General features: G+C 38.6%; 4 protein-coding genes and 1 long non-coding RNA gene across 6 annotated transcripts; 3 read left to right on the plus strand and 2 right to left on the minus strand.

Moving 5' to 3' along the window:
- Positions 4,782 to 6,127, plus strand: LOC109949614. Its single transcript, XM_020565691.1, has 4 exons — positions 4,782 to 4,931; positions 5,075 to 5,224; positions 5,555 to 5,639; positions 5,721 to 6,127. The coding sequence occupies exons 1-4, from the start codon at positions 4,782 to 4,784 to the stop codon at positions 6,125 to 6,127; spliced, it is 792 nt and encodes a 263-aa protein (XP_020421280.1).
- On the plus strand, positions 8,910 to 13,191 carry LOC18773637 (BEL1-like homeodomain protein 1). 2 transcript variants are annotated; one of them, XM_007208104.2, is made up of 5 exons: positions 8,910 to 9,259; positions 9,644 to 10,576; positions 11,432 to 11,805; positions 11,942 to 12,002; positions 12,076 to 13,191. In XM_007208104.2, exons 2-5 carry the CDS (start codon positions 9,821 to 9,823, stop codon positions 12,850 to 12,852), a joined length of 1,968 nt encoding a protein of 655 aa, XP_007208166.1. In that variant the 5' UTR covers positions 8,910 to 9,259; positions 9,644 to 9,820; the 3' UTR covers positions 12,853 to 13,191. The 2 variants fall into 2 exon arrangements, with proteins under 2 accessions (XP_007208166.1, XP_020421595.1); XM_020566006.1 differs by having other exon boundaries at positions 8,962 to 9,259; positions 9,667 to 10,576.
- LOC18773605 (beta-glucosidase 12) lies at positions 21,839 to 26,348 on the minus strand. Its single transcript, XM_007208483.2, has 13 exons — positions 26,158 to 26,348; positions 25,942 to 26,011; positions 25,298 to 25,356; positions 25,047 to 25,122; positions 24,700 to 24,777; positions 24,519 to 24,606; positions 24,150 to 24,405; positions 23,919 to 24,034; positions 23,432 to 23,649; positions 23,314 to 23,345; positions 23,108 to 23,210; positions 22,799 to 22,907; positions 21,839 to 22,439 (listed from the first exon to the last, which is right to left on the minus strand). Exons 1-13 carry the CDS (start codon positions 26,335 to 26,337, stop codon positions 22,259 to 22,261), a joined length of 1,566 nt encoding a protein of 521 aa, XP_007208545.1. The 5' UTR covers positions 26,338 to 26,348; the 3' UTR covers positions 21,839 to 22,258.
- LOC109949559 lies at positions 56,210 to 56,755 on the minus strand. Its single transcript, XR_002272009.1, has 3 exons — positions 56,678 to 56,755; positions 56,475 to 56,570; positions 56,210 to 56,355 (listed from the first exon to the last, which is right to left on the minus strand). It is a non-coding gene; the product is annotated as an uncharacterized LOC109949559 (long non-coding RNA).
- On the plus strand, positions 63,756 to 65,056 carry LOC18775422 (E3 ubiquitin-protein ligase PUB24). The gene has a single exon (XM_007207414.2). The coding sequence runs from the start codon at positions 63,795 to 63,797 to the stop codon at positions 65,028 to 65,030; it is 1,236 nt and encodes a 411-aa protein (XP_007207476.1). The 5' UTR covers positions 63,756 to 63,794; the 3' UTR covers positions 65,031 to 65,056.

The raw sequence follows: 72,089 nt of genomic DNA on the forward strand, positions 1-72,089 counted from the left end.
GTTCTCCATTGAAAGAGGACAACAAACAAAAGGTTCTTTCATTTGATAAGGGAGGCTTAGTTTCACATACATATAGCAAAGAGAGAAGTAGACTTGCTTGTGTGAAGATGATAATAATTGATGAGCTTCCTTTTAGGCATATGGAAGGGATTGGGTTAACTTTTTTGTGAAAGAGCTACAACCTAGATTTGATCCACCTTCTCGTAGGACATTGCTAGAGATGTTTGGTTTCTCTTTCAAGAAGAAAAGACAAAACTCCAGAGTGTCATATCTCAAAATTAACAAAGAGTCTCTCTAACAACGGGCACTTGGACTTCACTACAAAATGTGAATTATATGGCTCTCACAACCTATTTTATTGATGATGGCTGGAATTTGCACAAAAGGATCCTAAACTTTTGTCAAATTACAAATCATAAAGGAGATGCCATTGGGAGACTTGTAAAAAAGTGTTTGAGTGATTGAGGCATAGAAAAAGTATTCACTATCACACTTGACAATACAACCGCTAATGATAGTGCTATTAGGCATATGAAGAGGCAATTGGGCCAATGGGGCACTCTTTTGTTGAATGGGGACTTTTTACATACGAGGTGTTGTGCTCACATCACTAATTTGATTGTGTTTGATGGGTTGTGTGAGTTGAATGATTCAATCAAGAGTATTCGGAAAGCTTGTATGTATACAAGATCCTCACCATCTCAATTGGACAAGTTTAGGCAATGTTTGATGTTGCAAAAGATTGATAACAAAGGTTTATTGCCCTTGGAGTGTAAAACAAGGTGGAATTCAACCTATGATATGCTAGAGGCAGCCTTAAAATTGCAAAAAGGTTTTGAGAGGTTGGAAGAGGAGGACTCAAACTTTGCATCTTACTTTGAGGAAATCCTTGGACACTGTGAGGATGAAAGGCTAAAATAAAATTTTTTTTTTTTAAAAAAAGGGAGGCTTGAAACGCAAGGGAGTTTAAGAAAAAAATTGAGTCCCCCAAGTGTAGTGGATTGGGAATATGCAAAGTTTTTGTGAAGTTCTTGAAAAGGTTTTATGAGGCTACCTTGAAGCTTAGTACTTATAAGACGGTAACTTCCCATGTAGCCTTCCATGAGATGTGCTCTATTGTTGATCTCTTGAAGAAAATGATGACAAGTGAGGATCCTTGTTTTACACTTCAATGAAATCCAAGTATGACAAGTGTTGGGGTAATATTGGGGATGTGAACCAACTTCTAATAGTGGCTATGGTTCTTGATCCCCGTTACAAAGTGGATTATGTCCACTTTAGCTTTGGTGATTTGGAAGAGGATGCTTCCAAAGTTAATGTGATGATAAGTGGGGTGAAGGATCTTATAATGAAGTTGTACAAGGTGTACAAGAAAGAAGATCTAGCTGCTGCCCAAGCTTATGTGGAGGCTAATTTCGAAGGTGCGGAGGAAACAAATATTGTTGACAGTGATGAAAGGCTTGAAAGATTTATGAGATCAAGAAAAGAGAAACATGTGGTTCAAATTGGGAATGAAGTTGATAAATATTTGTTGGAGCTTCCTGAGAATCCTATAAAATGTTGGGTTTAATTTGCTGGATTGGTGGAAAGAAAACCATCCAAGGTTTCCTGTACAATCTAAGATTGCAAAGGATATCTTTGCTGTCCCTGTGTGAAGTGTTTCATCAGAGGCTGCCTTTAGTGCTGGGAAAAGAGTTGTGGATCCTTTTCGGGCTTCTTTGACTCCAAAAATAGTGGAGACCCTTATTTGCTCCAATGATTGGCTAAGGGCTGCTAGCTTTAACTTTAACAAAGAACCGACTGAAGATGAATTGGAATTTTATATAACTTTGGAGAAAATGGAGAAAGGTAAGGGCTGCTTTCTTGCTTTGTATTATTATTTTTCCATGTATTTGGTTTTGTTTTAACTTCGTTTATATTAATTTATATTTTTCAATGTGGTAGAAATGGAAACATTAATTGCAAATGGTTGGAAAAGAAAACATATGTACTAATCATTATGTCTCTACCTTAAATTGAAGACTTTGAGTCCTATAACAGCAGCAACAACAGTCAAGATGAAGGACCATTAATATGTTCCATTACATTTTTTGGTGATATTTTGTTTTTATAATGTAATGGAACATATTAAATTACCCTTTATTTGGTTTGTAATTTAAATTGGGATTGACTTCTCATGTTCTTGCCTTTAATTTGTAATTGCCATAGTGGATGTAAAGTAGATGAATGGCCATATTATAATGACATGAATATTGCATGAAGAAATTGCTGCTTTGTAATGGGATTGAACCTTTGATTTGATGATGGATATTTAGGAGGATGAATGGATGCCCAGCTTTTTGCTATGTATGAGATAGATGGAATGTGCTTAAATATGATTTTTAGCTGCCGAGGTTTGAGTTGAATATCATGTTTTGTGCTAAAAGAAATGGGCATAATTTGAAGTCAACACTGCCCATTTACCCCAAACCAAACCCAACCGAACCATAAAGTCCGGTTACACGAAGTGATTGGTTTTTCACTTACGGGATTCGAGTTCAGGTTGGATAAAGAGCACACTGAAGGTTTCAGTTCGGTGTTCGGGTTGGGCCCAAAACTGAACCAACTCAACCCGAGCCTAGGTCTAGTGCCCACGAATTCTCTAGTGAATTAAAAAACCATCTAAACAGAAGTTTTGAAATAAATGTACCCATGTTAAATCGTCGAAGTTGAAATAGATATATTGATAACTGTAAAATCTCAAATAGGAAGTTTTTCAGTGTATATGGCACATCTCAAAAATCCTGACACGTACCTTGAGGATTTCGAAAATATAACACCTATGTCCCCAGTGTTATACTCCCAAAATATATTAAGCTCTTTTTATTTAGTTAAAACTGATTAGATTAGAATTTTCATGGCAGCAAAAAAATAAAAAAACTTTATACATAGTTTTTATTCGAAAGTAACAAGAGGTAATGGAATAGTACCAATAGCCTCAAACGTTATTTCACAAACTAGAAAGTAATGTTCACTCCCCGATATTCAAAAGGTTTTTATTTACATCAGATTCCGCACCAACCCGTAATATTTTGAGTTTGTCCTTGTGTTTGACATTTATGTTTTTTTTATTATTAATGTGTTTTATTCTTGTTTATATGTTTTTTGTTTTTGTTTTTGTGGTTGTCATTTATGTTACCTTAATACATTTAGCATTTTTTTTTTATGTGTACATTTTCCATGAAGGTTACTCAACATATTTATATATTTTATACCGATACAAGATTCATGACTGAAATAAATACATAGAATTTGGGTATAACTTTTTGTTTTTTATTGGATATAAGTGATATTAGAAGTGGGAGAATTTGAACACAAAACTTTGGATGCATAAGTTTATGGTATTTAACCACTTGAACTATGATCCGTTTGCAATTTGGATAGAACTTTATGTTGGTGAGATATCCTAGTCATATTAGGATATTTCTTTCTTATAGGATTTTATTTATTTCCTTTTTGTATAGATATTATGTAATTATGACTTTTCTTATTTCCTAGTATAACCCTACTAGGGTTTGTAACCTTGTATTATAAATACCTCCTATCGGAGAATGAAATATATTTGAAAATATTCTACCCATATTGTTTGACTTGGCATCAGAGATGACTTTCTGGTGACCTCTGTGTGTGTTGTGCCCACTCGTGTGCCCTAATTTCTTTTAGGGTTCTTCTGTCCATGCCTGTGCTGTGTTTGTCGTATCTACTTCGTGTTGTGCTTTTTCCGTTGCAATCATGGGTGATGATTCCAAAATCATGGTGAGTGCTAGTGCGTCTGCAACAAATGAGGAACGTCCCTCGCGTGATTACTCTACCCCGATTACTTCTGACAAATTGGATGGCTCCAATTATGCCTCTTGGTCTCGTGGTGTGCATATTACAATTACTAGTCGTCGTATGGCAAGTTGGATCAATGGGAAGAAGCGTGCTCCGTCTTCAAATTCTGCTGCCTATGCCGAATGGGAAGAAAATAATTGCCTGGTGTAGTCATGGCTTCTCAATTCCATGACTAAGCCAGTTCATGCCTTGTTTGAACATGGTGTTACTGCTTATGATATATGGGAGGCAGCCCTGAAGACCTATACTGTGACTCAGAATAGTTCTCGTCTGTTTCAACTCTGACGGCAGTCCATCCTTACGTGTCAGAATGGTGAATTTGTCAAAGTGTTCTATGAGAAACTTCATGCTGTATGGCAGGAGATTGATTGTCTGCATCCACATAAATATAGTTGTGCTGATGATGGGGCTCATCGTCTAAAAGAACTTGAAGCCGATCGAGTTTATGACTTTCTTGGAGGACTTGATCTACCACATAATGGTGCCTGTAGCCGTATCCTTGCTCTTAGTCTTGTCTCGGCCCCTCTTGAACCCTATGCCATGGTCATGGAGGAAGACACTCGTTAGTCCGCTATGCTTGAAAGAGGTTCAATGGCCCTCAAAGTCGACCCAGCACATCAACGACTGATCGCACAGCACGACGCGCCAGTCGCCCCTCATCTAGAAAATTTTCTCCATCTGCTGGGTCGCGTCCTGCTAGCTCTACCCATAGCTCTCTTGACGGTCCTCCTAAATGTCGTCATTGCAATGGGAATCACTACTCTGAGAAGTGTTTTAAGGAGCATGGTTATCCCGATTGGTTTGCTGACTACAAAGCTCGTATATACGGTCCCAAGGCCGCCTGCATTATGACTTAAGATGAGACCCGTCCTCCGGCCCCGTCTGCAAATCTATGTGCTTCCGATACCATGCCAGGTATAAGTTCTAATACTTGGATAATTGACACTGGAGCTTTTGATCATATGACTTATGATGATAATATGTTTGATTGTCTCGTAACCCTCGTGACCCCTATATTACTAGTGCTAATGGTTTACATTCCCCAGTTATCGGTGAAGGTGCCATCCACCTCACTCATTCTTTATCTCTGTCCTTTGCCCTTTTGGTTCCAAATATTTATTGCAATTTGTTGTCTGTTGGGCGTTTACTTGATACACTTAACGCTTCTGCTACTTTCTATTCTACCCATTATTTTTTTCAGGATCTCAAGACTCACGAGAAGATTGGGCATGGTAAACAGATAGGGGGTTGTATTACTTACAATTACCGACTGCAACAGTTCATAGGTGTGTCACTAATAAAGTCTAAGGTGGCAGTGTCAGAGACAAGCAATAACTTTGGCTGTGGCATTGTCGCTTAAGACATCCATCATTTGGTTATCTTAAGTATTTTTTTTCCTTCATTATTTAGTTCGTGTGATGAGTCTAGCTTCCAATGTGAGACTTGTGTAGTGGCCAAAAGCCACCGTACTATTTTTCCTTTGAGTAATAATAAAGCTGCATTGCCTTTTGAGTTAGTACATTCTGATGTATGGGGTCCTGCCCGTGTGACTTCTCATGGTTTTCGTTGGTATGTCACGTTCATTGATGACTGCACTCGCTTAACATGGATATATTTGATGAAGCATAAACATGATGTTGCCTCTATTCTTCCTGTTTTTTGTGCTATGGTGTATACTCAGTTTCATGCCAGTGTTAAAGTATTTCAAACTGATAATGAAGGTGAATATGTGAATCATACCTTGACCCAGTTCTTCCGTGATCAAGGTATCATTCATCAAACTACTACTTCATTCACTTCTCAACAGAATGATGTGTCTGAACATAAGAATTGTTAGTTACTTGAAGTTGCTCTCTCCCTTATGTTGGATATGTCTGTTCCCCACCATCTTTGGGGACATGGTGTTTTGGCCACTGCCTATCTGATTAATCATACTCCTAGTTGGGTTCAGGATTTCAAGACTCCGCTTGATGTATTATGTGCCCATAGTCCTCCAGTTTCGGTCTCTAAGCTACCTCCGAAGGTGTTTGGGTGTATTGCTTATGTTCATGTCTACTCCCATCAACAGAGTAAACTTGACCCATGTGCTCTCTGCAGCGTCTTCATTGGCTATTCTACCACTCAAAAGGGTTACAAGTGCTATGTCCCATCTTCACAGAAGGTACATGTTACTTTGGATGTCACCTTTCATGAAGAAGTACCGTATTATGTCTCTTCCTCATCTCCAATTCAGGAGACAGGGGGAGTGAATTGAAGAATTTCGGAATGGAAGATCTTGGATGAAAAAATGCATGTGAAAATCTTGGATATACAGGGCATATGAAGGAATCTCTGATCGAGTGCCAACGACCGGTCTCAAAATCAACTGGTCGCCCATATGGTAACAACCGGTAGCACAACACGATGCGTGATGACTGCATGGAAACGACCGGTCGCCCAGAGGATGAGACCGGTCGTCGAGCAATCTGTACAAAATTGACGGTCGCCCAGAAGGTGACGACCGATCGCGGTTGAATTCCTTGATGAGATTTGCCCTTCGCCAGAAGAATGTGACAGTGATATTGGTGACTCTTGTGAAGATGAGATCAATATAAGACCCCCCCTCTGCCCTACCATTGTCCCAATCAACTCGTGATGATAATAAAGTACTTTCTAATGATATGTCTACTTATCCATTACCCCCGCGCACTACTCATGGTAAACCTAAAGTGCAATATTCCCCTGATATACATGCCAAATCTAAATATCCCATTAACCATTATGTGTCAACTCATCGTCTGTTTAAGTTATATGCATTATATTTGTGTCAATTATCTAGTGTATGTGTGCCAACTAAGTTGCAGGATGCTGTATCAAATTCAAAATGGGTAGATGCAATGCATGTTGAGATGGAAACCTTAAACAAGAATGCCACTTGGGAGCTAGTTCCTTTACCAAAAAGAAAAAAGGCAGTTAGGTGCAGATGAGTGTTTACTTTGAAACACAAGGCTGATGGTTCCATTGACTGTTACAAGGCAAGATTAGTAGCAAAATGTTATACTCAGACCTATGGAGTGGATTACACGGAGACCTTTGCTCCAGTAGCAAAGCTCAATACTGTATGCGTACACTTGTCCTTGGTTGCTAATCATGATTGGCCTCTATTACAATTTCATGTTAAAAATGCATTCCTTCATGGTGACCTCAAGGAAGAAATATACATGGATCCTCCGCCGGGTATCCCTGTAACCTCTAAGGAGGGTATGGTGTGCAAACTATGGAAATCCTTATATGGATTAAAGCAGTCTCCAATAGCTTGGTTTGGGACGTTTGCTGCATCTATGAGGAAGTCTGGGTATGTACAAAGTAATTCGGATCATACTTTGTTTCTAAAGCATCACAAAGGTAAATTGACAGCTTTAATAATTTATGTTGATGATATGATTGTAATTGGAGATGATCAGGCACATATACAGAGTCTCCAAGAATATCTGGCATTCGAATTTAAGATGAAATCATTAGGTGACTTGAAGTACTTTCTTCGGATTGAAGTGGCCAGATCTAAGCATGGTATTTTCTTGTCTCAAAGGAAGTATGTTTTGGATTTACTTGTAGAAACTGGAATGTTGGATTGTAAACCAATTGATACTTCTAGTGAGTAGAATTACAAGTTGGGTTTATATCCTGATCAAGTTCCTACTGATAAGGAGCGCTATCAACGGCTTATGCTAATCTTGTTACTTGGAGAAGCAAGAAACAAAAGGTGGTGTCTCGATCTAGTGCTAAGGCCAAGTATCGTGGAATGGCCCATGGTGTATGTGAGTTACTGTGGTTGAGGTGATTATTGAGAGATCTTGGCTTTGGGCCTAAGAAACCAATGGATTTATATTGCGATAATAAGGCTGCGATTGCAATTGCTCATAACCCTGTACAACATAATCTTACAAAGCATGTGGATGTTGATCGAAATTTCATTAAAGAAAAGTTGGATGCGGAGATTGTTTTCTTCCCATTCATTAGTTCTGAGTATCAGTTAGCAGATGTCCTTACGAAGGCTGTTTCCACTAGTATCTTTCACAACTCGCTTGACAAGTTGGGCATGCGTGACGTTTTTGCTCCAACTTGAGGGGGAGTGTTGGCGAGATATCCTAGTCATATTAGGATATTTCTTTCTTATTCTATTAGGATTTTATTTATTTCCTTTTTGTATAGATATTATGTAATTATGATTTTTCTTATTTCCTAGTATAACCCTTCTAGGGTTTGTAACCTTGTATTATAAATACCTCCTTTCGAAGAATGAAATATATCTAAAAATATTATACCCATATTGTTTGACTCTTTAGAAATTATATGTTGAGAAAAACATAGAATTTTAATAAAACTTTAAATTTCATATGAAGTTTGAGCGAAAAATATACAACTATCTGCCTCACTATCACAACACTAACTAGACCATTAATTTGTAAATTAAGACCCCTTTTAACTGGCTATGCTCAATTTACAAGTTCCTTTCCTTTGTCCTTAAACCTATAGGTTAAAAGCATTTACATTGGTGTTCAAACTTTTCAGATGCATTATCTTCAAATCTCGCATCTCCAACCACAAAAATTACAAAAGGAAAATAATATGAAATTAAAAAGTAAGTGAGAGACAAAGAGATATTTTTAAAGTTGGCAAAAGCTAAGGGACTTCCCAACCCAAGCATGCACCTCACTCTTTCTATCGTACTCAATTATTTAGCCCTATGGGGTGGAAGCAGACGTTTCCTCGTCTTGCAGCTGTTTCCATCTCCTACCCCACTTTCCTTTCATTTTTTTAATTTCACATATCTCTATCTTTCACTATTTATTATCCATTTTTTTTAATTAAAAAATTTCCATAGTTTCACATCAAACGTGCCTGCATCAATGACTTGGTGCTGGAATTTTCTTGTTTTTATCCATGAAACAAAAGAACCTAACCAAATACACTGCATGAAAGATAAATACGAGAGTGCAATGAAATTTTTTCAACTTGTTTATTTTAATTCCATAAAAAGAATATGAACCAAAATATATAGTTGTATGCATTATTTCTACACTCTATTTGGGTGAGAATAATGATTAAATTATATAGAAAAAGGAAAAAGAAAATGAGGGGCATCTTATGTGGTGAAGCTTTATGAAAGCCCCATCTGTCTTTTATTTATTTATTATCATTTTCAGCAACAGAGAGAATTGCAGAAGATGGAGGTTTGAGTCTGACAAGAGCTAGCAACTCCAAACGAAAGCCTAAAGAGATTTTGTTATGTAAATAGCTCCGATGACGATAGTAGACTGTTAGATCCACTGACATGTACTGCTCAGATGAAAATCCATCAGTCCATCCACTCGTGTGTGTTTCAACTTTCAACCATAATTGGATGGTACAAAACTCAAACTCCCTGTTCTCTGCAAAAGGCCCTTGATGGGTTCCGTATATATAATTTTCTTTTTTTTCAATTTTTTTCAGTCTTTTTTATAATATTACTTTAAATTTGTTATGATCTTTGATGCGCTTTGTGTCACTAGCTACTACTTTCATCATCATCTAGCTATGCAGTCCTTGAAAGTCATCTCTCTCTCTCTCTCTCTCTCTCTCTCTCTCTCTCTCTCTCTCTCTCAATTTTACATATAGTTCGTGGTGAACTTCACCCCTCCTTTTCTTCAGAAGTTTTCTGGGTCTAAATAAAACGACTCTCACTATTTTAGGCAGATATAATTTGAGGTTTCTGATTCATGGGTTTTCTTGGCTTGTTTGAGATCTGCAGATTCTTGTTGCTTTTTTCTCCAGGATCTTGCTTGTTCAACAATTTGCAAAGGACCACTGATTAACCGATTAATATTGCTACCGGCTGGATCTTGCATATTAATTAGGTCTTCATGATCAAAATCAATTAGTAAGATTATATATGTCCGTACAAAGGAGAGCTTGAAGTACTTACTCCATGGCAACGTTCTTTCACCATGGAAGCTCTGAAATCCAAGCCCCAACTGATCATGCTCTCCAGACACTTTATCTAATGAACCCCAATTACGTGCCATCCTTCTCTGACAGTGCCCAGCAAAACCCTACACCTCCTAGCATGCTTCTTTTCAATCACACTCCGCCTCCAACAACCCACCACTTAGTCGGCATCCCGCTTCACTCTGCGGCCGTTGGATCAAACAATTCGGACGATCACAGCCCTCCATCCTTGCAGCACCAAACTGATCCATCTCGGCTTCACTACAACTTGTGGGGCCCATTGGGTGGCCAAACCCCCGTCGGCGCCTCCGCGGTGTCCCCCACAAGTGCAACTACTCAACAGGGTTTGTCTCTCAGCCTCTCAACTCATCAGCAGCCAGGTTATAATAGTAACTACAGGCCATCATCATTTCCTGCCGAGCGTGATGTCCCGGCCAAGGGGTCTTCTCTGTCGTCGGTGTCGGCTATGTCACATGGATTTTCAGGTGTGCTTTTGGGGTCCAAGTACTTAAAGGCTGCTCAAGAGCTTCTGGATGAGGTTGTTCATGTTGGAAAGGGAAGCAACGCCGATGAATTGGACGGTGGGATTAAAGATAAGATGAAAGTGAGTCGAGAAACAACGGCTGGGATTGGAGCTAGTTCGAGTGGTGGTGTTAAGCAAGGAGCTGAGCTTAACACAGCACAGAGGCAGGAGCTCCAGATGAAGAAAGCAAAACTTGTCAGCATGCTTGATGAGGTACTATTAAATTCTATGTTCATTCTTTTATTAAATTTTTTGCTATTTTTGTGTTTTCATTGGTCATATTGATTCTGTAAAGTTTCATTTGTTAAGCACGATTGTTTTTGATGTCTTGTGCAATTTATCCAAAGATGTAATTCAACCACACTTCTAGTGAATGATTGAATAAGAAAAAACACACCTGGCACTTGGACAAGAGTTGGGCAGAATTGCACTAGTCAGGCTTATAATTATTAGCTCTAGTCCCGCTGGTGGGTCCATTACGTAAATGTAACCACCTTTGTCAAGGGAATCTAATTTACTAATTTGTGTTTAGCTTATGATTATTACACGACGTTTAAGAAAAGAAAAGGCTTTAGATGTTAATTAAGTCGATTCAAGAAAGATGAAGAAATTATTGTGTGTGAGGATAACATGACGTGAGTCAGAATTGAAAAGTAGCCACTTAGTGGTGGACTATAATACTCTTTAAATTTGATAGGGGAGGAAAAAGAAAAAGAGAAAAGGAAAACGAAAGTTGGAGCTTAATTGCAGTGGGTGGGGATCTGGGACCATTGTGTCTGTTTCATGTAGTTACCAAACTTTCCTGCTGACCCCGTCATTAATTAATGTATACACATATAAAAAAAAAAATATATAATATATATATATATATACTATAAAACGGACATATGTAATAATAAAAAACTATACGACAGAAATGAACTAAAGTGGGTCATTTTCTTTGTCACCTTTTCGTACATTTGGTTTGTTTGCAGTGAGTTTTGGTCTCAAGAGGGTCCATTGGCCAAAACTGTCGTGCAGCTCTGTAAATATGCTAATTTATTTATTTATTTGTCTTTTGTTATGAAGGTGGAGCAAAGATACAGACAGTACCACCAACAAATGCAGTTTGTGATCACTTCATTCGAACAAGCCGCAGGTTTTGGTTCAGCAAAATCGTACACTCATCTTGCCCTGCAGACAATCTCCAAGCAATTCCGGTGCCTCAAAGACGCAATATCAACTCAAATCAAAGCCAGCAGCAAGAACTTGGGTGAGGAAGAATGCTTGGGTGCCAAGATTGAGGGTTCAAGGCTCAAGTACATAGACAATCATGTAAGGCAACAGCGGGCATTGCAACAGTTGGGAATGGTCCAGCATAATCCCTGGAGACCCCAGCGAGGATTGCCTGAACGAGCTGTTTCCGTTCTTCGAGCCTGGCTCTTCGAGCACTTCCTTCACCCGTAAGTACTTTTTCGAATTAATTCGACGCTTCGGTCGTGCTAAAAACCCTAAAAAATTTCCAGTTCGGTCTAGTATTAAATTCTAGTATAGTTTATAGGACGTATCAAACTAACAAATTTCTACTTGGGTTTGTAGCTATCCCAAGGACTCAGACAAAGTAATGCTGGCAAAACAGACCGGGCTTACTCGGAGTCAGGTAGGTATTTACTAGGTTGTCATTAAAGTTTTGCAACGTTAAAGGCCATAGACTGATTAAAGTTACAAAGCAGGTCTCTAACTGGTTCATTAATGCCCGAGTTCGCCTTTGGAAGCCAATGGTTGAAGAGATGTACGTGGAGGAGACAAAGGAACAAGAGAAAAATGGTTCCAGGAACACTGCAAATTACAAGGAGTCAGGTTCAACAACTCCAAGAGAGAGTGCTTCCACTAGAATTGATGATCAAATGTTCCGGTCGACGCATGAAAATTTTAGCAACCAGCATCCTTCTCCAAACGAGAAGTCGAATAATTCTTCATTGTCAGCGTCTCCCATGGCAGGGTCTCTTCAATCACAATCAGGATTTAACCTTGTGGGAATGTCCAACATGCAAGGAAGTCCCAAGAAACGAAAGAGTTCTGAAATAGAAAATTCTCCAAGTAGCATTCTTTCCATGGACACCGACATGAAAGCGAACGAAACAAATAGAGAAATCACTACAGATCATGCCAATGGTTTTGGCACATACCCCATTCCAGAGATAGAAAGGTTTGATATGAATCCGGAGCATTTGGCACAAAGATTTCATGGAAATGGTGTATCCCTCACTCTAGGCCTTCCTCACCGTGAAAACATCTCTCTCTCAGGAACACAACAAAGCTTTCTCTCCAACCATGGCCAAATTAATATTCATGATCAGCTGGGAAGGAGATTTAACACAGGAGGAGAAGCTGATTTTTGTGCAATCAACCATCCACAACCTTCACATTCCGGCATCGATTATGAGGACATGGACATGCGAAGCAGAAAAAGGTTCGCTGCTCAATTGTTGCCAGATTTTGTGGCCTGAGGGGAATATTGTGCACACATTTTGTTGCCAATGTTTCTCCAATATCCCATTGCCACTGTATAGAAGGAAGTTATAAGAAACTAGTATAGATTATAACTGATCGTGAAAAACGACCTAGCTAGATAGAAAGTTATTACTTTGCTTGGATATATTAAAATAGGTTTGGGGATTGTAAAAGTTGATACCGTTAGATTCTAGGCAAGCTGAGACTTAAAAGATTCCGTACATATGCAAATTTAAATTTTTGTTTGTGCATTAATTGTAAGTTTTCAATTACTGGAGAAGGTGGTATAATATATGAAGCAGTACAATAATATGCTCTCTCTAGCATTTTCAATTTCCTGTTCGTATAGTCTTATTTTTTATTTTATTTTTAATTTTGAGAATAAGCAATAATCTAAACTAAAGAGGGGGATTTTTCACACGCACACAATTAAGATGCCATTGAAGTTCGAACATAAAATATAAAAGTTAATCCGAAACCTAGTTGAGCAGACAAAAAGACCATTATGAAACAGAATATACAAACGCTTAGGCCAAAATGGGTTAGTAATATAATCCACACCTTTTAGGTCGCAATAAGTGGAACGCTTTGTTGTTGTTTTGTTATTTCTTGATCTTTTCAACTGGTGCAGGCCTCCATTTGTACGTAGTGTTTGCCTAATGATTTCTTCAAGTCATATAATACACTATTTTAATATAAAAAAACGTTATCACTTTGTATTATTTATTCAAGATGAAGACAAAAAAAATTAATCATACCTCGTTATCATCGAAGCCCTGATCGTCCACCATGTCTTGAAGGAATTGAGTTCTTCCTTTCCCTAATATGCTTTTGGCTTAAACAATCTGCACCCTTCATAAGTAGTGTGTCCTGTTTTCATTTCCTTTGAAGGCATAAACATGGAAAAGCTTCCCCTTGACGTTGCCCTCGACATATTTTCCAGGCTGCCAATCACTTCCCTAATGCAAATCAAGTGTGTGTGTCGATCTTGGCGTGCCAAAGGCAAAGACCCTCGGCTCCTTATAATGTACCAGGCCATAGCAAATAAGAGAAACCCATGTCTCATTCTTCACTGCGATTCTCCCATCCAGAACAATTTACATTTCGTTGAAAGCAGCCAAATTAGACATCATGAGCACTACACGAACAATGCGAGAAGGATCAATGCACAAATCCGATATGTTGCACCCGAGTTCCATGTTGTTGGTTCGTGTAACGGCCTTTTGTGATCTCCAACGCACTTTACTTCAACCCTCTTCTGGTTTTCAATCCTTTAACCACAAATTACATTCGGCTGCCAAACACAACCCAATACCCCAAACAACAAGAAGTAGCATTCGGATTTGGTTTCCACCCCACCACAATGGAGTACAAGATTGTTTGGATATCATACTTAAACAACAACTACCAAGGTCACCAGCTGCCTCTACAGTCCCGTGTCCAAGTTTTAACTCTTGGCTCGAACGCTTGGAGAATTTCGGTCTCTCCTCGTTGCAAGCTTGAGCAAGGATCATCCGAGGCATTAGTCAACGGTAATCTTCACTGGGTGACAACGCGCCACAAACATCGACCCGGTCCTTGTTTGCGTATTGTTTGTTTCGATTTACCTGAGGAAAAGTTTAGGGAGATTGAGTCCGGGATGTCGAAGTCCTAACATATGCAATTTTCATCTTGTGGTCTTAGGAGGGTGTCTCTCTGCTGTTGTTTGTCATGATGATGGAAAAATTGATATATGGATGATGAAAGAATATGGTTCAAAGGAGTCTTGGACCAAGGAATATGTAATTGGGGAGAGTTTGTTTAGAAGCTTAAGAGAAAGAAGAAATTCTCGTCCAAGCTCAAGAATATGGAAGAGGCCAACTCTAAGCAAAGGTAAAATACAGGTTTTATGCTCCCTGAGGAATGGAGAGATATTGCTAGAGTATGAGAATGGAGTCTTGGTTTCATATAACGCCGAAAGCGAGGAGTTTCAACAACTTATGATTCATGAACTTCCCAAGTGGTTTTGTACAATTGTTCATTTTGAAACCCTTTATCCCGCTGATGTTATTCTTCAAATGCAGCTATAGGAACCAGTATTAAGGTTACGGTTTTCTTATTCAGTGATCAGATTATATAGCACTCTCAGCTTTCAAATGATAGGCAGGTTTTTAATTTTTTTAAAATTTATTTTGGTAGTTCAAATGAATCAGTCATTTGATTTCTGTGATTTTCATGTTTCATTTACAATTATAGGGTTATTACCTTCGCAGATTACAATTCACTCCACCTACTTGCTTTCCCGTTTTGAGGGTTCATTATTTCAAGGTCCAAAACTGATATGATATACTTCAAAATAATAATAATAAGAATATGATATTCTACTTCTAAAATATAGGGTTCAGACATATTCTGCCGTTTTGCTAGATGAATAAAATGTGCTATTATTTTGAAAAATTCATGTAAGCCACAACCTAGATTACTTTAATTTATGCAACGGAAGCTATTTAAGAGATATTGAGCTTCTATTATATCTCCCAAACTCTAGCCGCTCTCTCCCTCTGTGAGTCCTAAAGGAAAATTCCATAGAGGGGGGAGGAGGAAGAAGCGTCATTGCCCCTCCTCCCCCTATTCTCTTATCATCTTTTCCTTTTAGGTTAGTGAATAAGTCCATTGGGGCGTTTTTAGTGACTATGTCCACTGGGGCATTTTGAGTGAAAAAGTCCACTGTGGCGTTTTGAATAAAAAGCCCTTTGGTTTCTTCTAAGCTATGGTTAGATTGAAGTTCCCCATCACCCCTTTTAGTCTAAGTTCTCAATCAAATCCTACTCCCAAAACCCGCTCCCTAATGCCACTCATGTTTTTTAAATTTGATTATACACCGTGTTTGACAGAGGTTGCTACAAATTACCCAATTGTTCTTTGGCAAAGTTGTTGTTTTCGTTTATTTGTTCCTTCTTACGTGCAGATAGATCGCCGGAAATCATATTTTCCCTATGTTACGGATGCGGTGGTGGTGATCACAAGCTAAGTAGAAATGTGAAGAATCTAGAAGTATGTCATGGCTACCCAAGCTAAGTAGAAATGTGAAGAATATATTCAAGTTGAATTGTCATGCAATTGAGTCTTTCTCTAGTACAGTACTCCTAATTCATATTATCAGGATATGGATACTTTTGTCAAAACCTTGATATGAATTTTTCACTTATATGATCACATCGGTTATGTCTATAAACTTCCTTTCTATATCCACTACTCTGCCAAGATTTCCTTAATCATATCTTTAGAGCATTCTCCTTCCTTACTAAGAGCAGAGATCTCTTGTTGCACATTCACTTGCCTCAGAGAGCTTATCAAGAATCTTGAAGACCACCTTTTGAATCATATTTGTCGACACGACCGTATAGTGATTTCAAAGGAAAACGACTCGCCCACAAGACAACTTTGATGTCTCAGGTCTGAGGACTAGTTTGCACTATTGCAACTTATGAGTTCTAGTTTGACATGTGAGTAAGGTCCTAATCCCAGAACTTGTGGTTTGATCGCATTCAGTGTACTTAAAACTAAGTGACCAGTAATGGGCTCAAAGTACTTAAGGATGAGGTCTGATCTAATCTACCTTCAGTAAGAACTTCCCTTTGGCATGCTGAGTGTTATCTACAAAGATAGAGAGGGAAGAGCAGTAGGTAAGACCTAAGGCATCGGTGTGGTCTCGGCTGAGGGCCCTCCGATGCTAAAGTTAACCGAAGGAAAATGAGTTAGTTATAACAAAACAAGGGCATAAGTGTCAAATGGCTATTACCTTGTACCCTAGGGGCCAGAGGCTCTATTTATAGAGGTTTTGGGGTGTCCTCTTGGTGTAAACTTTTGATGTGGGACTCATGGGGGCAGCCTGGGAGACTGTCATGTGTCCTAGCGAATATAACAGTAAGGGACCCTAGAGATTCCTACAAGATACCTTTTGGGAGGCCGAATCGGCAGGGTGCCGAGGGCACCTGCTGACCCTCAATTTTCAAGCATGTGAACTGGGCTGGGTAGTGCGCGTGGGCCTTGCCTGGTGTCAGGTCTTTTCCACGTGTCATGGCATGAGAGGCCAATCAGATATGGTACAAACATAGTGTGTACCAATCTTTGCAGATGATCAATGCCCAATTGATAATCTTATGGCCGGAATGTTTAGGAAATTATGTGGAAGTATGAGAGGTCTCCTTATATCTAACCTCATTTCATAGCTCTCATACTATTTCATATTCCAAGGACTATTGTTTTACTGTTAAGATTATATACTAAATATTATGGTTGAAAACAACAATTTTGCCCATAACTGATGGTGAAATATCTAGAAAGCAATATCACATATTTGGATTTAGGGAATATTTTCAACAGCTAGTGTCAATCCTTTCTAGGTGGCTGGCCAAGGCTAGAGGATGAGAGGGCTGAAAGAAGATGTTACATGACAGAACCTAAAAATTGAATCTTTGAGACCAAGTATCTTAAGGCTTGGTTTAGACTGTTCCATCCTAAACACTCTAGACTAAGAAAAGAAAAGAGTAGAGACTTTACCCTTGAAGCCCTACTTAAGATTGACATTCTTGAGTTGGTCATCTTGTAGGAAAAAAGGATTCTTTCGGGTTCACCAAAGAGAGGTGACTTGTAATTTCTCTACACTACGGAAATGAGGAAGATTTGATGCAACCTAGGAAGGAGAGGATGCTAGTGCTCACTCCCCAGGGTGGCCGATTTTCCTAGATGGGAAGAGCTTAATGATGTTCTCACTCCTTTCTTGAAACCACCTTAAGAGGAATAATTCATTTATATAGACACACAAGGAGGAGACCAAAGTATCCCCTTCATAAAACCAGCCATATAGGTTCATTGGGCCTCTTGGGCTTATGTAGTCGTCCTATTATGCCCAAATGCTTGACTAGCCCAATGGGCCATGAATCCGATTTTATAGTTTATGCCCAAACTACCCTACTCCCACATTTTCTTAATTAATTTAATCTCTATTAAATTAGTAAGGGCCAGTTTGGCATTGCTGTGAAAATAATCACTGTCAAATTTGCTGTGAGAGAAAGTAAGTCTATGCAAATCATATTTATTTCGTCTTATTCAACATTATCGATGTGCGATCCATTAGGTTATAATTGGCAAGGTAGTGCGCGATCCAAAACGTGAGGAATAGGTTATGGTGTGTCCTCAGGAATAGGTTATGGTGTCTCCACTCCATTTAATTATCCCTTTATTAGGAATGGGTTATGGTGTGTCTTCAAGGCTTCCACAAATCGTGAGTAATGTTTAGCAACATGTCAAGGTTTTCCAAGCCAATATAGAATGAGGTTGTGAACCTATTTAGTTGGAATTGTCGTGCGGTATGGTCCTTCTCCAATTCAATGCTCTCGATCATACTATTATGACACAAAATTCATGTCAAGACCTTAGTGTGATCTGTAGGCTCATTTAACTTATTTCAGCGTGATCAGGATCTACAATATCAATCTGACTCATTGCTTTGGCCAAAGATTTCCAAGTCATACCGTTGGAGCATTCTCCTTATGTACTGAAGGTAGAGATCCCTTATTATACTCTCACCTGTCTCCATGCATTGATCGTGAATCCTAACCATGGGGTTATGCCCAAAGGGAGCACAACACTTCAATGCTTCCATGAGACAACTTGTGGTGTCTCAGGTCATCAAGGACTAGTCTACACTCTTTCAACTCGAGAGTTCTTGATTGACATGTAAGTAAAACTTCCATTCAAGTTCTCTTCATTGATCATATTCATTGAATTCATTCTCGATTGAACACCCATAAACTTATCTTAGTGTCTACGTGGATGACTTAAGACCAATCATCCTCCTGATTTGGCAGATATAGTGCATGCTAGTATTTGTGGATTGTCAATTCCCAGTTGACTATTCTATGATTAGAACGATTTAGGATGTGAGCATAGTTGCAATTTCAATGTAATACGGTCCTTCTCTAATTTCAATTTAATACTATTTTATTAAATGTTATAGCCGCCCAACTATACTATTTAAATGTTATAGCCGCTTGGCTATACTATTTAATAATAAAAAATTATGAAAAAAAGGACCTTCCTAGTTGCATTACTTTATACTTTATAGATAGTAATTTGGTATAGTCACGCGGCTATACGAATAAAATACGTACATGTTTTATTTGAAATTTTTTTGACAAATTACAACTTAAAAGTTTGGCCACTATATAATATCCTAATATAATTGATTTAAACTTTTAATATATATTATTCGTATTCAATAATATGTGATAATTATGTTTATAATACATGAATTTTGTGTGCATTATTAAAAAATTTGTAAAAAAAATACGTGTATTAAACATGAAAAATATGTATGTACATGTTCAATACGAGTGTTGTACGTTTATTTTTTTAAAAACCTGAATTTTACCGAGTCTTGAATACGTGTAGGAAACACGGATGTATTATTGAAATATAGGTATGTACATGTATAATACAGTATTAAATGTGAAATTGCTAAATTATTTATAGGGGTAATAACTCTAAAAAAAGTAAAAAATCAAAAGGGGGCCAATAGAGACTCGGGTAATAGCCTAATAGTAATTGATAATCCAGGAAAAAATATAAAAGAAAAAGAGGATCCCATTATATATGTATATATAAAGCGTATAGCCGCTCGATATACTATTAATTTTTAAAAAAAGTATTTGTCTCAGGAATTTGAGATTGAGGATTTAGGTGCTCTAAAATACTTCCTCGGAATTGAAGAAGCAAGGTCAAAAACTGGTATATTTCTGTCTCAAAGGAAGTGTGTGATGGATCTACTCACTGAAACAGGAATGCTTGGATGTAAGCCTACTGACACACTCATTGAGATGAATCACAAGTTGTGTGAAGACACGGATTGGTTGCTCACCAATAAGGAACAATACTAGCGCCTTGTTGGAAAGTTGATATATTTGGCACGCACAAGACCAGATATTGCATATGTTGTGAGTGTGGTTAGTCAGTTTATGCATTCACCCAATGTTTCTCATAAGAATGCAGTTGATCGGATCTTAAAATACTTAAAGTCAGCCCATGGAAAGAGATTAATGTTCTTAAAGAATGGAAATCTTGAAGTTGTTGGATATACTAATGCTGATTGGGCTGGTTCCATTATAGATAGACGCTCTACATCGGGTTACTTTACATTCGTTGGAGGTAACCTAGTCACTTGACAAAGTAAAAAATAAAATGTGGTTACTCGATCTAGTGCAGAAGCAGAGTATCAGGGAATGGCTCAAGGAGTTTGTGAATTATTGTGGATCACAGAATTCTTAACAGAATTGAGTTTTAAACTAGAGAAACCAATAGAGTTACATTGTGATAATAAGTCAGCTATTGATATTGCTCATAATCAAGTTCAACATGATCGAACTAAACATGTTGAGGCGATCATGTTGAGGTGGATAGACATTTCATCAAAGAAAAAAATTGAGAACAAGATCATCTGTCAACCTTTTGTAAAATTAGAAGATCAAATAGTGGATGTCTTAATAAAAGCTGTCTGTGGATGAGTGTTTTATGACTCACTTACCAAGTTGGGCAGTGCTGCTGATGTGAGTTAACCTACTAAATCAAGAAGATTTATTTCCTAAGTTAATTAGGTAATTTACTTCATTGCTTTATATAGTTTACACATCCTTGTTTAATTAGGACACTGTATTAATTTCCTTGTAAAGCACCCTTGTAAACTCCCATATATCTACTTAAATTGATTAAGAAGAGGCCAATGTGGAATCTTTGTTTAAGTGGGTAAGATCACTTAAAGATTAAATAGCCAATTAAAGACCTATCTCCAATCTTTGTTCATTACCAAAAGGGATACATAAACAGCATAACACCAACCGAATTTATAAAAACAAAAAAAAAAGAAAAAAAAAAAAGCGTAACACTAACATGTCATGTCCGCCTGAAAGAAAAAAAAGACCAACTTAGTCTATGACAATATCAGTAGCCCTAATTCTGCAGCCACTGCAACACTATAGGGAGGAGGAGTCCACAACGGTTGTCGGATGGACATTGCCTCCACGCCCTAATTCTGCATAGGGTTCCTTGCCCTCTGTTTAGCTTGGTATGGAACTTGGTAGGGGTGGGTATGGTATGGTACAGTACGGTATTGAGCTTATACCGCTATTGATACCGGAAATTAAAACCGGTATGGTACGATATGGGATTATCGTTTGTCAAAGTTCGTACCGTACCATGCCAAATCGATATCGATACGGTATTGGTACCATTTCAGTACCAAAATGAACAACTGAAAAAATGCATGACGGAATGAATAAGACAATAAAAATAGATACTAAATTTCATAATTCATTCATATGATATGCCCTGAGAATCCAAAGCTTCATACTGAAGCTTGAAGACAAAACACAATTTTTTTCATCATAATGTTTGCTACCTAGATTAAATTACAACATTTTCTTATATGTGCAAGACATTAGTTATGGGAGAAAAAAAACCCAACTCAATTGCAGAAATGGGGAAAACAAAAATTGAGGAAATGAAATTTACATTAATTAAGCCATAAACATGAACTTAGAGATATGATTATCCGAGAAAATTTGACAGAAGATGCAAAAAGAAAATTACAATTCAAAGGCATTGATCAAAGAAAGTAAACAACAGCTACCCAAATGCCCAGCAGCCTCAAGAAATTCTTCTTTTTTATTTGTACAAATTTGCAAAACGGGACTTTGGAAAATCTCCTTCCTTCCTTCACAGTTCATCACAACAACTATATGTTACTATTTGAACATGTTTATATTTCGGTACAGTATGGTATTGACCGGTACCAAATACTTCATACCGCTACCATATCATACTCTAGTGGTACGGTACGGTACCGATTATCTCCCCATCTCAAATGAAACGGTATGAAATCGGTATTGTACAGTATGGTTAGTGTACAGTTTCGGTATTTCGGTTTTAGATGCCCACCCGTAGAACTTGGTGCATGATTTTGATTTTTCCATTGATTTATCCCTTTTGTTGTAGCTTGCTTGCCTTGCTGCTTGGTAGGGGCTTTCGGCTTTTTATCGCCTTGTATGTTCTTTTCTGCTGCTCTTCGTGTTTTAATGAAATTCCACTTCGACCAAAAAAAGAAGGCAATCCCCAATCTCTCAGGACACAATGGCTGATATGAGAAAGTCTGGGTTCATAAATTGGTAACCTAATCAAATCCGCATTAAACATAGATAATTAGAAATTAGAACAATCAAAATTTGAGATCAATATGAACCCATCGGAATTCAAAACGTCGAAAGGAATTTGGTCACCCAACATACTATTTATTCTTGCTCATACACAAACAACATTCACATTATACATTATTTATTTGGTCACAAACAAGTCTGCAATTCGATTTCCCTAGTACTTAGGAACTTTACTTAGGAACTTTTTGAACCAATGGGCTGAGAGTTTTGGGTGTCTTTTCAACCCATTTTTGTAATCCACGAAGTTCATACCAAATCGAACAGTGTAACCATTATTCCATTCAAAATTGTCTAACAGAGACCATGCAAAGTATCCCTTAACATGGACGCCGTGCCTGCACAAAAGGATGGAATTAACAAAACCTAAAAAGGTTAGGCATATATATGTATATGAATGTACATACTATATATATGTTTTTTTAGTACAAGCAATAGTCTAAGCTAGAGGGGAGGGGGTTTCTCACACACACACACATCTGATGCCATGGGGGTTCGAACCTAATAATTGAAACTCTGCAAGTTAATGCCCTTTTTCACTGGACTAGACCCCATTGGCCGTAGTATATGTATGTTACATTCATATATACGAACATACATCTATATGTCATATGTGTATTTATAAATATATATATATATATATATATATATATATATACAACACATGGTATATGTATAGGCTTTGTTGAGCACTTACTTGATGGCTCGTTGAACGTAACAGAGGTGGTGATAGTAGTAGTCAATTCTCTGGCTATCATTAAGGGCTTCCTCAAGTGACAATTTTGGATGGCTGAACTCATCAATCCCTACAACAAATATGTAACATGTTAGTCTTTTAGTTTTAAGCTTGTTCATTTTCCAAAAAGAGAAGGGCTAACTCCTTGAATTATTACAAAGTGAACAGAAATATCACTAGCTTAATAGTTAGTTGATTTTAAATGTATACTGAATAGCAATAATTACACTACATGTGAAAACTTGATGATGCAACTAACTAAATAATTACCATTCTCCGTAACGTAAATGAGTGGATCATTATACTTTCTCTTCGTGTAGAGTAAAAGATCTTCAATTCCTCTTGGATAAACATATAGCCAATCTGAAGCAGCCTGTAATACCATAGAAATTGAGAGATTTGTAGAGGTTACATTTGTCTGTGAAAAACAATTAATAATACCACTAACGCTAACAGCTAAGCAATTTGATGTGTACCTTTGGACCAATAGAGACCCCATTAAGCTCAACTGCCACAATATATATGGTCAAAATCTAATTGTTATGAGAAACTTAAAAATTGGTAATCAACAAGCTTTGAATTTGTACTACGTACATGAAAAATTAGCACGAGCATCTGTCAAGTAGCTTGCATTTACAGAAATATGTTGAGGTGCATAGGCTGCATAATAAGTAGTATAGTAATTTAATCCAAGAAAATCAAATGACCCATTTAGCAATTTAGATTCTGCTTTCGTGAAGTTTGGTAGACGATTTCCAACAAGAGACCGCATACTGTGCGGATAGTCACCACTTGTTATTGGCTCCGCAAACCTACAAAAATGTGGAAATTCGCATTACAAACTTAATGCTAAATAGGATATTTTCTTGTCTGAAAATTTGGCAAGTTATATTGCCGGAAATTTGGCTTATTATAAAGCCAAAACAAAAGTTGATTCCAAACTTAAACATTCATAAAGCATATTTTTATTTGTTCAATGTATTCAAATTAATATTCTATTAACATATATATTCGGGAAACAAATATTAGATTATGCTAGTAAGTACTGTAAGCGAGTTACAGATTTATATTGGGTACTGACCATCCAAACATAAAATCCAAGGCTCGTAATGCAGCATTTTTATGGTGCTTGGCTTCAGAAATAGGCACAAACCAATGTGACAATAGCGTTATCCCTATCAGACCCTTTTGAGATGCCTGCAGATTAATTTTGAACATAACAGGATTACTGAGTCATATAGAATTCTCCATTATTCACATATAGTTCTCAATTAGGACATAATATTCTAGCCCAGCGCGCTAAAAAAGAGACCTGATATTTCTTCTTGTACAATTTTACAGCAGTTGCATGTGCAAGGAGCTGGTTGTGTGCCACCATATATGGTTCTGTACTTGAATCCCCACCGATGCAATTTAGCTTCTGCCAATCAGAACATCGTCCGGGCGCGAAGTCCCCTTTTGCATAACCACCAACACTATAGCTCCATGGCTCATTGAATGTGATCCAGTATTTTACCCGATCACCAAATTCCTTGTAGCAAAGCTCTACATAGTCTCGAAAGTGATTTCTGTACACACACACACACATATATATAGAACGATGGTTGTAAAAATTAAAATCCAATGCCAAATATTGGTTTCGAACATATTTGAAATGGTATATCTTAATTTGTTCACGTACATAATATGAGGGCTTAAGAAACCACCATATTCGTCTTCTAAGGCTTGGGGAAAATCCCAGTGGAAGAGGGTTACAAATGGCTTTAGACCTGCATGAGTAATAGAAAAGAGTTGACTAAGTGATGTTTCAGGTGGGATTGATATTTGAGGTTTTATGTGATTAATATAGAAAGCTGCTTCACCATTGTGTAGGAGTTCGTTGATGAAACTGTTGTAGTATTTTATTCCTTCCTTGTTCACGCCTCCGCTTAGCTTTCCATCTAATAATTAAGAAAAATACAAGCAAAGACACAAATAACTCAATCAATAATATATAAGTGGTAAGGAAAGAAAGGGCCAATGATAAACTATTTCTTCTCTTGGTTCAATTTTTCCAGATAACGACTTTAACTGATAACACACCTAAGCTTGCAACACTTTCTTAGTTCGTTATATACAACGATATAAAAGGAGGGCCACATGAATTATTGTTTCAAGGAAGAGACATGTTCTGTACAATATATACACCAAATGTCATTGATGAACTCACTCGGTAACAATCTTGGCCATGAGATAGAGAATCTATAAGCATCCAACCCCATGTTCTTCATAATCCCCACATCTTCCTACAGTACACACAAAAGATATAATTATAAAAAAGAACCTTAAAAGGATCTCATTTTCAATTTCCTATAGCTATGTTCTCTTCTCTTACTGAGCTCGAAGCAAAGAAGGCATATGTGTTTGTCAAGTTTCTTTTCTAAGAAAAAACAATGAGAGTTATGTGACCAAAATTTAAACCTTATAGCGGTGATATTCATCAATAGCCACATCTCCGTTGCTGCCATCTTGGATTCTTTCTGTAATTTAAAAAACAAAACAAAAATATTATCTAAGCACGACTATTATATAACTAACTAGGCCCTATCTCTCATTAGAAAAAAAAAAAAAAAAAAACATTGGTCCATTGTTTAATAATTAAAGGGTAATGCTAGGCTTACCACATTTTTATACCACTAGCTCGTGAGCATATGCCAATTGGTTTTATTTTTTATTTTTTATTTTATTTTTAGAATTAAGAAAAGATAACATGGGTAGTTATGTTCCATAAAAGTAGGACCTATTATCTGATTTTGTTTTTAATTTTAATTTTTTTTAATATAAAAAAATGTGAATCTACCATATTATCCTCATTTAATTAATAATTTCAATTCTTAATATTTGAATTAACTAAAGGCATTTTTTGGTATTTTGAATGTTTCACTATTCTCAGCCATTTGTGAGGTATTAGCAACAACTTTTAACGTCGAAAAAAATCAAATCTAGAAATCAAGTTTAGTGACGGTATGGGTAAAAACCGAATTTGAGAGGGAAATTAAGACTTCAAAGAAAAGAAAAACAGAACATTAAGAGTGGATAAGGAAAACAAAGCCTAGAAACACCACCTGGATGTTTGTGGGTGTAGGTATCCCATATGCTTGGTCCTCTACCACCTCCTCTTGCAGCACCTTCATACTAAAATTTACGCACACACATAAAAGAGTCCAGAATGAAGATGCCAATGTTCATGCATGGATGCTTAGTCTCGCCAGAAGAAACTAATTAAGTAATTAAAACAAAAATTAAAGTGTAATTAAGCTCCCAAAAGAGAAAAGACTCACCTGGTAAGAAGATGAAGCTGAGCCAAATATGAACCCAGCTGGAAAACTGCTTCTGTTGAGGAAAGCAGTGTCATATTGACTGGGTGTAACTGGAATGGTGGCTTGGCTATTTGCCAATGCAAAGCCAATTAGTTGCAGAAAATAATTTCCTAATAGCAAATATCCTAATTGGATTGCCATAACTTGAGGTTTTGGTGATCTAGATAGCTTGGCTTTGCCTGTCATGGGTTTTATATATGGAGGAAGGACACATCACAGCACAGCTCGAAAGTCAGGAGTCTCAAGACACATGTACACTGTGCATGCAACGGTTAAAGCATCTCAAATGTTCCTCAAAAAGAAAAATTAAATTTAAAAGATCGTTAAAAAATAATCATTTGATGAAGCTAAAATGTTAAATTACTGCATAGCCTAAATGACATTTGTGAGGCCTTTATTAATGTCATAGCTTGATTTGGAATGATCAAGGAACCACTAAAAGCATATAATTTATAAAAGCAAATTAACATGCTTTTCAAATTATAAAAGCAAATTAACATGCTTTACCACGACGACGAAAGGTCCATGGCTGATCCAACATGATTCAATGTTTTGCCCAATCACCAAATTCCTTGTAATGAAGGTCTGCATAGTCCTGAAAGTGATTCTTGCATATACATAGAGATGTTTGGAAAATTAAAAATGTGGGAAATATTAATTCTAAGCACTTCATATAGTATAAATGTGTTAACTTACAAAATGTGAAGGCTCGAAAAACCACCATATTCTAGTCATCATTAGTTGTCCTGTGTGTAATTACTCTTAGCTCATATTTAGAAATTAGAACTTGGCTATTTGCTAAAAAGTTGAAGTACATTGAAGAATTTATGAGGCTACAAAACCAAGATAATTTGTGCATTCGTTTATAATGGACATCATTAGGAAAATCAGCATATGCATCACAAAACTTTGTCTAGATGACTTACTAGTGTCCTTTTGACTGTTTAATTTTATCAAAAAGGCTGGGGTTGGTCTGGACTCACCAAGTCTCTCATTTTACATTTTTCATATTTTTTTTTTTTGTGAGAGAGAGAGAGAGAGAGAGAGAGAGAGAGAGAGAGAGAGAGAGAGAGAGAGAGAGAGAGAGAGAGAGAGAGAGAGTGTAAATTAGCTTTTGCTTTTTGGGGGAAGACTTCATGGTTTCTTGAATTCCTTTTGGGGCTTTCATTGAAATTTCATTTCTCAAACTTTTGCTTAGTGATACAAAGTTTTCATCTCTCATCACTTTCATTTTCACCATTTTAGAAAACTTGGTTTTCTCTTTGGTTTATATGAGAGTGTATATGGCATAAAAATGGGTTTTCAAGATTTCATTTTGAAAGCTACTCCTTTTTCAGAAAATCTGACCATAGCTTTGCACATCAAAGTTTTAATCTCTCATATTTTTCATTTACACCATTTTGGAAAACTTGGTTTTCTCTTTAGTTTGTATGAGATTGTTCATGGCTTTTGAAATGAGGATTTCAAATCTGATTCTATCTTTGAAACCAAATTCACCCATTCATAATTTTTTAGAGTAAAACTTCTACTTTGCATTCTCTACTTGGTGAGGTATGAGTTTTCATTACGAGAGTTTGAAAATTATTCTTTGAAATCTGTTGTGTTTTTTTATAATTTGCATATGGGTATAGTTATAACTACTCATCTTCTTTAGTCTGCATCTAAGTTCATTATGATTAGCCATCTTCTTTAGTCTAGATCAGATTCTTGGTTGATTTCTTCAAAAGGATGGTTTCTTGAAGGAATTGACCCATTTTCATCTCAGAATCTAAATTTCATAGTTCTATTCAATTCGGAGCTAAGTTGCGGTGCCATGGGATGAAGAAATTGATGGACTAGTTGCCGTTTCCATGAAGAACAAGCTACTAGCTCAACTAAGTTTGGAGAAAAAGGTTGCACATTGAGGTAGTGCTTATTTCCTAAATAGACCTATGCGAGAACCTGTAAAAATATATATACATATATATATATGGGGGCGGATCCGTGGCACTATATTTTTGACACAATTTTTGGGCCATTAGATTACTCCACTTTCAATGAGAGAGAAAATAAAATTAATGATTGTCTATTTAAAAAAAATTAAAACTATTTGCCATGTAATATTTAATCTCAACCATTGAAAGTGGAGTAATCTAATGGCCCAAAAAATTGTGTCAAAAATGTACATATTAATTATTTATTAATATGAATTTTTCTTATTTAAATATTTATTGTGAAGACTTATCTATATATATAAAGCAAAAGGCAGAGAATAGTGAAACATTCAAAATACCAGAAAATGCCCTTTGTTAATTCAAACATTAAGAATTGAAATTATTAATTAAATGAGGATAATATGGTAAATTCACATTTTTTAATATTAAAAAAATTAAAATTAAAAACAAAATAAGATAATAGGTCATACTTTTATCTATATATATAAAGCAAAAGGCAGAGAATGGTGAAACATTCCAAATACCAGAAAATGCCCTTGGTTAATGCAAACATTAAGAATTCAAATTATTAATTAAATGAGGATAATACGGTAAATTCACACTTTTTCATATTTTAAAAAAGAAAAAGAAAAAGAAAAAGCAGATAATGGATCCTATTTTTAGGGAACACAACTACCCATTATCTTTTTTAATTCTAAAATAAATTTAAATTTTTTTAAAAAAAAGCCTCTCGCAAGCGCGGAAACGCGTGCGGAGAGGCTAGTGGAACATAACTACCCTGTTATTTTTTATTAATTCTAAAAATAAAATAAAAAAGAAAAAGAAAACCAATTGGCACATGCGTGAGCATGTGTCAAGGGGCTAGTATGTTATTAAATCTTAAGCCTAGTATGAGATTATCCCTTTAGTTGAAAGATGACACCATTCTTGTTTTCCATATGTATTGGTTCATGTCAATTTAGAAATTCTGAGTTTTGCCAAAATCCCAAGTTTATTTCCCTTATCCAAACACACCATTAATGATTTGTGAAGTTCCCGTGGAATTGTTATACTTTTATGGGTGCATTTTTATTACCTCAAGTCATCTGTTATAACTTGCAGTCCACTGCTATTACCTTAGGTCCATTCTTATCTCCTTTAACTACTCTTTCTTTTTGTTACAAGTCCTAATACATTTTTTGTCATCATCATTCTTGGTTATACGTACAAATTTACCGGCGATTTGGAGGTTTTAGGGATGAAGCTTCGTGGAGAGAGAATGAGGCAGCTGAGTTTTTGGGTCGTGTGCTGATGGGTTTAATAAATTAAAAAGATAATGGTTTAGTGAATCATGAACATTGCTTAGGATATTTGCGGTGGCAATTTTGTAAATTTATTTGGGGGTTTTAATGAATTTGGGTTGGGCTTAATTGGGTTTTTTAGCGGTGGTAGACTTGTAAATTTGTTTGGGTTTTTTAATGAAACGGGTTGGGCTTCATTTAGTGGTATTGTTGTAATTTATAGGTATTTTGAGTGTTAATTTATTTTTTAAAGTGAGTTTTGGATTTTTTTTATTGAAATTGTTGCGGGTTGGGTTTTCACTATTTCAGACCCCACTATTGGGCCTATAACTCAAGCTTCCTTTGTTTTCCAAAGCAATGTTCATGATTCACTAAACAAATAGTAGAAGAATTGCAGTAAAATTTTAGGGTAAATTATTCAAATGGTCTTCAAATTTATACTCAATTTATATTTTGGTCCCTCAATTAAATTATTCGTTCAAATGGTCCATCAACTCTATATTATTCTCTCCATTGGTCCTACCGTTATATTTTGGTCATTATTTACCCTAAAATTAGGTTAAATCTAACAGAAAATTAGACGGTAGACCCATTGGAGCGAATAATATAGAGTTGATGGACCATTTGAACAAATAATTTAGTTGAGGGACCAAAATATAAATCAGGTATAAATTTGAGGACCATTTAAGTAATTTACCCAAAATTTTAAGAAATAGGTTATGGCTACAAAAAAAAAAGTAATAGGCTAACTTTTCTTTCCATTGGTATTCAATAGATAATGGAAAGTTACTAGCTAAGGGGTATATACAAAATGGAGAGTAGAAAACCAATATTATTAAGGGCTAACATTAAAAGACCCCCTCAAGGTTTGGGATCATTTTCAAAATGCGCTCCTGAGTTTCAATTTCATCAATTTACACCCTATTGTTTTCAAATTTGACCAATTTAAGTTTTTCGTTAAGTTGACTGTCAAAAAATCCTTTAAGTGATGACGTGTCTTTTATATGGTCTACTTTTTTTGCTTAGTTGAAAGAAAATATTAATAAAATAATAATTAGAAATTTTAAATTCAATATATAAATTTTTTTGAAAAGTAAAAATAAAACTAACCCCTTTCCCCGATCTGCCTCCCTCCCTCCTTGCCCCACCACTTCCCCACCCTCCTTACACCTCCACCGTCACCTCAACCCAGCCACCCTACCCACCAGTGGCTCACGCCCTCTCCCTCCTCTTCCAATTCCCACCAATGCTGGACTATAGTGATGAAGCCATCTTGCTTTATGTTCAAATGGTGGTGAAGGGTATTTTGCCTAATAAGTTTACATTTCCATTTGTGCTGAGCGCTTGCTCCAAGGTTTTGGCTTTTTGTGAAGGGGTTCAGCTCCATGGAGCACTTGTTAAGATGGGTTTGATGAAAGATGCATTTATTGAGAATTCTTTGATCCATTTCTATGTTGAATGTGAGAAGTTGGATTATAGCCAAAAGGTGTTCGATGGAATGGTTGAGGTTAATATCAAATTGATGGGTTTCTCGTTTATGAAATTTGTTACTAGTTTCTTACTGTTTTTCCATGATTGCTTCATAGATAATGTGTTGGCGAGATATCCTAGTCATATTAGGATATTTCTTTATTATTCTATTAGGATTTTATTTATTTCATTTTTGTATAGATATTATGTAATTAGGTTTTGTCTTATTTCCCAGTATAACCCTACTAGAGTTTGTAACCTTGTATTATAAATACCTCCTTTTGGAGAATGAAATATATCTGCAAATATTCTACCCATATTGTTTGACTTGGTATCAGAGCCGACTTTCAGGTGACCTGTGTGTGTTGTGCCCAGTCGTGTTCTACTGTGTGCCCTTATTTCTTTTAGGGTTCTTGTGTCCGTGCCTATGCTGTGTTTGTCGTATCTACTTCGTGTTGTTTTTTTTCCGCTGCTATCATGGGTGATGATTCTAAAATCGTGGTGAGTGCTAGTGTGTCTGCAACAAAGGAGGAACGTCCCTCGCGTGATTACTCTACCCCGATTACTTATGACAAATTGGATGGCTCCAATTATGTCTCTTGGTCTCGTGGTGAGCGTATTACAATTACTAGTCATCGTATGGCAAGTTGGATCAATGGGAAGAAGCCTGCTCCATCTTCAGATTCTGCTGCCTATGCCGAATGAGAAGAAGATAATTGCCTGGTGCAGTCATGGCTTCTCAATTCCATGACTAAGCTAGTTCGTGCCTTGTTTGAACATGGTGCTACTACTTATGATATCTGGGAGGCCGCCCAGAAGACCTATACTGTGACTCAGAATAGTTCTCATCTATTTCAACTTCGGCGGCAGTCCATCCTTACATGTCAGAATGGTGAATCTGTCAAAGTGTTCTATGAAAAACTCCATGCTATCTGGCAGGAGATTGATTGTCTGCGTCCACATGAATATGGTTGTGCCGATGATGGGGCTCTTCGTCTGAAAGAACTTGAAGCCGATCAAGTTTATGATTTTCTTGGAGGACTTGATCCACCATATGATGGTGTCCGTAGCCGTATCCTTGCTCTTAGTCCTGTCCCTCCTCCTCTCGAGGCCTATGCCATGGTAATAGAGGAAGACACCCGTCAGTCTGCTATGCTTGGAGGAGGTTCCATGGCCCTTAAAGTCGACCCTGCACGTCAAAGGCCGGTCACCTAGTACGACGCGAACGGTCGCTCTTCATCCAGAAAATTTTCTCCTTCTGCTGGGTCGCGTCCTACTGGCTCTACCCCTAGCTCTCTTGACGATCCTCCTAAATGCCGTCATTGTAATGGGAATCATTATTCTGAGAAGTGCTTTAAGGAGCATGGTTACCCCGATTGGTTTGTTGACTACAAAGCTCGTATGTACGGCCCCAAGGCCGCCTGCACTATAACTCAAGATGAGACCCGTCCTCCGGCCCCATCTGCAAATCTGTGTGTTTCTGATACCATGTCAGGTATGGGCTCTAATACTTGGATAATTGACACTGGTGCTTCTGATCATATGACTTATGATGATAATATGTTTGATGAGTTGTCTCGTAACCCTCGTGACCCCTATATTACTAGTGCTAATGGTTTACCTTCCCTAGTTACTGGTGAAGGTACCATCCACCTCACTCATTCTTTACCTCTGTCCCATGCTCTTTTGGTTCCAAATATTCGTTGCAATTTGTTGTCTGTTGGGCGTTTACTTGATACACTTAACGCTTCTGCTACTTTTTATTCTACCCATTATTTTTTTCCAGGATCTCAAGACTCACGAGAAGATTGGGCATGGTAAAAGGATAGGGAGGTTTTATTACTTACAGTTACCAGTTGCAGCAGTTCGTAGGTTTGTCCCTAATAAAGTCCAGGGTGGCAGTGTCAAAGACAAGCAACAACTTTGGTTGTGGCATCGTATCTTAGGACATCCGTCATTTGGTTATCTTAAGCATTTGTTTCTTTCATTATTTAGTTTGTGTGATGAGTCTAGCTTCAAATGTGAGACTTGTGTAATGGCCAAGAGCCACCGTACTGTGTTTCCCTTCAGTAATAATAAAGCTGGATTGCCTTTTGAGTTAGTTCATTCTGATGTATGGGGCCCTGCCCGTGTGACTTCTCATGGTTTCCGTTGGTTTGTCACGTTCATTGATGACTGCACTCGCCTAACATGGGTATATTTGATGAAGCATAAACATGATGTTGCCTCTATTCTTCCTGTTTTCTGTGTTATGGTGTCTACTCAGTTTCATGCTAGTGTTAAAGTATTTCGAACTGATAACAGAGGTGAATATGTGAATCATACCTTGACCCAGTTCTTCCGTGATCAAGGTATCATTCATCTCAAACAACCACTCCATTCACTCCTCAACAAAATGGTGTGTTTGAACGTAAGAATCGTCAGTTACTTGAAGTTGCTCGCTCCTTTATGTTGGATATGTCTGTTCCCCACCATCTTTGGGGACATGGTGTTTTGGCTGCTGCCTAATTGATTAATCTTACTCCTAGTCGGGTTCTGGATTTCAAGACTCTGCTTGATGTATTATGTGCCCATACTCCTCCGGTTTCAGTCTCTAAGCTACCTCCGAAGGTGTTTGGGTGTGTTGCCTATGTTCATGTCTACTCCCATCAACGGAGTAAACTTGACCCATGTGCTATCCGCTGTGTCTTCATTGGCTATTCTACCACTCAGAAGGGTTACAAGTGCTACCATCCTCCTTCACAGAAGGTACATGTTACTTTGGATGTCACCTTTCATGAAGAAGTACCGTATTATGTCTCTTCCTCCTCTCCAATTCAGGGGGAGAGGGGGAGTGAATTGAAGAATTTCGGAATAGAAAATCTTGAATATACAGAGGCATCGCAAGCAATCTGTGCAAAACCGACCGGTCGCCAAGTGCCGTCGAAACAACAATCTGTGCAAAACCGACCGGTCGCCCAGAAGGTCACGACCGGTTGCCAGTTGAATTCCTTGATGAGATTTGCCCTTTGCCAATAGAATGTAACAGTGATATCGGTGACTCCTGTGAAGAAGAGATTGATATAAGACCCCCCTCTGGCCTGGCACTGTCCCAATCAACTCGTGATGATGATGAGGTACTTTCTAATGATGTGTCTACTTATCCATTATCCCCACGCACTACTCGTGGTAAACCTAAAGTGCAATATTCCCCTGATATACATGCTAAATCTAAATACCCCATTAACCATTATGTGTCAACTCATCGTCTGTCAAAGTCATATGCATCATATTTGTGTCAATTATCTAGTGTATGTGTGCCAACTAAGTTACAGGATACTCTATCAAACCCTAAGTGGGTAGATGCAATGCATGTTGAGATGGAAGCCTTAAATAAGAATGCCACTTGGGAGCTAGTCCCTTTATCAAAAGGGAAAAAGGCAGTTGGGTGCAGATGAGTGTTTACTCTGAAGCACAAGGCTGATGGTTCCATTGATCGTTACAAGGCAAGATTGGTAGCAAAAGGTTGTACTCAGACCTATAGAGTGGATTATACGGAGACCTTTGCTCTAGTAGCAAAGCTCAATACTGTACGTGTACTCTTGTCCTTGGCTGCTAATCATAATTGGCCTCTATTACAATTTGATGTCAAAAATGCATTCCTCCATGGTGACCTCAAGGAAGAAATATGCATGGATCCTCCGCCGGGTATCCCTGTAACCTCTAAGGAGGGTATGGTGTGCAAACTATGGAAATCATTATATGGATTAAAGCAGTCTCCAAGAGCTTGGTTTGGGAGGTTTGCTGCATCTATGAGGAAGTCTGGGTATGTACAAAGTAATTCGAATCATACTTTGTTTCTGAAGCGTCGCAAAGGTAAATTGACAGCTTTAATAATTTATGTTGATGATATGATTGTAACTGGAGATGATCAGGCAGAAATACAGAGTCTCCAGAAATATTTGGCGTCCGAATTTGAGATGAAATCATTAGGTGACTTGAAGTACTTTCTCGGGATTAAAGTGGCCAGATCTAAGCATGGTATTTTCTTGTCTCAAAGGAAGTATGTTTTAGATTTACTTGCAGAAACTGGAATGTTGGATTGTAAACCAATTGATACTCCTAGTGAATAGAATCACAAGTTGGGGTTATATCCTGATCAAGTTCCTATTGATAAGGAGTGCTATCAACGACTTGTGGGGAAACTAATTTATTTAGCTCATACACGTCCTGACATTGCATATGCATTAAGTGTAATGAGTCAATTTATGCACTCACATAGGGAAGATCATATGGAAGCTGTGACGCGTATTTTGAGATATCTCAAAGTAACTCCTGGCAAGGGGTTAATGTTTTCTAAGTATGGTCATGCAGATGTGGAAGGATACACAGATGCTGATTGGGCAGGTTCAGCTACTGATAGGCGTTCTACGTCTGGGTATTTTACGTTTGTTGGTGGTAATCTTATTACTTGGAGAAGCAAGAAACAAAAGGTGGTGTCTTGATCTAGTGCTGAGGCTGAGTATCGTGGAATGGCCCATGGTGTATGTGAGTTACTGTGGTTGAGGAGATTATTGAGAGATCTTGGCTTTGGGCCTAAGAAGCCTATGGATTTATATTGCGATAATAAGCCTGCGATTGCAATTGCTCATAACCCTGTATAACATGATCATACAAAGCATGTGGAAGTTGATCGAAATTTCATTAAAGAAAAGTGGGATGCGGAGATTGTTTCCTTCCCATTCATCCGTTCTGAGTATCAGTTAGCAGATATCCTTACAAAGGCTGTTTCTACTAGTATTTTTGACAACTCGCTTGACAAGTTGGGCATGCGTAACGTCTTTGCTCCAACTTGAGGGGGAGTGTTGGCGAGATATCCTAGTCATATTAGGATATTTCTTTCTTATTCTATTAGGATTTGATTTATTTCATTTTTGTATAGATATTAGGGAGATTCACTATTATACCTAATATGGGGGCCAAAATTATAAAAATACCCTATATAAAATGGACTTTAGAAACACACCCAAAGCCCATTTACAACATAACAAAAAAGCTTTTAACTTCTTATAAATTACAAAACTGCCATCAATTTCTTAAAACAAGCCCAACCCCAAAATCTCATAAAAATACCCAAAGCACTCAATAGGGCATCAAAGTAATTTAATAATTAATATTAAATTCAATAAGGCCAGCTATCATTTTTTGGGTTTTTTTTGGGTTTGTTTATAGGAATTCAATTGTGTAGGGTTTATTTATAATATTAGTGCTAGAAATGGGTATATCACTAAATATCTCTAGATATTATGTAATTAGGTTTTGTCTTATTTCCTAGTATAACCCTATTAGGGTTTGTAACCTTGTATTATAAATACCTCCTTTCGGAGATGAAATATATATGAAAATATTCTACCCATATTGTTTGACTTAATGGCTTCTAACGCTTTTTGAAAATTTTGGGGCAGAATCTGATTAAATGATTGTTCTTGAAGACAATAATTGTGATTTAGTTTTTCAAATGTTCCATTGCGTTTGTGATTTCAAAATTGAAGCATTAGAATTGTGAGGACTTATACGTGTTTGTTGCTTAGTTGGATACTTACTCTGTTAATAATGCCCTAGTTTGTAAGGTCATCTGTTTTGTTTGAATTGGTCTTAGACCCAATTACACGTTCTTAGGAGTTGTGAACGTGGAGTTTGTTTTTCAATTGATTTCCTTGTAACATGCTTGTATAAAGCCATTGCTTGTGCAATTCAATAAGAAGTCTTTTCAGTCTAAACTTGTAAAGTTGTTCTGAGATCCAACAAAAATCTTATCTAAAAGACTGAAATATTTTTTTGTATTTATCTAAAAGCTGTTTTAAGGAGACTTGCTGAATTGGTTGCTGGCTTGTGACTGTTAAGTGACGGTGGAGGGTGTGAGGAAGGGAAGCATCGGGGAAAATTTTCAGGGGAAGAAGGGGGTTTCAGAAGAGGAGGGAGAGGGAGAAGAGAGGAGAGAGAGAGAGAGAGAGAGAGAGAGAGAGAGAGAGAGAGGGCACGAGCCATGTGGGAGCAAATATTTTCGTCTTCAATCACAGCACGCTATGTGGAAAAGAAGATTATCCCTTAAATTAATTAATTAAACTAATTTATTTGACCAATTAATTAATAGGGATAATATCTTAATTAATAGGATATTATCTTTATTTAATAAGATAACATCATTAATCTTGGTGCGTCATGGGTGCTGGCTCTCCAATTCTTGCTGCTTAATGTTCAAGGCGTTGACAGCAGCTTTGACCTCATCGGAACCACGTGATAATTTCATGCTATGAATGGCCTGCGCTCCAAAGACGGCACGTGCTAGGTTCCTCACAAGGTTGAGGAGGAAGTCTACATGAAAGCCAAGAGTTATGGCCTCGCATATCGCGTCCCGCCAACAAAGTAGTATGTGGTCGGTGATATCAAGAAGCTCCATGGTATCTATCCCATGAAGCACCAAGCCAAGAGCTCAGAAGGCGACACTTCTCAAGAAAGAGGAGGTGATATCGGTAACCTCCATGAAAACTCTTATAGCGATCCATAAATTTCCTCAAAACAGCGACTGTCTGTGGATACACAAAAGCGCCTTCAAAGGGCGCATAACCATCAAACCTCTGACAAAGCAGAAGAAGCTCATAGATAGATCGGAGGATCTTAGCACCACCATCAAAGAAGGCTTTGAACGCCATGAAGGAATTCTCCCAATCTTGCTAAGACATGTTTTTTCTCTAATAAAGGCCCCACGGAGGTGGAAGCATTACCGTCCTTATGGCTGCCATCAATAATCTCACCACGAGGCGGCACTGCTGAAAGTTATGGAGAGGTGCCGGCAGCTGTGTTTGATGTGACTAGAAAAGGAGGAGTAGGAGGCAGTACTATTGGAAGTTGTGGAGAGGTGCCGGCAGTTGTGTTGGATGTGCCTAAGAAAGGAGAAGTAGGAGGCAGCACTGCTGTAAGCTGTGGAAAAATGCCGGCAACTATGTCGGATATCCCTAGGAGAGAAGGAGCAGGAGGCTGCGTTGCTAGAAGGTGCAGGGCAATGTCGGCAGCTACGCTGGACGTCCCAAGAGGAGGAGTAGAAAGTGTATTCTCCACACCTTGTGAGATGCTCTCAACCTGAGAAAAAGGGGAAAAGATGCAAAGGAAAATGAACCAAAATGATAGGAGGCACGAGAAAAGGAAAGTAAATTAAAGCATGGAAGATAAAAAGTAAGCGATAAATACCTTGCCGACAGTCTGCGCAGTGTCAGTAACGGTAGCAGGAAGGCCAAGGCTAGCCTCCAGTGAGCAACTCACCGTGTCCTCAACGGTGGGCACAACCTGCAGGAGAAATACGGGGTATGAGTTGCAAGTCACAACAGGCAGCACGCAACGCGTATATACCAAATAAAACAAGTAAGAAGGTTATTTGATATCGGTTCAATGTCAACATGCCGCTCATAGTCACTAACGAATTCGGGAGGCATGCCTGAGGCATCCGGCTCATGCAAGCGAGTGTTGGAATTTGGTTTCTACAGTCATGGTTCCTGCCGCCCCTTTCTCAAGAAGCTAAACTTGGTCAAGCAAGCGTTATAGGTGCCCCAAGAACATAGGGGCTAGAGGAAGCACGCTGCCACATGCTATCTCTATGGCTAAAGGAAACACCCGCTCATGCAAATAGTCTTGGGAAAAATCACAAAAGAGAAATCTCCCAAGCCACAACGATATAAGCGCTGCAAGACGACATGGCTCATTCTTGTTAACATCTCCGAAAAACTGTATCCAATTGCTAAACTGCAGAGAAGTGCTAGGAGATGTCAGGGAACCTTCCCGTAAAGCATCAAGCTTTAGTTCATCTTCTGGAGTTAGCACGATGAGGAAAGGATCTTGGCTACCGCAATGTGGAAGGTGGAAAATATTGGCTACGTCCTCAAGTGTGGGAGTAAACTCTCCCCATGAACAGATAAATGTGTGTGTCTCGGTACTCCATCGCCTAACCACATGCCGGAGCATCTTGGCTTCAATATGGATGTTGCAAGCTTTAGAAATAAGAGATGGCGTCCAGTACCCCTGCCTGATTTAGGATGTCACAGGAGGACAGGTCCTTCAATTCACGGTCAACCCATTCTGACCAACCCTTGCTGGTGCCACATGGATATTGGAAGAATAAGAGGACTGCCGGAAATAGGCCCGTCTCTATGCAGCACCTTGATATAGATGCAGGATCAACCACTGGAGCTGTTTCCGGCGCTGGATCTCCATCAATGAATACATCTTCACCAACGCTCTTAAGCAAAGGAGGAGGCCTCCCTCTTTTTAATCTGTCATCTAGGGAATAAAGATGGTCCCTAATAATGGGCGATAGATCAGCGGATGCCATGACCAGTTTTGGCAAAATGACAAATCTCTGCATACAAGAAAAAAAGGAGTTCAAGCAAATATGCAATTTATGACCCAAGTTCATGACAAACAAAGTTCTCATCCTGTGAATCAATAAGCATGACAAGCAAATTCTCTCTCAAAACAAAAATCAAGCATTGCAAGATATGCGTCCTATCAACTTCTACTTCTCTCGGCCAAGAACAAACTCTACAATTAATCAAGCATCTGTTTACAAGGGGAGTAAACATAGGCCAAGCACCAGTCTATGCTTATTCCTAAAATACTCAAATTGGCAGAGTCACTTACTGAAAGACTAAAACAGAGGCCCAAAAATACAAGTTAGGAGGCTGGAGGATTCGAAGGTTCCAGCAGTAAAAACGTCAAAGCTTCCAGCACTTGCCTTCCCCTTACCTGTGTCTGAGACATATACACCTACATAGAAAAAGCGCATCGTGCAAGGTTCAGCCTTTTCATCAGCTCAAAAGGGGCCAACACATGATAAAAATAGGGAAGAAAAATGGAGAAAAGAAAAGGATGCAATCCACACCAATGATTTCTTCTCACAAAGTTCGCACTCTTCCAGCAACTTGCAAAAAGAAAGAAATCAAAAAGGAGATAACCCCAAAAACTGACGCAATCCTTCCTTGCTGACGATTACTCTAACAAAAGATGGATGGGTTAAAAAGAGCGGGTGTTTGGCTGCCAAAACAAAGAGCAAAACCCATAGGCATGAAGAACCCAACAAACCTCTCAATAGATTCAAGAAATTGCAAGAGAAGAGCACATACCTCGTTAATCCCTCAAAGGATAGCCTCAGATGCACTAAGAAAGTAGGAATTGGGAATTTTGGAAGAAAATTTTGCACAGAGACAATCTCTTCCAGCAACGGCAAGCGGATTTCTTCGTACAGGAAGATGACGGAGTCGAATTCGGGTCGAACTCCCTTCCAGCGGCTAAAAATGGGTGGTTGTTGCCCGATCTCACTTTCACTCTCTCTCTCTCTCTCTCTCTCTCTCTCTCTCTCTCTTTCTCACTCTGTGTTAGTTGGAGGAAGGAAAAGGAAAAAAGAAGATGAAGGTGATGGGGAGAGGGTTACTCTAGTGCTCGTAAAAAGAAAGGAGAAGAAGGAAGAAATAATAGAGGAAAAAGAATAAGGAGGAAGTTAGTATCTGGGAAACCACAAATAGCTGCTGGAGCTTATAAATTTGATTTTTAGGTCGGGTTTAATTATTCGGCCCATTCCAAAACTTATCCATGGCCCTAATAATTAAGGGGGCTAATGTTAAGGCCCAAAAACTCCACGGCTTGGCACAAATGAATTCCCGGCCCAGCGCAATACCTTATTGAGAAAAAACCCGACTTGGAGCACACAAAAGTCCGCTATGCACGAGTCACACTCCATGTGCCATACCAAATAAATAATCTGTCATGCTAGGAATCGAGATTAAGATTATAAAATGCTTTAGCTCTGCATATCCATGCTAATTATCCTGTCAAGCGTAATAATTAAAAGCATGCCAAGTAATATGCCATGCCAAGCGACATGCCATGCTAAGCAAGAAATCATTATTACACACCCAACCATGATACAAGCCTAAGTGGGCCCAAGCCACTCGAATGCCCGGGGCTTGCTTGAGTGGGTTATGACATGGATGGTAACAAGTTGTCATGAGGCCCATTGATGGGCCGAGAAATGGAGATTCCGGGTTGCTTGGGAGCCTCGGAACCCAAGCCTATTTCTTAGGCCCAAACACATGGGTGAGCACAAAAGGGAAAATATCTCAACCAAAATAACCCAACCAAAATATCCCAACCAAAAAGCCCAATCAAAATGGTCTACTAAAATTAACCATATAGCCCAAATACTTGATGAGATTAGCCCGTTTGTTTGGTAGGTTGACTTGCTATCTTAGGAGACCCATACAATTATAAGTAAGAAGCAGCAAAGGCTCCATCTTTTGACTGAAAGACAAAGCCACAGGAAGAGCTTGGAAGACCACGTGGGCTGCTGGGAGGGAAGGAACAAGTTTTCAAGCAAAACATCCAAGGAACCAAAAGATATTGGTGTACAATGAACCACCCTTTGAACCAGCATGTATACCAATTTATTTCCTTCATCAGATCTGACCATGAAAGAGAAAAAGAAAGGGAGAGAATGAGATATCTGAAAAATAGGAATTCATCACTAGGGCAGCTGCGGGAAATGGACCTTGAGCTCCCAAAATCCCTGATTTTGTGCAAAAGAGCAGAGTAGATTTCACCAAAATAGGATGATTGAAGGGATGAGGGGAGAAAGGGAGAGAAAGACTTGGCAAAATGGGATAGAAGCCATTAGGGTCTCTTCTACCCAACGAAAATCACCCACAATCAGAGAGCAAGCTTCCTCTCTTACCTGCAAAAACCCAGCAATTTTGTGCACTATTCACCATTCTTCCCCATTTTCCCTCTTATGGCAGATTGCTCTAATATTTGACAGTCACTATCAAGCTGCTGGAAGAAACATTCAAGCCACCCTTTTCTTTCTCTCCCTTATTTCTTAGCCAAATCTACTTGCAAACCTTTCATCTCTTATCTGGTCACCCTCTTTTCCTTCCAAGAACACGTAATCTTTCCTTTAGTGCTAAACTCATGCCAATTTTGCTTCAATGCCACGATTTCCTCATGCCAAGCTAAAAACTCATCTGTAAGTACTAAGAATCTATTTGTAAGCAGCCATCATTTTTGTTGGTGAAGGTAACCAAGGTGTTTCCTAAGGCTTTACTACCCTTTCGAAATATTTTGGGGTCTAATCTTTGAAATCAGACACAAGGGATATTTTCTTCAATTTGCTCTTTACGGTAGCCCAACCCATCTGCAGCTACCAGAAGAAAAAGGCCCCTACAATGGTAAAATAATTTTTTTAATTTTAAAAAATAGAGTTAATTTTAGTTTAGTACCCTAAACTCTTACTCTTAAGGCATGTTTTCCCCTGTACTCTCAATTTTAACGATTATATACCCTAAGTTTTTCAATTTTTTGCAATCTGATTCCAGTGTTAGTCACCGTTAGAATTTCCGTTAGTTGTTGATGTGACATAGATGAGACCCACTTTTTAAAACTTAAATTGCTTAAAATATTAATAAAATATTACAAACCAATTAAAAATATTATAAAATTGAATAGAGAAAAACCTAACTCAAGAACCCAACCTTCCCTTAGTCGCAACCCTCCATCGGTCGCAACCCTCTCTTAACACCCAACTATAGCTGAGCCCCACCCGGCAGCCTTAGCCACACCACCCAACCGGCCACCTGAAGCATTATTTCCTATATTTGTATACCTCTTAATTTGGTTTTTGTAGGGAAACTTAATTAAAAATAACATTATTACCTTGCTTTCCTTATTTTCAGCTATTTTGCACTCTTTGAATGGTTTTGATTGAAAATTGACTTTTCGAATGAATTTTCAACTCAGACATTGAAGATAATTGTATCAAAGTTTCATAATTTTCTACCAAGCCAAATGCTCTAGACAAGCAAGTCAAGACACCATAAGTTGAAATCTCGTTAAAACTGCACTGCTGTGGGAGATTGAAGTTTTGAAGACTTTTCCGATTTTTCCTAGTGGCGTGTGATATATTTTTGGAAAGCTTAGAGATCAAGCTACAATTCTCGTATTTTTCCACAATTTTCTAGGAAGTAGAAAGACCCTAAAACGTGCGTGCAAATTGGCTGACATGTTTTCAAGTCAAAGAATGATTCTGTCTTAGTTTGTTTCGTTAATTGTTTGGGATTTTGTTTTGCTTTAGAAGAGTTTTTCCATACCTTTTTGGAGTAGGGTTTAGTTGTTTTAAACTATATGGGTGTGTTTGGTAGGCCTCACTAGACTGGACTACCTTAAATAGCACTTGAAACCCATGTTTGTTAAGAGAAGGGACTAACTTAAATGAGATTATATAGTCCAATAGTGAAAAATCCTCCTCACTCGCCCTTCTAATTTAATGAGCTTGAAAACTGGTTCGTAATATAACACCCTTTCTATATTGAACTCGTGAGTCCGAACTAAACCATTACACTATCATCGCCCAACCTCATTGTCACCATCACCACCAACCGTATCGACACCAACAACAATACTCAATTGAACACCCAATTAGTTGACCTGGAGACCCCTTTCTATCTGCTCCGGTTCCTCATGGCATGTGGTTAACTAATTTCTACAACCAAACAAACCCAGATCACTGGCTTGTCAAGATCGAAGAGGACGTTCGGTGGGAGAACACCTTTGCTGAAGCCTCTGTTTGAAGCTTTCCCGATTGAATTTTAAATAATAATAAAATAAAATAAAAGTCAAAAGGGAAGAAGAAGAACTAGGGAAAAAGGGGATGTGGAGGTGGGTTGCGATGGAGGGGAGAGAGAGAGAGAGAGAGAGAGAGAGAGAGGGAGGTTTCTTATTAAAGAAAGAAAATAGAGAGAAAAAAGGGAGTGGGTTGTGATGTGTGTGAAAGAGAATGTGGGAGGTTTCTCATTAAAGAAAAAAAAAAATAGAGAGAAAAAAAAAAGATAAAAAGAATGGGGAGATTGAGTTGGGTCTGAATATGATGGGTTTTTTTATAAAGATACTTTTAGCCTCTAAAAACATTTAGAATTTTTGTTTTTTTTAATTATTGTTTTTAAATTTAAATATTACAATAATTATTTTTTAGTCCGACGACATAGCACCAAACATAGGTTTTCACTATTTTTACAATCAAGCGTCTTAGTCCGACGCAGAACTAAACATAGGTTAGTACTTAATCTAGCTTAGACCAATCCGAGCTAATCCAAGACAGTCCCAGAATTTAGTCCAATCCATGACAGTCCACCGTGTCAAACAACCCCTATAAGGTCACCCTAAGCTTTCTTTATGGACCATCTTGATACCATACTTTTTCACCATATTTCAATATACTCACAAATATATTAGAGAGAGAGTTAAGAGTTGCTGCCGCGATACTTTGGAGCTTACGAAGATGTTGCTGTGGAGAATCTAGAGATCAAATCAATCTGCCAAATCTGTTTTATGACAACAATTATTTTCTTTATCTTCTCTTTTGTCATGAACTAATTTCCCTTACTAGGGTTATGATGTAGCCTAACCATGAATACTTAATTTTTATAGTTATATTAATTTCTTATTACTTTCCATGTTGAGTATTTGTTACTGTTCTTAATGCTTTGAATATCTGGCCAATATTTAATTGATTTGATGATCCAAGCAGAGACGACCGAGAGGAGATGTTTGGTGTTTGCTTCTCGTAACAAATACCATGTCTTAAATGAGTGTGCTCGAGAGGGACTAACATGACTCATGCAATTTTCTTGCATGTTCATAGAACTTAATGAGTTCTTGATTTTCTAAATTCGTTACTCGAGAGAGAATGAGTTGTTAATTAATAATACTTTTGGTTGAGCCCGAGAGGGGATATCGAATGAATTAAGAGAAACCAACTGTCAACATGGATAGTAATTAAATCAAGTGGAGTTGGTTATGGTGAAATCGGATGCTCTAGTGTCTCATCAACTTGATTTTCCACAGTTAATTAAATTGCTATTTTTCACATTTGTTTTAATTTAGTTTAATAGATCAATCATTCTCATTAATGAATTTTTCAAATAGACTTTTTGAATTAATCATATTTGGTACTTAAAAGGAAATTACAATTTTCGTGGGAACAACACTTCACTTATCTCTATATTTCTTGGGTGGATTGTGCGCTTGCAATAATTTCACCACGCCAGCCACTTCTCTCTCTCTCTCTCATCCTTCCCTCCTGCCACTGCCGAGATTCATCCACTTGGAGCCATTTACGGTGGCAGAGATCTAACTGAATTGGCAGTTGGGTCATCAAAGTGGTTGTTAGATGCGGTGGAGATCGCTGACGTACTGGGTTTTGGATTCAAGTAGGTGACCGAGACATTAATAACTAGACTCGACCTGTCGGACTTGATCCACGACTTCACTAGGTCGCCACTCTTGAGATCGACTTCGATGGAGCTCAGATCGCCGACACGTGTCGATATCATGGAGTTCGCTGCCGATGGACTCCAGATTGGGGCGACGAGGAAGGCGAGGCAGCCGCCAATGGACTTCTATAGGTTGGGGTTTTTAGATAGTGGCTCCGCGAGTTGGATGTTGGGTAGGGTTGATGGTTGGGTGGGGTGGTGAATGCATGGGATGTTTTATGGGTTTTGAGGGAGGAGAGAAGAAGATGGGTTGGGAGGGAGGGAGATGAGGTGGCGGAGCTGGTATGGTTTGATTTTAGGAGTGGGCTGTAATGGGTGGGTGTTGAGAGAGGGTTGCGATACGGGTTGGGTGGGTTATGGGTTAGATTTTTGGGAAATATGCTGATATAATCACTTTTCACAAGTGGTATTCTGAAATAATCAGGTTACAAATTGTGTTCTGATATAATCACTTTTGAACGTGAAATGACCAAACTGCCCTCCATATAAAAGCACATGTAGCAACCCGTTGCCACCCCTTTTCTGAAAGGGAACTTGTCTGAACTCAGCTCAACTCTCTCTCCTCTGTGTTGGAAGGTTGGCAAAAATTGGGGGAACTCCAGGTTGCAAGACATGTTCCCACTGAGCAATCCAGTTCGCAACCCATCCATCGTCATAACCCAGATGTCCTCAAATTTGGGACCCTAGTTTGGGCGCAGCGAAGCCGAAAGGCACGGCCTCCATTGTTGACCTCCAGATCGAGCTGACTGCTGCGATTCCACAGAGAAGGGAAAGTGGCGACTTCCGGTGTCGTTGTGAACGGATGTGAGTTGTGATATTGGTTTGGTAGTGTATGTGTATTATGAAATCGTTCAGCCCCTTTTCACCACAGAGGGCATAAAAGCTTAAATTTTCAGTTTGCACTTGTTGTGATATGTTGAAATTCAAAGTTTGTGATATTATCTGCAGTGGGAGCTGTCTGGTGAACTTGAATTTTGTTTAAAATTGACCGAATGCGTGTATAATGTAGTGCAATGTGTTTGATAATGGTGAAAATAACAGCACACAGAAAAATCATAAGTTAACTTTGTCTGGCCTAAAAATTTGTAAATACGGCTAGTGTTAGGCTCAATTTAGATGCTAATGTGGGGAATTTATTGGCATTCTGGGTTTGTTTTGGTAAGAAGTATAGTTTGTGTGTTTTGGTTTCGAATTTGGTAATTGAGCTTGTACTACATTATACGCTTTCTATCACAACCTGATCCTTTTGTTGAAGGCGTTTACATTTGTGCAAAAGACTTGGAGGGTTAGAGGGTTCATATTTCTGCCATTGTATGTGTATGTTAGTTTGTTAATAACTTGGAACCCATAGATATGTACAAAATCAGAAAAAAAACAAAAAGGAATAAAAGTTAATTGTTGAAGCAGCTACAATTTGAGTTTGAAGATTTGAGGATTTAGAAGATGATATGTGTAGTGGAATGATTGTTGTGCATGTTTTTATTCATCTATTTTGTATTTTTTAGTGTTATGAATCGGTGTAGTAATTATTTATGTTTTTTGCAGAAATGGATACAGTTGGAATTTTGGTATGCTACAATGGAAGTTGGGTTAAGAAGGATAACATTGAGAGTTATGAAGGTGGGGAGGCTAAAGGCATAATAGTGTCATGGAACGTAACGTTTTCCGAACTTGTTGAACGCATTTATAAGATCATGGATGCAGAGCCCACGAAATATAGTGTCACATTGAAGTATTCAGTTCCTGTATCCGCATCTGTCAGTAAGCACATAAGGGTTGAAGACAATGATGATGTTCAATATTTTCTCAAGTACAACACAGATGTTATGGCCTCTAAAGTAACCCCTTTAGTAGCAAGCTTGAAAAATATCGAAGGTCATGGTATTGAAGGGTGCAATGGCATTGTAAGCGTTGAGAGTAGCAATGCTCCTGCTACTTTTGTTGTGGAACGAAGAAATGTGGCAATTGCGCACAATGAAACTGAAAATGGTGGGAATGGTTTTAATTGGAGTGATTGGGTTGAAGAAGTTCATTTTGAAAGCGGTGAAAACATAGTTGCTGATTTGTATCAACCTAGCAATGAAGAGGAACCGTACTCTGCACCAATTGTGCATCCTCATGAGGACAGCAGTGCGGAACCCTCCACTGTGCAGTGTAGACAGGTGCAATCTGAACCTCCCCGGCAATCAAGTTCGAATGAAATGCATACAATTCGGGTTGATTCGAAGCATGGTGAGAGTGTGGAATATATTGGTTATGGTGGAGGCCTTTCGTGCATAAATTGGGAAGCAAATTTGAAGGTTGGCCGAGTTTATCCAAATAAGATTGCCCTTTTAAAAACCATCAGTTTAGCAGCAATTAGAGGCCACTTTCGGTTCAGAACAGTCCAATCTGGGAAGCGTCGGTTTTGTGTTTGCTGTTGGCAGGTGCCTTGCCCTTGGAAACTTCGGGCATATAAGGTTGGATTACATGAGTTTAAGGTTGTTAAATACGATCCACTTCATGAATGTGATCTGAGGTTTGTAAGTAGTCGCCATCCTCAAGCTACGGCCGAATTGGTGTCTGACTGTGTTAAATGGAGATTTCAGGATTTGCGCAGCATTTATACTGCAGCTGATATAAAGACAGATGTGAAAAAAAAATTTGGTGTCAGCATAAGCTACTCTACAGCTTGGAGAAGCCGAGAGTTAGCTTTCAAAACAATGAGAGGGTCTGCAGAAGAGTCGTATTCCCTTCTCCCTTCCTATTGTTATGAGTTGGAGCGTACAAATCCGGGAACTTTGACATACATTCAGACTGATGCAGCCGAACACTTCTTATATTTTTTTATGTCAATTGGTGCATGCATACGAGGATTTAAGTCGTCAATGCGGCCCGTGATTGCTGTTGATGCTACCCATTTGAAGTGCAAGTATAAAGGTGTTTTGTTTGTTGCGACCACATTTGACGGAAATCGCAACATATATCCTGTTGCCTTTGGGATTGGAGATTTGGAGACCGATGCAGCATGGGAGTGGTTTTTGAGAAAATTACATTGTGCAATTGGTGATTGCTCGAATCTTGTTGTCATATCTGATCGCAATGTTAGCATACAACATGGGTTGCGTAGAGTTTTTCCTGGGGCAAGCCATGGTATTTGCTTTTATCACTTGAAGGGCAATATGAAAGCCTCATTTCACTTGAAGCAACGGGATCCGATATTGGGGTATTTTATAAGGGCAGCGAAGTCTTATCGTCTAACGGAGTTCAATCGTCACTTCTCGATGATAAACAATGAGCGAGTGCGAACTTATCTACTACGTGCAGGGGTTCAGAAGTGGTCTCGGGCCCACTATGATGGACGACGCTATAATGTGATGACAACGAATATTGTGGAGTCCATTAATTCAGTTCTTCGTTTTGCAAGGATGCTTCCGGTCCTACACTTGATCGATGAAATCACAAATTTACTTCTCACTTGGTTTAGTCAACGTCGAGATTTAGCAATGAAATGTCATTCTACATTGTGCCCTGATTTGGGTGAACAGAAGTTAAGGAAGAGGTTAGACGCTGCGTCAAGGATGAATGTGGTCAAAATCAATGATGTTGAGTATAATGTTCTGGATGGTGATTTGTACGGTCTGGTGCACTTGGCAAACTGTAGTTGTACGTGCAGGAAGTTTGACTTGGAGCAACTCCCGTGCAAGCATGCTATTGCGGTATGTCGGCACTTGAATTTGAACCCCTACTCCTTTGCCTCTTCTTATTATACACGAGCTACATGGGCAGTGGCATATGCTGAATCTATTTATCCTGTACCACCTAAAGGCACATGGGTTATTCCCGAACATTTGAACAATGTCAAAATCCTTCCTCCTGTTTGTAAGGTTATGCCGAGCCGTCACAAAATGCAAAGAGTACCTTCCAAAGGAGAGGACTCCCGGCAAAAAAAATGCTCAAGGTGTGGTGTGAAGGGCCACTACCGAAATACATGCAAACAATCTGTCCCTCTCAAGAACTGAAGTGTCTAATTGCGCATATTGTACAGTTGTTCAGTTTGTACCTCAGTTGTCATCAACTGTGAAGTTCATGAATAGGTTCGGTGATGCTGCATACATGGAAGTCCGTCAATTAAACGGTCATGTGAAGCATATGGAACAAGGTAACAAGTTCCTTGCAATGAGAGCCTATTATTAGTAGCAATTTGTGAACATACAGTTCCACCTGTTTTATGGAAACCAGCTGTTATTTAACAGTGTTCCACTGGCCAATGTGTCTTACAGATTAGCATTTCTATTCGTTTGTGATGTACCTTTTATTTTCATTTAAATTGTATTCGATTTGCTGTTGTGAAATGTGATTGTAGTCACGTTCGCATCACTTGGTTTCCTTTCCTACACAACGTTATGTCCTGTCTTTATATGCACCGTATTGGTATTGTATTGTACCTTTGTTGCCATCGTATTGGTATTGTATTGTACCCTTGTTGCCATCGTATTGGTATTGTATTGTACCTTTGTTGCACGGCTATTGGTAGTGTAATGAAAACGGTTTCTGTCCCAAATGAAAGGGCCTAGAAGGCTAACTAAAATGTAATTATTTGGGAAACTATCCATGCAGCTACACATGGTAAACACATCACTACTATCGTTATATGGACTTTTCAAATAGTTAATTATTCACTTCATGTCACACACACAGAGGAACAAACCCTTCCCCATTGGTGTGTGATTAGTGCCTATGGACTCTGGTACCTATAACTTTTCCAATCCAACCTGTTTTGCAAAATAACAAAGTCAGTTATTAGTGTTCTATATTGTTGGTCACAGTGTCCGTGGTTTGTATCCAATTGCCTTAAGGTATCAATACATGTCCCATATTTCCATGGATATTCCGCGCGTCATAACCATCGATCTGTCCGAAACCCTCCATATACACGACCATTGCTAGAGTCACTGTTTATAATTACTCAGATGTAGAGGCTATAATATGAGGTGTATATCCATAAAGCAGCAATAAAACCGTACTATAAGCACAATACGATTACAATATGTGTCAATAATTATACAATACAAACACAATATACATCCTTAATGCTTGTAATATGAGGCCAATAAACGTTTAATAAGCACACCTCCACATTACAGTACTTCATATTTATACAAACTAAGTAATTTCCCACTCAACGGTGAGAATAAGAGGAAGGCGTAAACAAGGCACCACATTCAAACAAAAGCCACCAAATACATACAAAATGATTCCACCCGTACTTACCCTGACCCAGCTACAGAAACCCTTCCACAAAATCACCATGTTTACAGGTCCATGAATAGATCCAATTCTTTGGTCTTCTTCCTCGCTGCATGCACAAGGCTATGATCAGCCATTCCCTGGCCACCCTTATTCAGCACCTGCCAGACAGTACCAACATCTATTTCGCTCCAATTGTAGTCTGGTGACACGACGGAAGCATAATCCTGGAACATCTCGAACCCATTGTTAAAACATTCAACCAGTTCATGGTTAAATTCTTCAGATTCAGTGAATTTTTGGACAGCATCTTTCTTTGTTTCTTCCAATTGTAACGTCCAGGAGGCTAACTTCGCGCTTCGACTTTGGGCTTTCATTGTTTGCTTAACTTCTCTAGCAAATGCTTTGTTCAGCTTGTTCGTCAAGTTGCCCATCACCTGGCCATGAATATCGCATTCGGTTTCCCACCAATCCGTTGCCGTACACAAATATTGGAGGTGATGCTTCACTTCAGCTATTTTCTTTAGCGGATCAATGTTGTCTGCCTCACTTCCGGATGACGTGGGATCGTTATTTGGAGTCCCAGGTGGAGATGGGAAAGGGACATGTCATGGCTGGTCTCCTGGGTAACTAACAACCTCGTTTGGAGGGATTACGTCTGACATCTTCAAATTCAAATGGGGATAATGCACACATGCACCGTGAAAAACAGTTAACGTTACAAAATCAATCTGGAGCTTCCTTTTCGTTACCAACAATAGGGTGAGCTTTAGTACAGCTTTCGTGTCTGATATATATGGAATTGAATGAGTAGGTTAGACCCTCTTATATAGATGAAGTTGTCTGTTTTATATTGCTTTCAATGACTACATTACAAAATCAGTCTTCAGTCATTACTCCTCTCTGTCACTGACAGCATTGTAATATGCCCATTACAGTCGGACCAAATACGAAAATACACACCTGTCAACGTTGGAATAATCGGCCGTACCAATATACACACCTGAACAACAGTGACTACACAAATTACACACAATCTTCATCACAATTCTATACTATATTAATATTGAAGGTGCTGCCATATGAATAACTCCCTTAGTAGCAAGTTCCCCATTAACTCATTTTACCAACTGTACAGACTTGTTCATAAATTACAAAGTATCCCCTACAAATGACGACAATAGGCAAGTCCATCTAAAAATAAAATAATACCACCAAATCAGTCATATACAGTCCCATCTTCCGAAATTTAAAGGCGAATAAAACGTCTGGTGGGATGAATACACCTACAAATATTTGCACATGGTACAAAATAAGAGTTAGGAATTCACCGTTATATACAAAAATGGAACTCATATCAAGGAAAACATGCACCCTGAAAAAGGAAATTGGAAACACAAATACTTTCATGGTCCATTTTTGTAATTGGCCAATTCATTGTCAAATTACCGTACTCATATATTTGGGACAATTTGTAGTTTTGGTACAGGAGGGAAATTGGGGAAAGAGGACAAAAGGAATAAATTGCAAATTCAACAAGGGTCCCATACAACAACCACCAACCAATGGTAAAGAATAGTTATATACAGCTGTTATTATGCACAGCCCAAGTCAAATGTGTTGCCCAACAACTCCCGCCTAAAATTGGACCCAACAACTCCCGCCTCTTCAGCACAGTCATTTACTCCTGGTCATTAATACCTCCCATTATTTAATTGTAACCCAGCTGCATCCACCCAACATTTCCATCACACTTACTCCGTCAAACCCCCCCTGCCTGCGCAGCTATTTCACCTACATCACAATGAATGGCAGTTTGGTCAAACTAATGGCCACACCAACCCACAGTAAATACCCAACACCCATGGACCCCAACCCCACACCAAACCCAACCCTTGCCATTACTGAATGAGGGGACACTGAAACACCTGGCAAAGCAGCAACAGAAGACACTGAAGACTGGGTCCATGGACTGCAGCAATGTCGAGCCAATACCATGTTCTGGAAAAATCTCCATGCAGACATAGTTAGCAAAATTAAAGAGGGCCAAGCTAGGTGGGGTGTCATAAAAAAGCGCACAATTCGGGCGCATTATCAAGCCCGGATGCATCTCCTACATATGAAGGCTGTCAGAGCTAGACTTGAAAATGCCCCTGCCAGTGCAGTTATTGCATTCAAAGAATCAGACAAAATGGCTTAGCTGAAGCAACAACAACTGGAATCCGGCTTCGAACTATTTAGGAAGTTTGCACAAATTGTGGATGCAGAAGGAAAGTGGGACATCACTGTGGGAGGGGTCATGAACTTAATGGGTCGCGGTCGCCGCATTTGACGGGTATGCAACTCGAAATTCGGCCACAGCCAGAGGGTTTGCCTTGTAATATTACCATGGCTACTATTGGGGACAAACCCAGTACAGTGGAATTTTTGACGTGCCCTATTTTTGTAATATATACGTATGAGGTGCTTTTTTTTTTTATTTCGTTTGTTTTCTGTTGGGAAAAGGGGGCCTCGTTGGTACATATGTATAATGTAAGCTGCAGGTGCCGTCTTTGTTAAGATTGTATTCTGTAAGTTTGAGGTCACCTCTTTGTAAATTATGTCTTGTGTAAGTTTCACCTGAATTGTTATTTTATTTTGTATGCTGCCAGGTTGAGGTGGCCTTCGTATTATATGTACGTTTCAGGTGCCTTTCTTTTGTGTTGTATGCAGGAAGTTTGATAACTGCAGTTGATGTAGTTTGGCTGCATTCATTTCATATTCGATATAACGTAATTACCTTCCACATAGTTCAGATTTGTAGACTTGTTCAATGACATTGCAAAACCAATACGCAAGACAGTATAAAAAATGTTATAATAGCTGTACCAATTTCAAATAATGCTGAGGTTACATTGGAATGCCAATATAACACCAATATCGGGCATTATAAAACCAATACAAATCAATAGCAATACAATAAAGTTACAATACGATACCAATATAGTGCCACTGTCCTACCAATACGTCATTCATCAACCAATATACAGACAACTAAGAATGGCATGTACTGTATATGCAAGTGTATACCATGCCGTATCTGTCATAAACTAAGGCTATGAATAACATTGGGCCCAATCTATACTTACTGTTGGCAATGGTAAATATTGGAATTTTTTTTTTCCTTTTTAAAAACACCCCATTAACTCCAGGTATCATGTTTGTGCACTCACACCATGTTACTGAAACATTGTGCACATGCAAGTGTAACCCTTTGAATTTGGGATGACCCTCTTCAGCACCCTAAATATCGCATAACGTGAACAACAATTCATACCCTCAAAAACAAGAAGATGAGTAGGAGGAGCCTCCGTACCGGTAAGGGTGAGTCAGTGACGTCTCGGTTGCCCGGTCAAGACGCGACTTCAAGATCTCGCTGGGAAATGGAAGCTGCGAGTTCAGTGTGTTCACGGCTGTGCTACTGTGGGAACGTTGTCAAAACGCATACATCGTGGACGGTTTCTCATCCTGGAAGGAGGTTTCAAGTATGTGCAAGGGTAAGTTTAATAAACGTGTAAGTTTTAGCTGACATTTGGGAATTGTCTGTATTCCAAATCTGATGCTGGCTGTCTTTGTTTGAAAACATTGCTTCCGTTTCTGCAGAGGAATGGATGTACATTTTGGGAATGGGCTGACCCAGAGATGTGTGACAGATCGAAGCACATCATTCCAGGCTTGCTTAGGAAAATAAACCGCTTGGAAGAAGAACAAAACGCTGGAAAAGGAAAGATGAAAAACCCATGGTTTTGGGTCTCTGTTTTCTTGGTTGGAATGGTCATTTATTTGTTGTTTTCCAAATGTAATAGGACTCCTGGTCATCTACAGTTGGCAGGTTAAAGTTGGTTAGGTTATGGATGTAATGGAACAGGTTTTATTTAATATAAATCAGTGATGGCAGAGATGGTCGTTTTCTATTGGTTTCATCTTGGTTTGAAAAGGCAAATACAAAAGGCATAGCCAATAACCCCAGGCTCAGGTATTTTGGTATCAACTCTTATGCAGCCTCAATCGTCAGACCAATTATTCCACGTAAACATGAGAAATAACTAAATATTTGACGGTGAGGGACCTCCCAAAACTACAACTCAATGACGTCAAACAATAGAATATTTGAGCTTGTAATTGGCCCAGCCGAGCGTTAATGATAATGTTTGTGCTAACGAACCCCGACATTTCCGTCCGGATCGGATTTCAAAAATATATATACAAAACAAAGTATTCAACCTAACTAAACTAAACTAAACAGTCGACAATGCACTGTCGTCTCATGTTTACAGGTCCATGACATAGCCACCCAATATATACTTTCAACTGTCACGAAAATGAACACCCTAATATATTGCCAAATGAGAGTTGAATATTTCGCTATAGTGGCGATAAAATAATGGAAAAAGCTACAATGTGGGTGGCCCCAAAAAATTGCATTTCGCTGCAACTTGTGCCAAATTATGGATTTACAGGAATTTGTTAAGCACAGAATGTCAACAATTAGTTCTAACAAAGGAAAGTGAATACAGCCCTTCTACCATGGAAGACAAGTAGAGTTGAATTCCGTTACATAAATGAACACCCTGCAACCTACTACAAAATCACCCCACTTTATCGCGTGGTGAGCAAAATGTCAAAAATTGTGCCATGTTACGCAAAAACTGATACTAAGTTTCAAGATTCACAATACGACGAAACATCCTGCAACTTCTTTCACATACATGTACAGAATCTGAGATGTCAATATGGGTATGAAGCTGGAAGGACCACCTGCAGAAGGAGGACATATGTGCCACTTCAGCATTCATATAAAGGGAAAAGGAGATGTCATAAGACATGTTCAATTTGAAGAAGTAATTGTTTGAACCTTTCATAAAGAACATGAAACAAGTTTTGGATTACACACAGTCGGAGTTTAGAACATATAACATACGTGAATCAGATGCCAGTTGCGAAACATTGACATTACCATCTATAGTGTTCAAATCCCCAATACCCTAAACTTTGATGAACAAAAGTAGCCATTTTTAGTAATCACAGTTGGACAAGTTCCCAACATAATGTAAGACATTTTTAAATGAACACTGACATCACAGGTGAGTACGTACGACGTAACTACAATGAAATAAATAACAACGCAATTCCAAAGGCAGTAGTTAACAATAAAGTAGCAATGAGGTCAGATTAGGACTTTTACCTCATACATAGGCCTCCCCCCTGAAAGCCTCGATTGCAAGCTTCAATCGGTAGTAGCCAAACTTGGATGGGTCAATGGTATGTAAAGGAATGCCGGCACTAAGGTACTCGATATATTTGACTGTCATAATGCCACATGAAGTACTGTTCACCCGAGCAGTAGACAAGTTAGAAGTGCACCTATTGATAACAACCGAGTATAGTGATTTAAAAGAACACAGCTTACCCATCACTTTGTTGAGGAACATAGGAAATTCTGCAAATTGTGAATGGGTTAAAGTTTGACATGTCAGTCCCCTTTCTCTTCACCGCTTCAACCTCCGATTTCTCATAAAACCTCATTTCATGCAGCACCTTTGCAAGCGTATGGGTAATAGGCTCCATGAATCGGACAAGCATACTGTTGGAGGTAAAATCAGAATACGAGTCATAGACAGTGACAGTATGTCGCACAAAGTCGACTTCTACTGCCACCCAATGGGACCGTCGAACATTATACGGGAGATAGACCTTGCGCACTTTTGTCCATGCTTGCGCATACCCATGTTGCCATGACCCATTGACAAAGTGGTGTACATTTTTGAGGTAGTTAGGGGGAGGGTCAACGGTCCTTGCAGCATATTGTTTCCTCGTGACTCGTTTCCCACTTGGCATTGCAAACGGCTGTAAAAATTGCTGCAACCAAGTGTGAAAGACACGTTACATAAACCAAACCAAAGCACCAAAAGGAGAGACCTACATGACTCCTACCAATGCAAGAACTGCAGTGACACATAATATGGATACAAAAATACCTGCAGACAAAACTCGGCGGTTGTCCACTCCCTTCCAAATAGTTGTGGATGAGAGAGTTGTCTTTTGCGTATTAGAAACATGGCCATGTCAAGGTGCTGCTATTTCAGAACACAACAACCGCGTCAATATCACAACAAATGACACATAGTCAATGTCATCAAATAAGAGATTGATCGAAATAAATCCGGGTTCAAATTGTTACCCTCGAGCTCATCCATGCAGTTTCATCTAACAGTTTGTAAAAAAAATCTGCCCCAACTTCAAATGGTTCGAGCTCCAGCCCTGCACTACAAAAACAACACTTGCAAAGGTAAATTGAAATATAATAGACAAGTGGAACACCTTGTATAATATGACAATGACACACACATGTATAGTATAGCTGCGTATAAATTGTTTGCATACATCAAAAAACAAGTATATTCGTTTTGCCAAGATACAAATCCTAACCTGATGTCAGTTTTCCAAGCCCTGCAAAGTTGTATGATAGCCTTCACATCGTCCATGGCCACGGGTTTTGTTGGATCAAAACGGGGCTGAGGTGTCTGTGCATGCAAATCAGTAACCTTCCTCTTTTTCCTGGAGGGATCGGTGAATGGACTCAACAATGGTGTCGCAGCCCGCTTAAGTCTGCACCCTTTGCCTTCAGCATCTGGTTTCCGAACCGTGGCAGTAGCCTCGTTGTCCCCTTCATCACCAACCAGACTTATGTTACATTTCATGGGAGGCCTGACCTTGCATCCCACCCCCTCAATTTCTGTCTTCTTCCAATTCTCTAACAAATGTAACATCGTTTTACAAATAACTCTATACCCATTCCCATCTTCCGGAGTAGGAAGGAGGGCATCTTCAACACTAGGAAGCTTCACATCTTCAGAGGTAGGAACCTTGTGAGGTTGTTGGTCCACTTGCCTCTCACGAACTGAAGTTTCAATTTCAGTGTCTATGACTTCCATGGCTGGGAAGGGTTCCACTCCATCAGCAGGGACTTCTGCTTCCCTTGCAGCCCCTTCTTGATCTGAGGCTGGAAAGCCTTCCACTCCATCACCACAGACTGCTGCTTCCATTTCACCCAGTTCTGTATGCATGCCAAGGAAGGCTTCTACTCCATCAGCTGGAACTTGAGTGTCCATTTTAGGTGCTGCTGTAGTCGGACTAGTAGGTTCATTTAAGGGTGACAATTCATTCTGCCCTCCTTCATTCATCTGAGCAGTACAGACTTCCTCATGGCCTTCTCCACCATAATTTTTTTTTAACTCCTCCATCTCCAACTTCAAATAATGTTCGACTTCAGCAATTTTTAGGGTCAAATCCCGAATAGCCTTTTTATTTCTGTCACACTCGTTCTCATGCTTCAAACAGTTCTTCTATACAATAGCTTCCAAGTCACGAACTCTGTTCCTAAGCCCCCGATTTGAACTACGTAGCTTAGCCAACTGATCCTTAGTGCTGCGTAATTGATGCTTCAAACTGCGAACGTCATTAACAGACCCTTTGGCCTGCATACATTCATGAATGCAACAGTTAGAAAGCTTACAAAAAACCAGGAAACTATTTCCACTTCAATCCTATCGTATTCGCTATATTTTCACAACATTGGAAAAAGGTCATGCTCACCTTAGAAGAGGAGGGAAGGGTGGCTGTTTCCTCAACATCCGCGTCTTTTTCTTCACTAGAAGTGCCGGTTTTTTCTTCGGCCTCATCCCCAAATAATTCAACCATTTCTTCTTCATTGTCATCATCACCCCAACTCCAGTAAGGTTGTTGCTTCTCAATATCTGTTGGCCGGAGAAGTTGCACATCAACCTCCGATTGAAACACATAAAAAAAATCAGTGAACTTTGTAATTTTTCCTAATCATAACATCACTAATACAAACAGATCTAACCTCAAAGTTTTCAAAAACCTGACTCATAACCTCCCGAAAACGGGCCACCGTGTTGCTCCTCCAATGTAATATTCGAGGGATGTGCCTATTGTCTTCATGGACCGTGAAATGCAATGCTTCCAATGCTGGGAACACTTCAAAAGCCCAAATCTGTTCACAACAATGAAACATCAATATCTGTAAATGTATTTACATCAAATAGTTAATTGCTGGATATGTGTTCACCTGAAGAGCGAAGCCAAACCCCCTTATGATGTACTCTCTTGGTCTACCACTTCGCATTCTTGTCTGCGCTCTTTTTCCACTTTGTTTGGGCATTTTTCTTTTTTGGGGCACTTTGACTCGTTGGTATTCAGCACAAACTGCCCTCAACAGTGAAGCATTTGTCATTGCATATGACACTGCGCCCCATGGATACTTGTCAAACTCCTCTAGGTCTTCAGCCAACTTCAAATAGCGCATGTCAATAAGCACATGCTTTTCAGTACCCAATAGAACAAAATTGGCAAAATAGACCATTCCAAGCTTTAACGCATCCTCATCATCTGTGCACTCGATGAAGGCGGTGTGTAGGTCCGAAAGGGTGGCAGGTTTATTGCTGCTGAAGTATTTTCGCTTCAACGAGCAATTTTCATTTGTCGCCTTCGGAATGAAAGGGAGCTTTCTGAACCTTAGCCCCGTGATGAGGCAAAATTGTTGGGCTGTGAATTGTATCAACTTGTTACCCACAATGAATTTTATCCCGTTCACCTGTGTAACTGTCTTAGGATCAGCCTTCCTCATCAACAGGCCGTGGACAATTTGTGAATTCCACTTCAGGTCCTCTATCAGTAATAGATGACCAAAACAACTTCCCTCGAACCTCTGTAACTGCTGCGTATTGAACTTCGCCTTTATTGTTGTAATGGTGGTCCTTGTGTGTGAAAGGGCAAATGGCTTTCCTTCGTACTTCTCATCCTCAGGAATCATAAGCTTTGCTTTACAAGCCATTCTCAAGTTCCCTGCACAATAACATCATACATATGGATCATTGGTTACCCATATTTCATACGTACATTACTCAAACTAATACTTTCAACCCATTTTGATATATGTATATACATATGACAAAACCATAAATGTTTTTAAGCCTCTTTTCTACTCTCCAACTCTCTCCACACTCTCCTCTTATCTACATTCCCTTCTGCCAAATGTACATCCCATTCCATCAAAAAACCAAATACCACCCAAGTCTGAAAACAATTTCATCAACCACGGATCCACTTCATACAGGGTTTGGGCGAAATGGCTACAAGAATTACTCCAAATGCATCAATGCCTACTAAAATCTACTCATATGCAATACAGTACCACACATGGAACATCAGTATTCACAGTTATGGACTCTGTGTGCAAACTAGACACGTCAAAATGTTACTGCAACTGCAACTGCTAAACCCAGATGGACGAACATGCAATTTCTAAACAGATACTGAAGCCCCATAAAATACCATTTTCAGACATATATCACAAGCTGCAAGCAAGGAATAACAACACAATTTAGCAGGTTTTATACCACAGGGAACAGAAAATTTCCACGCCAACTAACTTTAGTATTTCAAAATCACATAATTAACCATTAACACTGGAAGGGTGCAAAATATGCTACTACGTGCTGAAACACCAATGATACCAACAAATTTACTTGTGCATTATTACTCAACACCTAATTCAGGGCCTACTGAGGTAATGGTGTGTTATAATGGAATAGCCCTTGCCACCAGAATAATTTCCCACACTAAATATGACTCATAAAATGGAAGTGAAAACAAGCATCACAAACGAACCAATCCTATATGACAAATAGCAATTTGAGGCACTGCATCGTCCATAGAGCAAAATCAATACACCAATACAAGTTTCATCCCAGCATGATCTACTTCACAGTTAAATTACATTATTATTGCAATCTCTCTAATTACTAAACTTCACAAATTCAGTCAGAGGTTAGTGAAATTATCCTTCTCAAATGATAACCATACAAAAACACAAACTAGTCAATAACAAATACAAAACCCACCTTAGAATCACTCCTTCTCTGCACAGAACCGAATTCGAAATTCCAGCAACACCTACAGCAAATAGCGACTTTTGTCCTAACCGACTCTCACAGGATTGAGAAGGAGGAGGACGTTTGTGAACAAAGTCCTAACCGAAACCAAAATTTAGGGTTTTTTTAGGCTCTGAAAGAGCAGAGAAGAAGAGAACGACGTCGATTCAAGACTCGAACTTAGAGGGAACTGAGACATCGTTTAAGGGAGAGAGCATTTAACGATTAAACCCTCTCTCTCACCGTCAAGAGCCCCCTCACCAAACCCTAACATTGACTGCAGAGAGAGAACGACAGAGTGCTGCTTAGGTTTTCGTGACAGAGGGAGAAATAGAGTGGTGGTGGTCGATGGACACAGAAACCGCCGAGAGAGGAAGAGAACCGTGACTGAGCGCTGAGAAAGGGAGAGAAGCCAGGTGCGTTAGGTCGCCAATCAAAGGCCAATAACTCCCCAATACATGTGCTTTTATATGGAGGGCAGTTTGGTCATTTCACGTTCAAAAGTGATTATATCAGAACACAATTTGTAACCTGATTATTTCAGAATACCACTTGTGAAAAGTGATTATATCAGCATATTTCCCTAGATTTTTTTCTTCTTCAGTTTTATAATATTTTTAGTTTTTAATATATTTTTAATTGGTTTGTAATATTTTATTAATATTTTAATCAATTTATGTTTTAAAATATGAGTCCCACCTTCGCCACATTAGCAACTAACAGAAATTCTAATGGCGAGATTATAAGCCATCCCTTTTATTAGAGAGGAAGGAGAGTCGGTGGTTTTGGAAGGAAATTGTTTAGGATATGAAGGCTCCTGCAAGGATGGCCAATGGCCAATATGTGTTTCAGTAAATTTTCAAGGGTTGAAGCTCTATCTATTTGAGGACACCTCTCGCTCCAGTTTGATTTAACTATATGCAAAAATAATTTAGTTTAGTTCATAGAATTTTATTTTAGAAAGCCTTTTTTTTTTAAATTAAAAAAAATTGATGATGGGGGGCTAAGCAACAGCAGCACAGACTAGTCGAGATCTAGCAACCCCTAAAGCTTTAAAATTTAAGATTACACCAAAACATGATTTAATTGGTTTTAACTTCTGGTCTTGTTGGTATTATAAACATGGTGCCAGATTTGGATTGCAAATTTATTTATTTATTTTTCTGGTTTTGAGTTGGAAACTTGGAGAAGAAGAAGAGGGAGAGAGTGCTTCAATGGCGGAAGAAGGTATTTTTGTGGAAGGGAGAGAGACTTTTTGGGAAGAAATGTTTATATTCCCGAAAAATGAGATGAGGAGAGAGAAGTAGTATTTCATTTTATTTTTTAAAGTTAAAAAAATATATTATCATTAATCTCGACCGTTGAAAGTGCTTAAATCTAAGAATCTTAAAAGTGTGTCAAAATTTATGTCAAAAAGTGTGTCTTCCGATCCTAACCCTATATATAAAGGATCAATTACAGTAAACCTCCTAAACTATGGGGGTCTTTACAAACTCATATCCAACTTTTAAAGACTCGTTTAACCGATACCTCAACTTATAGAAACCCTATAAATGAGACCCTCCATTACTGAGTTTGTAGTAGATCCATTAATATTAATGTGAAAATTGTAAATCCCATTATTTATTCTGATTTAGACTCCACATAGGCCAAAAAACAATTTAATTTTTTTAATTTTTTTATAAACAATTAAAATTAATAAAGTTAAAATTTTAAAATCAAATATATAAAATATAAAATTAAAAAAAGTAACAAAGAAATTAAGAGATATATATATATATATATATATCAGAGAGTGCGGGTAGGTAGATCTAGGTGGTGGGGATGGGGTTGGGGAGGATGAGATATGTATGTATAATGGTGGAGTCAGAAAATTCATCAAATAGGGTCAACCTCAAATAATAAAATCATTGCAAAATAAGATTTTATCTAATAATATAAAGTCTTTAGTAACAACTCATATGTCATTCCAATACATTCACAATTGTCCTCGACGAGTGTTTATCTCTTAAAATCTTCTCATAATCACTTCATTATCAATAATATCAAAGATATCTTTCTCACATATATCATTCCAATACATGTACACTGTTATGATTAAAGATTTATTGAATTGATCGTCACGATTCAATGAAACAAAGTTGAATTCAAACAAAGAACTAACTTTAATTAGAGTCGGAAAAAAAAAAAAGTGAATGACTGACGCAAAGGAAGACTTGAAATAGAAAAGTTTTAATTTAAGTGGTGCAAAGGGGCTGCTTTAGCTTTTAGGTTAGTAATTCTTAAGTTATTAAAAAAATGAAAATTCAGAATGGCCATATTTAATAATAAATTATATACAAAGGATAAATATTAACGAATGCAGGGTTATTTACGGAACTTCAGAAGGGTTAGCTAACTCTTGTTGGCCTTTATTGGCTTCACCTTTGTGTATGTATGTATTAACTCTAATTGAGATATATTAACTTTTTACACGATGTGAATCATGTGAATCGCTATTGTTCTATAACTCAAGCTCCTTTTCTTTTCCAAAGCAATGTGAATGATGCACATTTGCTTTGGATAAAAAAAGGGATCGTTATAAAATTAACTTGTCTCATAATGACATATGGTAATTATTATCTTGTTACAAGGTTTGAAAACTATACATAATTCGTCACAAGTCAACTTTTCAAACCTTGAAAACTTGACAACAAAAAAGAATAAGTAATCTTGCAATGATCAAATTTTGAATTACATGTATAATCTTATTACATGTCAGACGTGTTAATCACTTTTTTTTTGTTTTGTTTCTTTTCTGGTAATTCAAGTCCACTTACTTCAAACATAAGTTGGAATTCATATATAGAGGAACTCTAGAAACTGTAGTGCAAATGACTTTTCGTAATTTCCTTAATTCTTCTGACATCTACAGTTCCAAGTGCCGCCCACAAATTTTGCCGTCTTCGTTTCTTCAATCCCATGAAACTTTCCACAAGGTCGTCTGCATGGTCCACTCCACTAAATGGGGCCCGCCATGCCCTCATGGAATACGACTTCAGCTGCAACAAGTGGAAGTCTTTGGTGGATAACTAGAAGAAAGTTAAAGTAAATGTGATTTATAAATTCATCGTGGGTTGACCAACCCAATCAGAATAGGAAAGTTTGACTGCCAAAGCCGACATTTGAATAATATTACCAAATTGATAACAATTTTCAGTTGCGTACTGACATTGTTTTCAAACTTATCTTCACCAATTAAAACAAGCCCGCTTTCTCTTACCACAACACAAAAGTTTGTATATAAAAGCCAACCAGGGAATTTTACATTTGGAAAGAAGTCTTCGACTTACCCTAATTTCAATGGAGGAAATTCAGATACCTGAGTATTTCATATGTCCCATATCTCTTCAGATCATGAAAGACCCAGTAACGGTGTTGACCGGCATCACCTACGACCGCGAAAGCATCGAGCAGTGGTTTTCAACAACACACGACATGTCGTGTCCGGTCACAAAGCAGGCCTTGCCAAGAGACAACGCCTTGACGCCTAATCACACGCTCCGCAGGCTGATCCAGCAATGGTGCAAAGAAAATGCAACCAATGGTGTAGGTTTGATCCCAACTCCGAAACTTACCCTGAACAAGATCTATGTCTCTGGACTTGTCCAGGATCTTGGGGTTTCTCATTTGCAGGCCAACGCATTGAAAAAATTGGAAGCCCTTGCATTAGAGAATGCTCAAAGGAACAGGAGGTCCATGGGTGAAGCAGGTGTTGCCAAAGCTATGGTTTTGTTCATTGTAAGATGTTACAAGGAAGGTGCTCAAAGAAATGGTGTTCTAGAAGCTTTGAGAATTTTGCACCATGTTTGGAGTGTGGATGATGATCATGAAGTTAAGCTTATTGTCAATGGAAGCAATGACTTTCTTGAATCTTTGACATGGGTTTTAGGGTGTGATCCTGAGATGGATAACCATGCGATCCTCATGAAAAGCGAAGCGATACTAGTAATGAAAATGGCAATGGAAGTCATAACTGCAAGTCAGCTCGAGCGGTTGAATCTTGAATTTTTCAAGAATATTGTAATGGTATCTAAAGAGAAGATCTCCCAAGAAGCTCTCAAATCTGCACTGCTTGTTCTAATAGAAGCATGCCTGTTGGGGAGAAATCGAATGAAGATGGTTGAATCCGGTGCAATGTTCCAGCTCATCGAGCTCGAACTAGCAAGACCCGAAAGGCACATCACCGAGCTGATCTTCAATCTCTTGGCCAATTTGTGTGGCTGCGCTGATGGGAGAGCACAGCTTCTAAAGCACGCTGGTGGTATTGCTTTAGTGTCTAAAAGAATTCTTAGGGTTTCACCAGCAACAGATGATCGAGCGGTCCATATACTTTCATTGATCGCGATGTTCTCAGCGACACATGAAGTTCTTCAGGAGATGCTGTTAGTTGGAGCAGTGTCAAAGCTTTGCATGGTAATGCAAGGAGACTGTACAGCCCATTTGAAGAAGAAGGTTAGAGGGATCTTAAGGCTGCATTCTAATGTATGGAACAATTCACCTTGTATTGCTGTATATCTTGTAACAAGGCCAAGGTAACATTAATACTAACTTTTACATGATAATTTATTATTATTTGTATTTATTTATACAAGCGATATTAGAGGAAGAGCAAATCGAATGTAGAACTTCAAATACGTGACTAAATACTCATAATCAATTAAACTACAAACCCTTTTCCATAATTAAATCTTTTTATTGCCGGTATATATTCCCGAACATTTTGTTCAAGACTTTGTTATCGTGTAAAGATTAAGCGTGCAAATTGTGTATAACATTGACTTTTGTAATTGTAAACGGGCCTCAAATTACAAGCGGAACAAAACTCAAACAACAAGCAGGGAAACGTGTATTACAGCAACAGTTGACTTTGAATTAGGTTATCCTTTTCTTCATTTAGACATATAATGCTTATCTTCTCCCTACCATAACAAACATGTCCAAATTGTTTCAAACTTGTGGTTAAATCTAAGTAAATATGTGTGGTCTATTCTTCATGTTTGTACGTAAATATTTATAAATAAGTAGACTATTGCTATCAGGGACGGACTCAGGATTCCAAATTGAGACGAGCTAAATTTACCTTATGTACAAAACCTAATAAGAAGAAAGAAAACTCGACGGTACGAGTGAATTTTATTGATAACCAAAACATTACACCCAGTAGGTGTAACATCCCGACCCAAAAAATTTAATAAATTTAATTTAATTAGTTAATATTGAAATTACAATTTTGCCCCTGAGATAAGGGTAATTTGGTCACTTTTTAATCCAAAAGGTTTCGGGGGGAAATGACTGAAACCATTACATAGATCGTACCGAGATGAGTCCGTAGACACGTAGTGGGCTCGAATCAGAGTTGTAACGAAGAAGTTACGATCAAAACAAGTTCAGTGGCAAAACTGTGAATATTTCGAAATGGGTTTAATAAAATCTGAAAACACTCTCTCTCTCCCCATTGCGAACCAGAAAATAAATAAATAAATAGATTTGCAATCCAAATCTGGCACCATGTTTATAATACCAACAAGAACAGAAGTTAAAACCAATTAAATCATCTTTTGGTGTAATCTTAAATTTTAAAGCTTTAGGGGTTGCTAGATCTCGACTAGTCTGTGCTGCTATTGCTTAGCCCCCTCTTCATCAAATTTTTTTTAAATTCTAATGAAGAAGTTACAAAAAAAAATTTAATGTAGTGGGCTTGAATCGGAGTTGTAACAAAGAAGTTACGATAAAAACAAGTTCAGTGGCAAAATCGTAAATATTTTAAAGTGAGTTTAATAAAATCTGAAAACACTCTCTCTCTCCCCGTCGCGAACCAGACCACCACCCCCCCCCCCCCCCCCCGGCGGCAATTGTTACAGTAACGGCTGTTTTTCCTCCACCACAGGCCACCATAAGAGTTGGGACCGGTCCCAAAATAACCGGCCAGCCTCCCCCGTCCTACCCCACTCCTTCACTGACGGTAGCCGCCAGCGATGTAGCCAGAAAATCAAGAAATCCAGCTGATTTTGATCGTTTTTCCTTCGATCGTTTCAGACGTCTTCAGCTACCAAATCTTGCAATCCAGGTATGCTTTTCCATCCTCTCGATGTGTTCTAGCTGCTAGTTGTATTATTTAGGATCAATTTCTGTGTTTGAGTTGTCAAATAAGCGATGGAAGTTTGGCCAGTTTTCGGCCCTCGATTCCGGCCACTTTTTGGGGTAGACACAAGAACAAAAGTTGCTTCACTCAATTTCCTGATCTTGCAGGTACAAGTCCTGACCGTCCGGTTCAGGCCAAACTTGCAGGACAAGTATTCTAAACCTTGCGGAACTCATAGGAATTTCCGGATTGTAAAACGGAGGTCGTGGGTCCAGCGAGCCCGGTTGACCAAGTTTGGGTAGTTTGACCCCTCGGTTGACCGTAAGTCTTCCGAGGTAGTTTCATCCTTCGAGGAGTACTAGAACGACCTTATTAATGAGTCTCGACCATTATTTGAGTTATGTTGACTATGTTGGGATTTTGAGATTGTTTTTATTATCGTATGAAAATTCTTGGATATTATTTTAATAATTGAAATTATGGAATAGATGAGTATGGGTTAATTGATTTGGGTGAGTTATGAAAGTGAGCCTTGGGCTCGGCTATGATTGTTAGTGAGTGGACTTTGATGTCAAATAATAATTCATTATTTTCAAGGATAGAAAAAAAAATATGCTTATTGAGTCCTTTGATAGAGTATTGGAATTATTTGCGTATATTTGCGGGAGGTGATTATTTCGAATGAGTTCGTTCTATTTTTTAATGTGGTCATGTATACTTGGATATGTGTGTGTTCTACATTGGGTTTTCGAAAGGGTTTATGAAATGTGGATTGGGTTGTGGTTTATCATAGTTTGAGTGCTATTAGCACTACCTTATGTACCTCCCCGAATATGGATTATATGGTTGAGAGTTTATTGTCTATACTATGAATAGATATTTGGAACAATTGAATTAAAGAAGGGATATTATTTTTAAAATATTTTTATAAGGGTTATGAACTCCACCATCATATGTACCTTCTCTGGTCAACATACCCACACATGGCATTGGATTTTCCGGCGCTTGGGGTTCCTTGGTTACGGATTTTGGAATTGTTGGATACTTGGAAATTGTGATATTGTTTGGATATGTCGGAACCCAGGCACCCTTGACGAGGTGTTACCGTAGAGCCTTAGCTGGGTAGTCTACGCGTGTAGGACTTGTCACAAGCACACGAGTCTTAAGGATTTGGCTATACGTGCTGGCTGAGAGTTTGTCCCCCAGTTGGACGGCTCGTTCCCTAGCCACATGGTCAATTGAGGATTCTTCTATGTGGACTAGTCAAACTATCCCCGGTTGGATTGTTTTCCCCAGTACATGATGTGCATCATCATATGTACCTCCCCTTGGATACTGATACTTAAAAACAGTGGATATGGATACTTGGATACATGGAAATAGATACATGGATATGAATACGTGTATATGTAGACCCTTGACTTGGTAGTCTACGCGTGTAGGACTTGTCACAGGCGTATGAGTCTTGAGGATTCGACTGTGCGTGTTGGTAGAGTTAGTACCCCGGTTGGACGGCTCATTCCTGGCCACACGGTTGTTGAGGATTCCTCCATGTAGTCTAGTCAAACAATCCCTAGATTGGATTGTTTTCCCCTAGTACATGATGATGGCGAGAGGGGGGTGTATTTACATATATATAAATATATAGACAAACTTATTACATAGGTATATGTGGATTTGTTTCCAGATTAAGACTCTTGAGCTTGTGCTTTGTGGGTACTCTGCACGGGGATTAATATTTGGCATGTTTTGGAAAGTGTTGATCGGCAACATACGCTTTAGATAGGGTATGGTTGAAAGGATGAACAGATTAAAGGAAAGGAACTATTAAAGTGTTCAGTGGATGCCTTTTTGAATTTGATGTTGTATTTGAATCTCAATTTAATCGTCGGCATTATTTTTAAATAAGCGAATATTATTTGAACCATGATAGTTGACCTAAGAACTACATGTAGCTTGATCCCTCACAAGGAGTACGTAGGTAGCCTAGGGTCTTACCTAGGTGCAGCCGCAGACTAAATTTTATTTCCGGTTCTGACTTTGTCGTTGGTCCTGAAACTCGGTTGAAACCGAGGCATGATAAAATATTTGTGCATATTCCAGTTTGACTAAGAGAGGGTTATTTAAATGTGTTCTGGTCAAAACAGGTATGAACCCCGTTTTGGATTGTTGTACTATTTGGACTGAGGCCTTAAACTACTTGCAATTGTGTTAGGATGTTAAACATTGCATGATGGAAATTTGGGAAGTTAATTTATGTTAATTACAGTGGGCATTCATAAATATGTTTGAGTTTATTATTTGCATTATTTAATGTATTATTTGATTTAAAAACATTGCTGGTGATTCTGTTTCAAATTATTTGAAGGCCGAAGGCCTATTACGTAAATTACATGTTAGTACCTTGTGTATGCTACCTGTTGGGATATATTAATTGTGTTTTTTAACAGGTTGAAAATTTGGAAAAAGTCCAATTTACAAGGGAGACTTTGTCGAAATTTCGGCAGAAAGTCTCAGTCTTTAGTAAATGGGCCCGGCATCGGGGTGATGTCGAAATTAACACGGAATTCGTCTCGAATTCCGAGGAACCTGGGGCGGGTCTTGTCAGTAGGGGGAACACAATGAACCTTACCCCTCAAAATGCATCTAGTACATAGATAGAAACTAGTAAACTAGAAAAACAAAAATAAAAAACAAAAAGAAATAAACATGCAATGCAAATACAAACAACATTATATAAGTTGCACCCTTTGAGTCTTGATAGAGTTAAAATCACTAATTATCGATTCATTATGTATATTGTTGAGGCCCAAAAAATTCACGGTTCGGCCCAATTAAATTCTCGGCCCAATGCGATATCTTACCGAGAAGAAACCATATTTGGGCACGCGAAAGTTCATCATATGCGCTTGCACACATGCCATGCCAAGCAAATAAGCAACACGCCACGCTACAAGCTTAAGTCGGTCCAAGCCACGCAAGATGCCCGGGGCTTGCTTGAGTGGGTTGTGGTATGGATGGTAATAAGTTGATATGAGGCCCATTGATGGGCCGAGAAATGGAAGTCCCGGGGTTGCTTGGGAGCCCTGGAACTCAAGCCCATTTCTTAGGCCCAAATATGTAGGTGAGCACAAAGAGAGAAAAATAGCTCATTACTTCAACCAAAATAGTCCATTAACTCAACAAAAATAGCCCAACAATTGATGAAGTTAGCTCATTCACTTGATAAACCAACTTATTGTCCTAGAAGGCTTAAGCAACTCAAGAAAATATCTGCAAAATCTCCAGCACCTAGATGAAAACAAAAGCCACGATGAAAGCCAAAATATCCATGTGTGGAAGCTGCTGGGAAGCTCCAGCACATGGGAGGGAACAAGTTTTAAGCAAAAACATCCAAAAAACCAAGGGATACTTGAGCAAAACACCCTTCAAAATAGTGTACATACCCATTTCTTTCCCTCATAAGGCCTAGCCTTGGAAGACGAGAGAAAAGAAGGAAGAAAGATGGCTGAAAATGGGGATTCTCCACTGAGGCAGTTGCGGGAAAAGGGCCTTGAGCTCCCAAAAATCCCTGATTTTGTGCAAATGGGCAGAGGAAATTTCATCAAAATAGGATGATTGAAGGGATGAGGGTAGAAAAGAAGGGAAAGACTTGGCCAAATTAGATAGAAACCATTAGGGTTTCTTGGAAAATGATAGCTTCTAGCACCTATAAAAAGAGGCATTTCTTACCCATATCACAACACACATCTGGAGAGCAAGCTTTATCTCTCACCTCTGAAACATCTGCAATTTCGAGCTCATCCTTCCATCTCTTCCCATTTTCCTTTTTGGTAAACTTTTCCAAAGCTTGACAGAGTTTTCGTCGAGCTGCCGAAAACTACCCAGCACCTCACTACTTCATCATTAGCTAAAACAACCACATCAGACAGCAAGCTTCCTCTCTTAATCCCAAAACCCAGCAATTTCGTGCTCAGCCCATCATTTTCCCTTAGTTTTCCCTCTTGGCAAGCTATTCTAACACTTGACAGAGTCTCCGTCAAGCTGTCGGAAGAAGCACTCAAGCCACCATTTTCTCTATTTTTCCTCATGCTCAACCAAACCTCTCTGCAAATTCCTTTCTCTCCTACCTTAATACCCCATCTTTCCCCTATGAATACTTAGTTTTCTCTTTAGTGCTAAACTCTTGACAACTTTGCTCCCATGCCACAAGCTTCTCATGTCAAGCCAAAAATCTACCTGTAAGCTGTTGTTATTTTTGTTGGTGAAGGTAACCAAAGTGTTTCCCAAGGCATCTCTGTCCTTTCGAAGCATTCTTGGGGCTTGATATTCGAACTCAGGCTCAAGGAGCAATTTCATCCATTTTGCTATTTACGGCAGCCTAGGCCCGTAGTAGCTGCCGGAACAAAAAAGTCCCTACATATATTATCAGCAAATTCTTTCTCAATGTGTAGTAACATACAATCAGAAAGAAACTCATCACCTATCTTGCTCAGAAGTTGATTTTTAATAAGTCTTATACATGAAAATGCTCGTTTTGTTGTTGCTGTAGAAACTGGAAGAGTTAGCACCAAACGAATCAATCTATCAATTAAGTAGTATGTTTGTGCTAATCTTGTTTCAATTAAACGCTGAAGTAATATAGGAATGGAATCAAGATTCTTAAAGGTTGGAATGCGATCCATATCAATCTTATAAAATCCCAATTGTTGATGTAAAGCTTGCAACTCAGTTGTACTGAAATCTTGAGGATAAATTTCTCAACAAGAGTGCAAATATCACCAATGTTAAATCGCTTGAAAGCATCACGAGGATCCAATGCTGAGCTAAGACAAAGGAGTTTCTACAGTTCCATTTGGAAATCGAGTATTTAACTCCCTCAATTGATTATCTATTACCTTATTAAATTCATCATTATGATAATAATGCTCAAATGTTATGCAATCTTTTTGTTGACAAGAATGACGAGTGCCCATTGTATGATGGGCACCCATATCAGGCATACAAATGTCATGTGTTTCACAGAATGATTGCACACTATGTATAAAATCATCCCAACCATTATTTCTCAATTCAACAAACTCCATTTTTGTACTTACAACCAAATTCAAAGCAATCACAATGTCTTGAGATTTTCTTTGAAGTTCTTGACAAAGAAAATCAGTGAATCTCATAGTTTTGTCCAACAAATTCAAGACAAAAGCAAAGTCAAAAGATAACATAAAAATTTTAATACCTTCTGCTTACCCACGAAATTGTGCGGTAGGACCATGATGACTGATATCCTTAAGAAGTGTCTTGGTAGCACCAAATCAATCAAGCAAACTCCTAAGAGAACTAAAATGTGAGCCCCAACGAGTACTTCCAGGTCGTTGCAAACAACGAATTTGGTTTGCCCCTTTACCTGTTCCAAGTCTTCCAGCCACTAGTAAGTCTTCAATTTTAAGCTTGGACGAGTTAATTTAACTCAGATGGCTTTGGCAGAAGCACAAACCAAAGTTCACAATATTATT

This window comes from Prunus persica, chromosome G6 (assembly GCF_000346465.2).
Source record: "Prunus persica cultivar Lovell chromosome G6, Prunus_persica_NCBIv2, whole genome shotgun sequence".
Classification (NCBI taxonomy): Eukaryota; Viridiplantae; Streptophyta; class Magnoliopsida; order Rosales; family Rosaceae; genus Prunus; species Prunus persica.

Bases quoted from the DNA above. Each gene is read 5' to 3' on its own strand.
- LOC109949614 (XM_020565691.1), top strand. From the start codon at position 4,782: ATGCCAGGTATAAGTTCTAATACTTGGATAATTGACACTGGAGCTTTT. The intron at 5,225-5,554 runs GTCGCTTAAGAC...GTGTATACTCAG, and splicing joins ATAACTTTGGCTGTGGCATT to TTTCATGCCAGTGTTAAAGT. The intron at 5,640-5,720 runs GTATCATTCATC...AGTTACTTGAAG, and splicing joins CCAGTTCTTCCGTGATCAAG to TTGCTCTCTCCCTTATGTTG.
- LOC18773637 (XM_007208104.2), top strand. From the start codon at position 9,821: ATGGCAACGTTCTTTCACCATGGAAGCTCTGAAATCCAAGCCCCAACT. The intron at 10,577-11,431 runs GTACTATTAAAT...TTTGTTATGAAG, and splicing joins TTGTCAGCATGCTTGATGAG to GTGGAGCAAAGATACAGACA. The intron at 12,003-12,075 runs GTAGGTATTTAC...GTTACAAAGCAG, and splicing joins CCGGGCTTACTCGGAGTCAG to GTCTCTAACTGGTTCATTAA.
- LOC18773605 (XM_007208483.2), bottom strand. From the start codon at position 26,337: ATGGCAATCCAATTAGGATATTTGCTATTAGGAAATTATTTTCTGCAA. The intron at 23,211-23,313 runs GTACACATCAAA...ATGGTATTACAG, and splicing joins GGGTCTCTATTGGTCCAAAG to GCTGCTTCAGATTGGCTATA. The intron at 22,908-23,107 runs GTAATTATTTAG...TATTTGTTGTAG, and splicing joins CATTTACGTTACGGAGAATG to GGATTGATGAGTTCAGCCAT.
- LOC18775422 (XM_007207414.2), top strand. From the start codon at position 63,795: ATGGAGGAAATTCAGATACCTGAGTATTTCATATGTCCCATATCTCTT.